This window comes from Spermophilus citellus (assembly GCF_964194105.1).
Source record: "Spermophilus citellus genome assembly, contig: SCAFFOLD_272, whole genome shotgun sequence".
NCBI classification, from domain to species: Eukaryota; Metazoa; Chordata; class Mammalia; order Rodentia; family Sciuridae; genus Spermophilus; species Spermophilus citellus.
Genome location: NW_027672838.1, coordinates 229983 through 302071, shown reverse-complemented (window position 1 = coordinate 302071; position 72089 = coordinate 229983).

Sequence of the window (72089 nt, the reverse complement as noted above, 5' to 3'; positions counted from 1 at the left end):
GGATTAAAAATAAGACTCAACAATATGCTATCTCCAAGAGACTTACCTCATTGGCAAAGACATCCACAGACTGAAAGTAAAAGGATGGGGAAAAAACATATCACTCACATGGATCTCATAAACATGCAGGGGTTTCTATCCTCCTATCAGATAAAGTGGACTTCAAGCCAAAGTTAATCAGAAGGGACAAAGAACAACCTTTCATGCTGTTTAAGGGAATTTTATATCGATAAGACATAACAATCATAAATATTTATACCCCAAACAATGGAGCATCTACGTACATCAAAACACTTCTCAATTTCAAGAAGCAAATAGACCATAACACAATAATACTGGGTAACTTTAACACACCTCTATTACCACTGGATAGATCCTCCAAACAAAAACTAAATAAACAAGCTATGTAACTAAAAAATACAATTAGTAATTTAGACTTAACAGACATATATAGAATATTTAACCCATCAATGACTGAATACACTTTCTTCTCAGCAGCACATGGATCCTTCTCTAAAATAGACCATAGCTTAAACCACAAAGCAGCTCTTAGCAAATACAAAAAAAAATAGATATAATACCTTGCATCCTATCAGATCATAATGGAATGAAATTAGAAATCAATGATAAATTTTTTTAAAAAGATACTTAATACCTGGGAGACTAAATAATATGCTATTGAATGATGAATGGATAGCAGAAGAAATTAGGGATGAAATAAAAATACTTAGAGGTAAATGAGAATAGCAACATATTAAAATCTCTGGGACACTATGAAGGCAGTGCTAAGAGAAGAGGTCATTGCATTGAGTTCATTCATTAAAAGAATAGAAAGTCAACAAGTAAGTAATCTAACATTATATCTCAAAGCCCTAGAAAAAGAAGAAATCAACACCAAAAGCAATAGAAGACAAGACAGGAAATAAGTAAAATCAGAGCTGAAATCAATGAAATTGAAACAAAAGAAACAATCAAAAAAATCGACAAAATAAAAAGTTGGTTCTTTGAAAAAATCAATAATATTGATTAAACCCTTAGCCAAATTAACAAAGAGAAAGAGAGAAAATGCAAATTACTAAAACTTATGATAAAAAAGGAAATATCACAAAGGGTGCTATTGAAATACAGATGATAATCAGAACTTATTTTGAATATTTATACTGTAATAAAGTAGAAAATCTTGAAGACATCAACAAATTTCTAGAGATATATGACCTACCCAAAATGAATCAGAAGGACATAGAAAATTGAAACAGTTTAATTTCAAGCAACAAAACTAAAGTCGCCATCAAAATCCTACCGAGAACAAAAAGCTCAGGACCAGACAGGTTCTCAGAGGAGTTACAACCAATAGCTTTTCACTGTAAACTAAGTAGGACAAAAGTTGAGACACCCATGGCTTCTACTTTTTCTTTTATCTCCTATGTCATTAAGTATCACAATCTTTTTTTCCGTGGTCAGTGTCTTCTTTGTTGAGTTCTTTTGTGTTAGTCAACTTTTTGACACTGTGACTGAAACATTTGACAGGAACAATTTGAAAGAGGAAAAGTTTATTTTGGACTCACAGTTTCAGAAATTCAGTTCCTGGTCTGTCAACACCATTGTTCTGGGTCCAAGATAAGACAGAACAGTTACGCAGAATGGCATGGCAGAGGGAAGCAGCTCAGCTCATGGCAGCCAGGAAGCAGAGGACCCAAGGAAAAGATATATAATCCCTAAGGGCATGCTCCTGGTTACTTAATTCCTCCAGCCACATCACACCTACCTATAGTTACCAGCCAGTAACTCATTCAAATTATTAATCCATCATGTGCCTAACCCACTGGTTATTACAGCTCTCAGAATCTGATCATTTCACCTCTGGACATTCCCACATTGACTAGCATGAGCTTTTTGCAGGATACCTCATCTCCAAACCATAATACCTTTCTTTGGACCTCCACATCACTCCAGATTTTCTCCCTTTCCCCAAATTTTTTCTTTTGATGTTACTGTGTTATTGTTCCCTACTGCTGATTTACACCTTGCACCTTCCCTTTTCTACTGGTGTTCCAAAACTTCAGCATTGCCCAGTAACATCTTCTACTCACCAGCTTTGCACTGGGCCTCCTTCCTACACCCTTCACTACACCAATTCTGTTGTGGGATACAGAAGTAGCTTCTCATCCCATCAGTCTCTGCTTCCAGTCAGATGCTGTTTATAACTCTCTCCCTTGGAACTTTCTTCTTCCTTGGAACACTATCCCACCTTCCACCTCCTATCCTATAAACATAGGTGGACTCCACTGCCCAGTTTCTTGTCCTAATCTCTGTCTATACTCTATGCTCAGATGTCTTTTTAGCTTCTTGGGCTTTATTGGTCCTACCCAATAAAGCCATGTGGAATACTAGCCTAATTTTATCTCCTGTCCTGGGCTGTTTCTTAAATTTTAGTCTGACTTCTCCATCTTCATCTGAACATCTCCATATGAATAGAAGAATGATGGCCTTCAAATCCAACACCCCTCAAACAAAAGACATTGCCTTTCTCCAAAGTCAGCTCCTTCCTCTGGCTCTCTCAAGAACTGCTCTTCCTCTTTGTGGTAAAAATCATTCTCTGTATTTCTTTATTGGAGCATCCCTTCCCGGACACCGTCCACAACAGGGGTCAGTGCCTCCTCTCATGGAGCTACAGTCCACCCGTCAAGCCAGACGTTCAAAAGAAGGATTACATGAGGCATTGAGGGAGTTGCGATGGGAAACTGCAATGGTCAGAGGGTCTCTCCTCTGCTAGGTCTAGTGAGCAGCAAGTCCTGTGGTTCTCCCATCATAAAGTCCCTCCAACCCGATGATTACTCCCCCAACTCATGGCCTCTGCCCAGCCTCCTCTTACCTCCTCTCACTTCTTCCCATTTCTCTGAATTGTCACACGTGACACTGCCTTGTAATGTCCTTGTTTCTTCCCCATCCCCCCACTGCATTAAAAGCTTATGAAATATAATGGATGCTTGCCATTTGCCACTGTATTCTCAGTACCTGTCACAGAGTGCTCAATAAATATTGATTAATATATAATTAATATTAATTAATTATATTAATTAATTATATTAATTAATATTAATAAATAAATATGGGTAAAATTGGGAAGGCATGGATTCTAAGCCCTTTTGGGAGTTCTTGTTTCTTTTTAAGCCCTCCTCTGCAGAGTTCCCTTCTTGAGCTCTTCCTGAAGCTTCACCTCAACAGCATGCCATGTAGGTTCTGAAATAGGGATCTAGAGGGAGCCAAAGTCACAACAGCACAGCGGGGGGATATTTGGAAAACAGTGATTGGCAGATGAGTACTGAGAAGGCTCCTCGCACAGGGCACTTGTGGCTTCTCCTAGAGAACTGCTAATAGTGGAGGGGGACATGCTTCACCTAGCTGCTGGGTCTTCAGTGTCCTCTGATGCTGTTGAAGGGAGCCTTGCTGGGGAGCCTCTCTTTTCATTGCCGAAAACCAGCGTTGCTACAGGAGCCAAGTCTGAATGCAGAAGCCCAGATTCCTGAGGCCCTTGACATCACCATCCTGTCCCCTCAGAAGTGCTTTACACACTTGTCCTCTGCCTGACTGCGCTGCTTATTTTATTTCCATGAGCTAAAAGAGAGATGGCGTACAGCGCACGTGGATTCCCAACACTATCACTTACTTATTACGTGATCTTAGTTAGGTAAACTGAAAATCCTCAACGTCTCCTTCTTTGCGTGGAGTTAATAACAGAAATCATCTCATTGACATCTTGATCATGGTCCTTTTAGCATATGAGAATTGGTCATATTGTGTCCATTGGCTCTTCTTTTTGTATATTTAAAGCTTTAAGAAATATCTTATAAGCTCTTTGGGAGAATTAAAGGGAGTTTGATGTGGAAAATGCTCTTCGCCATACGAGGGAAGCCTTGGTGACACCACTGTCCTTGCCTGGAGGGCCTTGGGGTGCTGAGATTGAAACGGAGTCCTTTTAAAATTAAAAGCAAATTTCCTGATAGCTGATTTTCTGGATCCAGAGTTTCCTCATGTTGAGAACAGAAACTGAGAAATGATTCCCTGACCCAGATGGGCACCAAAGAAACTGTACTGCAGTGTCTTCTCTCACTGTCACATCCTACTGGCATCTGCATGTGTCTTCCTCCTGGCTTCTGTTTCTGTGATTTGAAGTCCATGTCTGTAGGATTGGTGGGAAGACAGACTAGCTGCCTTTTCCCAGTTTGGGCAATCCAAATGGCATTAACTGCACTTTTCCTTTTTTATATTATGTATTTTGCAGGTGGTGACCAATCTAGCCAACCGAAAACAAAACAGTGTCCTTGTCTTGGCTGCTGGAAATAAAATTCTTTACTCTGTTCATTGGTTTGTTTGTGTCATCTTTGCCCACTAGAAGTCAGCTTCAAGAGGACAGGTCCTTATCTGTCTCTTCCCCCTCTGTATGGCAAGTGTACACAGCAGGCAATCCACAGACAGTTATTCAAAACAACTGCACACCCTGCTCCTCTCCAGCACCCTCCAGCCCAGCCTGAGAGGGAATGTCCTGTCAATTAAGAACAAAGGTGACATCTGATCATTGCCTGTTCCTCCCACCTTCTCATAGTGCAGGACTCACTGGGGAGATGGGAGTCGTGAATTCACCCCACCAAACTAAGCAGTGACATCCAGTGAAGAACTCCCTTTAGTTCTGATTTAATTCATCTCACTAGCACTATGTTAACCCTGAGTCAACATCTCAGAGAAGTCAAAAAACAGGAGTTGGGCCAGAAGAAACCCAAGAGAATGGTGAAAGTTCTGAAAACTGGGCCATGGAAGAAATGGTGAGAAAAAGAAGAATATTTAGTTCAAGGAAGATTTTGGCTATGGTAGGATGCAGTCCGTCTTCACATGCTTCAAGAATGGCCAGGCAAAGGAGTATTTGACTTAGGCTGTGTGATTTCCAAGGGCAGAACTAAGTCCCAGGAAGAACCGGCTCATTAGAAGGAAGATGTTTACAACTGTTCTCATTGTATACAAATAGAACGATTTCCCTCAATGGGCAGTGAGCTCCCTGTCACTGGGGCTATTCAAACAACCTCACTCCGTTAAATGGAATGATCCCCAAGAGGATATTCTGGTGTTGGGAATTGGCCAGTTTAAAATAAAGTTCATCTGAGCTTTTTTAAACCACACGGTAGCAGAATGAGATGTTCTTGCCTCCTCCCCATTTTCTCTCCTCAGGATCACAACTGGCCTATAAAAAGGAGGGTGGGCCAATTGCCAATTTCCAGACCCCACCTGGGAAGCAGAATATAAGCCCACACCAAGCTCATCACAGTGGTGGGGGGAGGCTGTGGAAGCCTCAGCCCACAGGATCCAGGGGGAAATGTTTGGCTCAAGAACACCTTGACTCTCCCATGACCCTTCCTTGAAGGAGCCTGCAGTAAAGCCTAAGAAGAAAGAAGCCCTGACAGCAAATCCATGGATTCTACTGGAAGAGAATCAAGTGATGTAAAGATATGCAGTCCTGGGAGCAAGAGAAGATTTCATTCTCTTCCTGCTCCTCTCTAAAGAATTTAAAGGAAGCAACACAGAGCTTGCAGCCTGACATCTGGCCATGAGGATATGTTTTGTTGGACCAATGGGACTGATTAAAATATAAGGAGGAAATAATTACCACCTTTTTTAAATAGGAGATTTTTACACACAGAAGTCCACAATTTCCTGCTTCTCATGAAGAATCACAAAAAATCTAGCCAGCTGGCAATACTTGGCGGGAGGTGAGAAGCAGCTGCCTTCTGTGGTCAGGGGCCATATCCTCCAGTTTGGGTGGGACTCGCCACCCTGTACCCACTCCTAGATACTGAGGCCAAGTATCGAGGTATCAGTTGCCATTTTCTGCAGTCAGTTCTGTCTCTATCCTGTGTTACTATGGGAACAGAAAAAAACTCACCTTGCTCAGGAGGCAGGTTGTGTTTCTTACGCTCCTCCTGGCTCACCACCCTTCATCGTCTCCCCAGCGTCTGGGTGTCAGGACCAGTTGACATCCCTGGGTGTCTGGTTTACAGCTTCAAACACTGATGCTACCTTCAGAATGGAGCTGGGGGGCAGCAGGTGAAACTGTGAGGCCAGAGGCAGACAGGTGCTGCCAGGGGCCGTCTGAGGCAGTCTGTCTTGGCTGGGCAGGGAAAAGTCAATGTGTTTGACCCCATCTTCTGCCAGGTGTGTCCTGGGAAGCAGATGGTGACTGAGTGGAAATTTCTCCTGGTCATCAAGGTTTTACATTCCCCTATGATGACCTCTCAGGTCACTATCTGTTGTTTAGACACAGCCTTTATGTGGTTTATTCTAGAGACTTCTCTAAAACTTCAAATGGGAAAAGGTGTGGGTGTTGGGTGGGAGTATCCTGAGTGACCCCCCCCCCAGTCTCATACCCCACGGTCCGCTGCAACCCCACACTCTCATTCTTCCCTTTCCAGAGCTGGAGCCTTCTTCGGGACTCTCATCAGCATCCCCACCCTGACCTCTGAGAAGAGTGGCCAGCTCAAGTGCATTATCCTGGGGACAACCCCAATGGGATTGGTATATCAGGACTGCCCCATTTTACAGGTGAGGACACCGAGATTCAGGCAGGTTAATTAACTTTCTTCTGGCAGAAAGCTGTTAATTGGCAAGGCAGGTGCTGGCTGCCAGATCACTCTCCTAAGCACTCTCCTAACCCCACTGCCTCCCCCCTGTGAAGGACAGGGCTGGGCCTGCAGCCAGGATCACTGGTGCATGTGTGTTATGACTTTGTTTCAAGAAAATAGCAGAGTTTGGGTTTTGTTTTCAGTCCTCCTGTTGGTGATGCCAAGGTTTGCTTTGATTCTGTTGGCCACAGAAGACTCTGAAAGACAAGTTTCAACAAATCCCAGGTCCCTCTCTGATACTTCAATTCACCTGTCAGCACCTTGGTCCCATAAAAAAAATAAACAAATAACTTGGATTTCATTCCCTCAAAGGCCATGTTGGGCACTGACTGGCTCAAATGGAAATGAATCCTATGCAGTCCCTGGACCTTGAGTTCTCTGACATAAAGAATATGCTATGAAAGAGCCACAATAACTCCTCTTCTTGAGCTTGGGATTTGTTCTCCGATGGAGGCATGTCTTTTACACATCCTTTCCTTGACACGCAGTCCAGGGGATTTGGCAGTGCTGATTCAGAGAAAGATCTGAGCATGGCCATGGGTCAGGGCAGGCCAGGGGGCAACAAAGTAGTATATGTAGTGGGTCTTGTGTTAAAAGAGGTTGTCACTTGGTGATGATGGGGCATGGACAGAAGCCCCATGTGACCCCAGATCACCCAAACAGGACACAATCTCCTCCTGGAACTGGCTGAGCCACTCACTGGCCTGTCCACCTTGTTGTTGCACTGGTCTTGCTCAGAATCTTCACCCTACCATGTCCTAACACAAACATCAACACTCCCTGGTCTAACATAAGCCTCCACCCCAAGGGCCCAGCATGGAACGCCAAAATCAGGAAGGCAGGGGTGGGGCACAGGAGCCACCTGGGAAGGGTTCGTCTTTAGGAGCATAAAGCATGAAAGCTGTGAGGCAACAGAGGTCCAGACACTGACATGAACAAGAGGACAGGCAGCCGTGGCCAGGAGGCTGTAAACAAGATACCCTTTGATAATTTTTGAGACCAAGACAAAGCAAAGAAGAACAACCAAGACTCTATTACAATAGTTCAAATGAGAAGTGACAAGACCTTGGACACAGGGAGTGGCAGTAGGGATTGAGAGGAGAAGAGAGAGTCCAGAGGGAACAAAAGGCCATGAAGCATGAGCAAGCAACTGGTTGGATGGGACAGGAGAGCAGAAGGAGCTCTCGAGTTCCAAGTGGTGGATTAATAGGAGGATTAATAGCGGGCAACTGTGAACCTTCTGACTTGGGCGGGCGGGGGTCGGCAAGGGACCCATGGGCTGAGCAGAGAGTGCAGAGACATGGCAGGACTCAGCAGAAAGTTTGAGTGCAGGCTCGGGCGTGTTGACTCTGGGACCTTCAGGTGGTGGCTTTCAGGAAGCTGTGGATAAGCATCCAGAGAGCAGGAGACAAGTCTGGGCGAGACAGAGAGATGTGAGCATCACCAGAACACAGACGGTAGCAGAAGTCCTCCATGCAAACACGATGGCTATAGGACAGTAAGAGAAGTGTAGGTGGCACCTACAGGACAATGCAGAGAATTGGGGTACAGGGAGTGCTGGCACCTGGAGGGGAGACAGAGTTAGATGAGCCTGTGAAGAAATCAGCAAAAAGTGAAATTGGAGCTGGAGTGTGACTTGGCCACACCGCACATGCTTAGCATGCACAAGGCCCCAGATTCCATCCCCAGAACCATAAAAAAAAATGTAGTGGAAACCTATAGCAAGTGACAGACATTAAGTAGTGGAAGGTGGGGCCGGAGATGGGACAGTCAGCCTAGAGGAAAGATGGGATCCAGAGAAGTTAAGGAAAGGAAAAGAAGGAGAAGGAAAGGTGGTCAGAGTGTCCTAGAGCATGAAGCCAAGTTTAAAGCCTCAGGCTAAAATCCTGGAAATGGGTCAAGAGCTCATAAGGACATTGGATGCACCAAACCAAGAACACTCCAGTCCTCAACAGGTGAGAAAGTCAGGTGGGACTTTGCTACATGGTAGAGAATGTAGCAAAACAAGAGGACAAAGGACAGAGCCCTAGAGGTCACCCTCAGGGAAACTGGGACAACCTGGAAGAGCAAAGGGACAGGGAAGAACATGCAGCATCCTGGAAGGCAAAGCAGGACAGGCCCTGGAGGAAATAGGGTCGGGCAGTGCTGGAGCCGGAGTCAAGCTCTGGTGACCCTGGAGGGCAGCTTCAGCAGCTGTCCCACTCTCTCGGGCCACATGCTGGGTCAGTAGGAGCCCACTCAGAACCAAGTAACACAAAGCCCTGTGCAGAGCAAGCCGTCAACTAGGTGGCTGGAGAACAATAGGGCCCCCCCAGAGCTCTGCCGTGTCACACTGCCCTTTCTGTACAGGTGACACCAGCAAAAAGAGCCAGCAGAGATAAATGCTGAACCCATGGGCAAATTGGGACAGTCCTATCGTGTCCAGCCAATGACCAGAAAAGGGGGGGAAGGACATTTCTTCAGCATGACTCACTATACATGGCTCACTCATTCTCATCGTCTTGAGTCCACTGTGCCTCGAGTCCGAGAAGGGGGACGTGGACATAGAAGAGATCCCGTCCCTGCCCTCAGGCAGCTTACAATACAGTTGGACAGATTTTCATCCCATGGGAATATCCCCCCATCAAAACTCCTCATCCGCAATGCCCGGTGAAATCACCACTGGTGCTTTTTCAAAATGACCTGAGTGTAACAATCATTTCCATGCTTCCCTGGAGATGGTTAAATTCAAACTGCATGATAAAAGAGGGATGTGGCTCAAGTGCCCAACATGTGCAAGGTGCTGGGTTCAATTCTCCAACACAGCCAAACATAAATAATCTGATAAAGATTCTAGGCTCTCCCAGGCCCGCGTTGCCTCCCTAACAGCAAGGTGCCTAAGCAACCCTTTCCTTAGGAGCCACCGTCACTGCACCACTCCTGCTTCTCCAGCCTCCACCCCCAAACCTAGCAACTTCTGCTTCTGTGTTTCCACCTGTCAGTGACATTCTACTCGAGCCACCTTCACTGCCCTCAAACTCATTCTGAAGTCACGCTTACCATACAGCATCTCTGAAACTGTCACCCTCTTCAAACATCGCTATCCCTTTCCATGATACCCTTCTTTCATCATCCCTCGGATGCGTCTCCTGCATTGTTCAACTGTCAAGTTCTGGGCAAAGCAGAGTCATGTGCACATGATGGGTGTTCAATGTTTGCTTGCAGATTGAATGTGTATGTTCCGGTAGCCTCACAGTCTACTACCAACTGTGGCTACAGCCCTGGTGGTCGAAAGGATGGCTTTGGGAACAGGTGGGTCAGAAATCCAATAACCCAAAATTGAGTATCAAAGACCACAGAGCTAGTAACAGGTGTGTAGCATATGATGCCTGAGGCCCCTGCCACTTTCACCAGAGCCTGCTGCTCCCTTTCCCCAAGCAGCCCCAGGATGTAAGAGCCTGCTGCCAGTGCCACAGGGAGCCAAAGTGGGCACTCCCAGAGACTGGTGGGCCACAAGATGGGCAGCCCTTAACTAATGATTGGCAGATGTGATGAGACTACTCCCTGACCCTAATGGGGTAGCTCTGATGTGAAACCCACAGAGCCCCACACCCACCTGGGCTGAAGGCCTCACTTGGCATCTTCCCCGTCCCTGTCCATCTTCCTTAGAAAAACCTCACCATCACCACCCCCCAAAAAAAGTCTTTCACACCAGGCAGCTCACCTCTTGCCCTGCCCCTGGGGAGCAGGGTTGGGGGAGTGCAGTCTAAGGCAAGGTGGATGAGGCTTCTGCCCACACCTGTCTGACCATGCTGTGCTTGAGATGTTTTTGCAGTCACTCTGCTCCGCTCTTCGTTAATGTTACCGTCATCTAAAAAGTCAAATGACCATTGTAGTTCCAGGAACCTTGGAGACAAATCTATTCAAAACACTCTCCGCAGGCTTATTTCTTCTTCTTACTATAATTATATTGTCTCTGAAGTGAAAGAGCTTTGAACATCATAGCAAAACAAAATAAAGGACTCAAAGGGAGAAAAAGGGATTTTTTGAACTTGTCTTTATAATTGTCCTTTACCTGGGTCAATAATTAAATAGAAACTAAAATGAATTTGACCAGTTTAATGTTCTCTCTCTTCAACGTTTTTATAATACAAGTCATACGATGAGGTTAGAGAAATCTGAAATCCAGGGTGGGGAAACATCTAAATACTCTAACCATTTACAAACTATTTTCTTGGTACTATGCCTCCCTGCTCTCTGCCCTTTACAAACTACTTCCTTCCAGCTGTTCCCGCGGCGTTTCGCCCAGGCACCTCTTGCTCAAACACTTGGCTCTCTGGTGTATTTTCCTGCAGCCTGGACCGTTCTCCATGCTGTAATGCAGTCCTCATGGTTGTCAACATCAATAGCTGCACGTTGTCACATCGGGAGGATGTGCGATAGACTGTCACCATTTTGGTTGCTTTTGATATTTCACTATTTTAAATAAGACTGTGCTGAAGAGGCCACTTTGTTTGGCATCTGTTCTTTCTCGATTTCAAGTGTGTGTGTTTTGTTTTGTTTCTGGGCTGTGCTGGGGATCGAGCCATGGTCTTACAAGTGCTGGACAAGCACTTCACTGCTGAGTAACATCCCAGCCCCCAGATGATATCTTTAAGAGAATTTTCAAGATTTGAATTATCAGATAAAAGAATACTTAAGCCTCTTTATGTTCCCTGTGACATCTTCCGCCACCCCATCCCACCAAAATGCAGACCAACTTACAACACAAGCCAGCTTGAAAACAAGATGATCCCAACTCAGGGTGGTTTCTCAGGTTTTAAAATGAGTTCTATCTAACTAAAGGAATTTGTTTGAAGTTTCTTCATTTAGTGCAAAGGGTACAAGTCCTCTCTAGCATGACACTTAGACTGTAACTTTCTTGAAAACCATAAGGAACCTGATTGTGACATTCCAGGTCCTCAAATACACACAGCTAGCTCTCTTCCTAATTCCAAATTTTCTAATTGCTGAGAATTTTATTTAGAAATTAGTCAGGGGACTTGAAGTGCTCAATTGATTCAGTTATTTTACTGGACAATGAATACAAAAATTTCAAAGGCTGTCATGTGCTCCTAGTTTGGGTATGGGTTTCATGAGATTAGTATGGTGCTACGTGTTCTAAAGCACAGAATGAAAAAATGTTGACAAGATAAGCAAGCAAGAGTGGATTCCTATCTTCTCAGTTGCCCTAAAGTTGGCCTGAGTTTGTCGTAAGATTAAATTTTTCCATTTTTGAACCATGGAAGCGGTATCCCACATGGGATTCCCCAGGAAGGTCTGGACCTGTAGGAAAGACACACCTTGAGTGGCAACCATGGCATTGCTAGTTGTTTTGAAGCATGCTTAATTGTTATGTCTTCTTCCATGCAACTGGAAAAGCATAAACAATGAATTTGACCTGGAATTATTTGGGTGCCCACTATTCTACATAGAACAGAACAGTACTCCAGCTCCCCCTCCCCCACCACCCATTGGCCATCTGAGATTCTAGTGATAAAGTGAAAGACCCAACAGCCTCCCAGACACAGACCCCCTGGTGAGACCAGAGTCCTGTAGATAAATGTCCCATGGATTAGCTGAATTGCCTACTTTTGACTTTTCTTCCCTTAATCTAAAGAAGCTCATCTTCTGTTACACTTCAAAACTCCAACAAGAACCAACTTGCATTTCATGAGAGAATTTTGTCATTGGGTTAAAGTAAAAAGCAAAACAAAAAATGTCACTTTAGAATCTGTTTCTCAATGACTGTCACCCCACTGACTGTCTTTAACCACAACCAATGCTGGCCTCCGCCCCAGTGGGGCACAGGAGGGGGTGATCCTCCCAGCACCTCCCAGAGATTCTGCAGCTGATGGCCTTTCTGCATCTTGCCAGAACTTCCTGGGTTAGGACAACTCTGGGTAATCCTAAACAAAGCCCTATCCAAGCTACAACTTTGCGACCAAACAAGCCAGTTTTACAAGTCAAAGGAATTTAATTTGGTCTCACACTTGCAGTGAAATAAAACACAAAAGAAGAGAAAAGCTGGCAGCTTTGCTAATGAGCAACTAGCTTTCTGGACACACTGCCAACTTAGTCTAATTAAATAGCATTAGCAGTCTAATGACACACTTAAAGAGGAAAAGTTCAGACAGGATGCAGTGTTCTTGACAGCAGCAGGGCAAACCTCAAAGTCTCCTGCACAGGTGAGTCCCCGGAGACACAGCAAGGTACAGGGGAGCCTGGCTCTGCAAGCTCTCCTAGGGAAGAAGACCAGGCACAGAACCTAAAGAAGTCCAAGTGCAAGGAAACCTGAAATATTGCAGTTTTGAATTTATTAATTCTTATTCCTGAAAAACGAACAAAAATATTGGTAAAGTGACTTCACCTTCACTTTCTCTCTTACCACCAGCCCCTTCCAGTTCACCTCCTGAAGAAAGTGCACCAAAAATATATGGGAACCACAGATAAAATTGGCACATTATGTGCATGTATGAATATACCCCAGTGAATTCCACTTTGATGTCTGTCTATAGTGCACCAATTTTAAATACAACAAATTAACAGAAGGAAGACCAATAAAGTAGAGAAAGGGGACCAACCAAGGGAAGGGAAAGGCTAAGTACTGGAAATTGAAATGGAGCAAATTATATAATATGCTTGTATGAATATATCAAAATGTACCCTACTATTATGTGTAACTATAATGCAGCAAGAAAAATATGAAAAAAGGAAAAAAAGAAAGAAAGAAAGAAAAACACTTGGGTCTGTGCTCTGATTTAGTCCATGCCAAATATATTATACTTAAGCCAAATTTGACAAAGTCCTGCGAAGGCAGTGCCTCCACTTACCTGTCACCAGGACGGCCTTTTGATCCACAGGTAACAACTCTTGGCTCGGTGAGCGCATATAGAAGAGGAAACATGACAATGAGAAAAGAAGCAAGATTCAGAAGAAGGACAGTCTGAGCAGGCAAATTCCTCCCCAGAGGGCTGCGAGGCAGACCGCTTGGCTTCCCAGCTGCCCAGGGCTCTTGTATTTGCAAAGAGCTATGCTTCCCACACCTGCAGTGACAGCCAGGCACAGCCACACCGCCTCTGAGAAAGGCATGCTCATTCTCCACGACTCACTGCACTTTCACGCACTCAGGGACAGCAAGCCTAGTGGGCAAAGGCTAGCAGGAGGCAGCTGGGGTTATATGAATGGAGAGGAGAGAAGGGGGGCGGACATAGGCCCAGCACCCTTTGAATGAGCATGGATTAAGTGTAATCACCCAGACACATATTCCCACTGGCTAATTTAAATCCGTGTGCATTGCAATATAAATACCAGGGCCCTTCCTCTTTGATCAGGCCCCCCTCCCTCCCTTCTGTGCACACAAAACACACACACACACACACACACACACACACACACACACACCACGCTCTCCCAGAGACAAACATGCACATTTGATTATTTTAATGATGGTTCCACCTCTGGAAAGATGATTAGTTGGATAATAATTGACAGACTTGGAACTGAACAGAAACTAACAAGCCCTCCGGTTCACATAGTCTCTTATCCTTTGAGAGCTCACAGTGAGTCAGTCTCCGAGTCCCTTTTCTGACTCAGGAGCGTGTACGTGTGTGTGCGCGTGTGTGTGTAAACCCAAGCAGTCAGTGAGATTTGGAAGGTGGATTGTGGTTGGGGGAGGCAACCCTGATCTGGCCCATGTCCACAGGACTCCTGTCTCTGATAATTCAAGAGGCTTCAGGGCTGGACGGAGGAGAGGGGATCCAGAGGGAGAGAGTCCTCAGTCTTACCGGAGGGGAGTTATGACAGGGAGAAATGAGGACAATGACAACAGAACTGAGCACAGTCAGCATGGGTGCTTCTTTGTGACAGGGCTGTGTTCAGCTACTCCACTCATTCTTCCTCTTTATTGAGAGGCTCCTATGCCACTCTCTGTTCCAGACAGGGGGGCTCAGCAGTCAACATGCTCAGTCTCTCTAAATACAAAAGCCTTATGACAGATTCTGTTATTGTAGCAGTTTTGGAAGAAGCTAGAGCACAGAGTGATCAAGAGATATACCCAAGATCACACAGCCTTGGAGTCAATCAGCCTTATCTCAGCACTTTAAAGCCTTAACTATTCCACTGCTCACTTTGGGTTAGAAATGGAACACAATCGGCAGGTTCATAAGCTTGCTCTTTTCTGCTGCTGCCTCATCTGCACTTTAGGAAATACTTTAAGGTAGTTCTTTAAGATAGAAATCAACATTCTCAGTTTTTAAAAGGGAAAATTCAGTCTGGAGAGGCTAAACCACACTTAGCCAAGACTGGTGAATCCAGACCCATACTCACATTTCACCAGCTCAAAAGCCATGATGTGGCTGTCGCTCCATGCAGGTCACAGCGCAAGGCTGATGGCCCCAGGGGGAGCCGCTCCCCTGGACAAGGTGGGCCTTGACCTTGCCACACTTTCCTGGGAAGGGTTTAGAATTCTAATAAAGTCCTGGTGTTGGGGGAGCCTGAGAGACAGAAGAGCTCGCACTCTGAGTTCAGATTGCCAGAATGAAAAGCCAGACCTCGCTCCCCGCTCATTAACCAGGTAGTCTTATGGGGGTCACTTCATCCTGTGGTCTCATTCTACCTGGAATACTAGAAAGAGCCTCTCAAATGCTAGTGGTTTGCTTTTTACAAATAAGAAAAAAAATCAAGAGGAGGTCATGTAGTGTCCAATAGAACAGTGTGGAATTGTCCTGACCACAGGCTCCTCCAGGAGTGGCAGGGAAAAGCCAGGTGCTGCGGCTGCCATGGGGGAGGCAAGGTTGGCGCAGGGTGAGAAGACGGCTCAGCTGTAAGGGGGCCGAGGCCAGGTCAACCTGGCTTAGGCTACCTCAAGACCCAAGGGAGAGGGGTGGGAAGCAGCAGCCTGTGAGCTACCCCTGCTGTGAGCTGTGTGATCTTAGAACCCTCGGGAGGTGGCAACTCACACCTGCCCTCCCAGCTTCGTGGGTACCTTGGTAGGAAGGTTTTGCCAACTCCAAGCCAGAAAGCTTCAGCCTAAGGATCTGGGGTTCTCTTTAGCTAGCCTTGGACTCTCCCTCTCTCCATCCACAGACCCCACTTCTGCTGTTGACTATGCCACCAAGAGCCAGGGCACCTTTTACGGGTCTTGTGCCCTCACGAGCCAGGAGGATTCTGTTGTCAGATCCAATGGACAAATGCCTTCCCTCGTGGACATGCCGGACAAGTCGCAGCCCTTTACAGGGGCTTTGGCACTTTGTCAGCGACCCCCACATCTGGGCTGGGCCAAACATATCTGTGTAGGTTTCCTGACGGGTGCCCACCCACCTGAGACCAGGTGACTCTTCTCTGGGAGGCAGCCAGGTGGCTCTCCGGCTGGAAGCCCAGTCCTACAGCAGCCCTCGTGCGACAGGGAAGCCTAGGTGAGGGTGTCCCCGACCCTGCTGAGTTGGAAGCCTGACTCCAACACTTGCTGGCTGTGAGGTGTTGGGCAAGTTAACTGCCCTCGCTGAGCCTCAGTTTCCCCATTGGTCAAAGGGGGGTGGAGACAAGTCCTGCTCCCTGGGTTGTTCACAAAGCAAACCACTCAGTTCCTGCAGGGCTCCTGGCACAGACAGGCAGTCATAAAGGGAAGCCACTTTCCTCGTTGTCAGCAGAGCATAGAAGTTAAAAGAAGTTGGAGTTAGAAGAAGGGACACCCTTGCCCGTCTCTTCCCTAGTCACTAGTCCTCCATTCCGGCCATCCCTCAGCTCATCCCCTTGGGTCCTTCAGACTTCTGCTTGATGTCACCTCTTCACCACCCACCCTGAGCATCTTCTGTGCCCACACCTGATCCAGCTGCTTCGTGACACTTAGCCCAAAGTACAATTACGGACTCCATTAGTTCATTCCAGGAAAGCTCTCTGTCTCTTCTTCTAGACAGTGGACTTCCTGAGGGCGAGGATCTTGTCTCAATTGTCCTCATTGTTGTTTTCCCCCCACTCAAGTGCCTGGTACACTTGTGTACCAAATCACAAGTGGCCTCAGGGAGGAGCGAGTCTCTACGGAGTGCCTTCTAGGTGTCTGGCTCTGCACCAGCCTGAGTGGAATTCAGTGGGGAACCATAGGGACCCAGCTCCTGACCTGCAGAGCCAATGACCCAGAGCTCTCGGGAGGCTGCCGTGGTGGGGAGAAAAGGAAGGCTCTCTACCAACTGGGGGGCAGGTGGAATTGCAGCATTTCCAGGCTGAAAACTCTCCCATCCCCTTCTGAGCCCTGAATTCCCTGAGAGCTGCTCTTGGTCTGGATGAAGACTCCTCCACCCAGCTGGTGGAAGCCTGTCTTCTTTTTGTCCCCATCATTTTGTCCTGAAGTTCGATCCTCAAGGACATCCATGCTTGGCTGGTGCCCTGTGCCTGGCAAGCCTGAGTGCAGCTTTCCAAGAAAGAGAACAATTGGATTAATTATTGCTATTGACACCAGTGTGTTGGTGTGCTAGGTCCTTCTGCCAGAGGGGGGGGGTCTTTGAAAATGAGACAGTCTTACCAAAGGCAAGGATTTCTCAATCTGGGCAAAAGAAAAGAAAATAAAAATTTGCTGACAATCCTCAAATGTACACTTTCTTAGAATAAGTGACTCAAGTTTAGACTGGAATTTGAAGAAGTAACTTCCCATATAGAGTGGGGAATTCTCTCAGTAACATCCCCACCAAGTGGTCATCCTCACTATTGCCTGAGAACAGGCCCTTCACTGCCCCTGCAGGCTGCGTATCCAGGTCCCAGTGGCTCAGGGTGACACAACATTCCCCTCTAGGCTCAACTCAACCTTGGCCTTTGTCTTCCTTTCCCACTTGGAGACACACAGAGGATGGCTGGTTCTATTGTTCTCAGGTATTTGAAGACTGCTCTCATGTCTTACCTTCTCCAGGCTGATGGTCCCTGGTTCTCTCAAATATCCCTTGCACACAGTGGAATATGTCTTACCTTGTGCTAAATTTCTGAAACAGCCACATTTTTAATAGTTCAAACATTCTTTTAAAAATTATGTTGTTGCAATAACTGAAGAATATTTTGTTATGGTGCATGTGTAGCATGGCACAATTCAGCAAGCAGAGAACAGGCACATGTTGGTGTTAAAGTTCAAGACATGAACAGATCGGTACAGGTCATAGCCGATAATCTCAGGGACATTGGGAAGATGTTGCCAGTGATGCACGTTTTTATTGGTTTCATTGACTGCTTGGGTAATAATTACTATTTTAAGTATACAATTGTAATTGAGCAAATATTAAGCATTTCTTTCATACAGTGAGAGGGACAACCACATACAGTGGACAACCAGAAATTGGAGCTGGATCAAGTCTTTTTTTTCCCCCTGTTCTTGCAACACTGTGTAGTGAAGATGTCTAAACTCCACAATTATCATTAATTCCAATCTCATTTATCATAGGACATAATTCACGTTTCTTTAGCAGCATGACCCTTCATAGAATGGCAGCTAGCCAGCTGCTAATTCTCCCTGAAAGACTGGACCCAGAACTGGACACAATAATTTTAGGACAGTGCAAACATCACAGAATAGAATCAGATTATCACATCCCCATCCTGAAGCTATGTTTTCCTTTAGGAGTCCAAAGAATCATTTGCCCTTTTGACAGTAGTTCCCTATTGGCTCCATAATAGGAGTTTATCAAATAAAATTCCAGATTTTGTAGGTATTTCATTTTAGCTTTTTATTTTAAACTAAAATACATGTGAAGAATTGTCCAAAACATAAATCTAAATAAATTTCCATGAGTCCATACTGATATAAATAAGTGGTGGGGGGAAGCAGAGAGAACTTTATAAAATTCCAACATGACAATCTTCTTCTCAGCCAGATTGGCTTATTTACATTTAATGCAAATATTGATGTGTTTCATTTAAATCTGTCTGGTCTAGTTTCTAAGTCTTTGACTCATTTCCATTTCATTTTTATGCAGCATGAGAGATAAGGGTCCAGTTTTCCCAGCACCATTTGTTAAAAAGGCTGTCTTCTCTCCAACATATATTTTTGGCACCTTTGTTAAGTATCGGGTGGCTGTAGGCATGTGGATTTTTCTCTGTGTCTGGTATTCTGTTCCATTGGTCTTCAGGTCTCTTTGGTGCCAACACATAGGCTGGGTTTGTTGTACAGTTCTGTAGTATAATTTCAGGTCAGTTTTTGTGATGCCTCCTGCTTCGCTTTTCTTGCTTAGTATCGCTTTGGCTATTCTAGGTCTCTTATTCTTCTGAATGAATCTAAGAATTGCTTTTCTAGTTTTGTGAAGAATGTCATTAGTATTTTGATGGGGATGGCATTGAATCTGTATATTGCTTTTGGCACTATGGCCATTTTGACTCTATTAATTCTTTGGGAGTTGTTTTATTTCAGCATTTTGATGGCTTTGAGGAGATCTTTTTAAAAATGTTTTATCAGGCTCTGTTCAATAAACTTTCAGCAAGAGTGTTGATCCCAATTACCTTGTCTGCCATCCCCAGAAGCAAAGTTCTGAAGTCTTTTTTTAATATCTTGTGGTAAGGATCAACTCCCTCTATTCTTAAGACATTTTATTTGACTCAAAGTGGAAACCTTCTAGATTTCATTCTATTAAGATGAGGTCCACTGTTCTACCCTTTCAGCACCATGTCACTAGAACTAGAACTCTCAAGCTTCTCTTCCATAGCATTTTCTATGTATTTAAGATATTTAATAAAACATTAGTCCACTGAATATTTATGAGAGTTCCTACTATGTGCCAGGAACTACTCTACTACTGAGAACATAGTGATAAATAAAATAAAAAAGGTTCCTACACTCACAGAGCTTAAATTCTAGTCAGAGAAACAGACCAATAGGTTGGCAATTCTAGCTATGAGAGACAGACCACGGGCCACCTTTTTCCAAGTTGAATTAACCGCATTTCTTTATCTTACCAAAAATGATATCTGAGTGACCTTGTCAAAACCCTGGTTGAAATGCAAAGTCACTGTTTTTATGCATCCTTCTTATCAGTACGGTCATTCTATCAAAATGCAGAAGCAGGCTAACCTGATCACTTATTTATTTATTTATTGACTGTGTTAATACCTAATGACTGCCCTTTCTTTTTCTAAGATTATGGGAGCTGATGCTGATGGTGTTCCTGCTCCTGCAGCCTGACCTATAAAACCCTTGGCACAGAACCGAGGGCACTGTGGAAAGGGTCTGCGTCACTCGTCCAGCCAGTCACCCCTGGACAGATCACCGTGAGGGGGAGGAGGCACCATGAGGGACAGGGATGCTGCCTACCAGCGTCACCATGGCACTCTTCCTGGGGCCGTCTCTGGTCTCTTATAAGCCTTCCCAGTAAATCCTAGGTCTTGCTCACTGGCTCCGGGCACTTTCTCTGGGCTTTCGGCAACCTACCTCACTGCCCTGGCACGATGGCACTGTGGATGTGGCAGCAACATTTATGATTCTCAGTTTCTAGGTTATAAACCTCTTCCTGCATATTCTTCTTAGAAATCCTTGATGTGATTCTGACTAACAATTTCCCGGGGCTTTAACAAAATAATTGGACTTCAACTGAACAAAGGAACCGCCTGGCTCAGCAGTTCCCACAGCACAGGGAGGTGCTGCTGCTGTGTAAGGGGTGTCTGCTGCTGTGTAAGGGGTGTCTGCTGAAGTGGGTGAAGGGCAGGGGATGGGGCCGTACAGAGCCCTGGGCAAGAACGGCCTGAGCACACTGCCCCTCCGTCTGCTCACGGATGCCCCTAGGCCACGTGGGCACCTGGTCAGCCCTTTCTCCTGGAGCTCTACGTTCACTTGTTTCCAAACTTTTAAAGACGGGACCCTTTCATGCAAATAAAATCCTTCAGTGAAACGCAATGAAGGGCAGGGGAGAAGTCTAGCTGATCTGGTTTAAGCCAGTGTTCTAGACTATTCCCTCACCACAAGGCAGGCCCAAGGCACATCCCCAGGGCATATAATCAGATGGTCACCAATTTAATCCAAACTTGGGGTTTTCAGTGAAGCACCAAGGAACAGGGAGGGGACAATACCTGACTTCACTCATAGAGACAAGCTCCAGAATTTGGTGAATAACTGGGGCTTTTGCTCTGGTGTGTGTCTGTGTACACAAGTGTGTCTCTCAGAGTGTATATGCATGTGTTTGTGCATGTGCACTTGTGTATGTGGGGGAGTATATGTGTGTATGTGTGTCTGTGGGATGAGGGGAGTAAGTGTGAGGAGTTGAGGGTATTTCTTTTTTTTATACTAAAACTTTTTTAGAATATTTTTTATAGTAGATGAACACAATACCTTTATTTTATTTTTATGTGGTGCTAAGGATTGAACTCAGGGCCTCACACATGCTAGGCAAGCATTCTACCAACTGAGCTATAATCCCAACCAAGGATATTTCTTTATATGTGTGTGTGTGTGCATGTACATATTATAGATCTAGAGATAGAGACACAAAAGTGTGTGGCATAGGTGTTTGTGTGTGCATGTGCACACACGTAGGGTGTGTATCTGTAGCTGTATGTGTGGAGGATGTGGACAAGGTGTCTATATATATGTGCACATATGTGTGCAAGCATGTGTAAATACATAGGTAGGGGTGTGTGTGCATGTGTCCCTGCATCTGTGTCTAGGGTGTGTGTGTGCATGTATGTGTTTGTGCACATGCATGATGAGCTGCGAGTGAGTCAGCGGTTAGTCTGTCTCCAAGGCAGAGGCCTTCTCACACCTCCTGTGGGAGGCCGGTGTGCATTCCCAGCTGCTCAGCATATCCTTGGGCTCTGCGCTCTTCAACCAGGGGTAACATTAGCCATTCTCCCTCATCCTGTGCATCTGAGATTAATGCTGGTCAAATGTTTAGTTCAAAATCTGGCCGAGGATTTTCATTCAATACTGTGTAACTTCAGGAATTTTATTCTTATGGTAAGTCGGAACATCTCCACTTGCATTTCTTTCTTTCCTTCTTTCTTCCTTCCTACATTCCTTCTTTTCTTTCTCTCTCTTTTTTTTCTTCTTCTGGCAGTGCTGGGGGTCACACCCAGGACCTCGTGCATGCTGGGCAAGCGCTCCACCACTGAGCAACACCTGGGTCCACTGACCTGGCTCTCCTTGACCTCATATCTGACCTTGTTATGTACAGAGACCGCACACAAGTCAACTTTGCTTTTATGTCCATAAATCCATGACTTCAACAGCAGGGTGAGTTGGGACAACAGCTGGGGTTAAACAGTAGCAGACTTACCTAATACCTGGCTTTTAGTCGTCAATTATTTACTGTGTTCATTCCAGGCCAGCCACTCTTCCAGCATCTCCTTGCTCAAGTGTGTAAGGCCGTCCTCTTGCAAATGTGTCCTTGCCTCTCACACACTGAATGGGAACAATGGCATCACTGGAAGGCCAGCATGAGAGTCTCCTGAGTTCTGTGCTGGCTCATCCACTTAGAGAATGGCAAGGGATCTCCGTACAGCTCTCTTCCTAGGAACCCATGCAGAGATCCTTGTGTAGAAACATCTTGCTGTCCACGTGTCCAGATATTTCTCTCCTCCCCTTTAAACTCAAGTAGAATTTCACATCTACTGTCTTCACTCCCTTTCCTCATTCTTGGCAAGGACCTGAGTGTAAGGAATCCACCCTGAATAGAAGGAGGTGAAAGTGTGAACCCCTGCTCTCACAGTTTACGTCATCAGAGGGCAGGTGCCAGCCGGACACAGCTCCCTCTGCACTGGCCAGCCAGCCACTCCGGGGTCACCGTCTGGAGGAACAGTGAGGATATTGACAGCACAACCTCTAGACATGGTTTGTAGAGAGTGCCCAATTCTCCCCGGTCCATGGAGAGATGATGATCAACAATAAGGACAATATACTTCATTTCCACCAGATTGAACTCTCGTTATTACAAGGACTGTCTTTCAGGGCACATAGCTTTCCTTTTCTTTTTGGCAGGAAAATACCTTTCAGTGAGTGAAGTTGTGGTGGTGACACAAGATCATGGCTTAGTGGCTGCTCAGCTTTGGTGCTTGGCAAAATTAAAAGTGGGCACACCTATCCAGGCACAGTGATCCAGGCCCTGTAATTTCCAGCTACTCAAGAGGCTGAGGCAGGAGGATTGCAAGTTGGAGGCCAGCCTAGGCAACTTAGCAAAACCCATCCCTAAAGAGAAAAACAGTTGACATACTATATGGCTTCTTAAATTTTGATCTGAAATGTTACCACTATTTAAAAGGCAAAGACACGGGCGCCCCATGGACACAAACAAGATGGGTTTGAATCGAACAAATCTGGGCTAGAATTCCAACTCTGTTACTTAATTGACTGTGAGGTTGACACCCCCTGCGGAGCTCCAGCCTGTCCTCAATAACAGATGATAACATGTACCTCAGATGGGTACATGTTATCATCTGGGAGCTGGGCAAGTCACCTGGCACACCACAGCCTTCAGTGGCAGCCACAGTCACAGGAGTCTTTTTAGTCCCAACAAAAGTCCCTGGACTGTACTTCTTTCTGTTGTCTGCCCCACCTCCTTGGCTTTTTCAAGTTGAGAAATAATTTTGTGGCAACTAACGCAGAACTTCAGCACTGCTTTTCTCCTGAGGTCAGGGCTCCAGGCCACAGTTGCATGGGAAACACACTTGCATCTGTACCTCCAGAAGGGAGATTAAACCTGGGATGACTCTATTAGGAAGAAGACATTTCAGAATTGGAGAGCCCAGCTGAATACCAAAAGTAATTTACACCATAAGCCAGATGTTCCAAGAAATTCTTTTCCATTGTTTTTTTTTTTTTTTTCGCCTCAAGGAAAAGTTTTAGTTCATAAAGAAAACAATGAGCAGAAATTGCGATCACAAAACAGCAATTCATGGTTCATGGTTATTTAAAATGAGCCCATTTGAAAATAATCAAAGATGTGCACAATGATTTATAAAGAGAGTTGTTCATTTCAGTGGTATTTATCACATGTACAATGTAGCCCACCTGGCTTTCTATAAAGGATTCGTTATATAAATTACGATACTTTCATTTGATGACCTGCTCTCTGGTCGCTAAAAAAAAAAAAATTGTGTTGTTGAAGAATATTTAATGATATTTTAAAAAGTTTGCAATATTTTTAAAGCAAGAAGAGCAGGTTATAAAGTAGAATTTAAATGGTCTAATCATATTTTACATCATTATAACCCAGATATCAATCAGATACTCCTAAAACTTGGGATCCAAATAAAACTGGCTCAAATTCCCCATTCATGGCCTTGGAAAGTCTTGCCAAGATTTTTTTCAAGTTCTTGGAGACCCACCTTGGCACGGTCCTTTCCACCTTTTCAGTCACCACCTCCTCCACCATTTTGACTTCAATGTGCAACTCAACCTCTCTCACCTGAGGGCAGAAGAGAAGTCACAGCCGTAAAGTCAAACTTACTGACATTCCTCCCACCTTTGGATAGAACAGAGCTCTCCACAGAACCACTGGCACCCTGCCCTCCAAGGTCCAGGCTCCAGGACTGTGGAAAATAAAACCCTGTGGCTTAGAAGCCACCCAGTCAGTGGGGCTTAATTATAGAAGCCCAAACTATGACACTGTCTATCAGAAATAAGTGGTTTTCATGAGAGTCCCGTTCACACGCCTGTTTGAACTGAAATAGAGAGTCATGTTTTTCCCAACAGCTGACTGTTAAGTATGATTGGACCATATAACTCCAAAAAAATTCAAATACTTTGAATTGGCAATCTACAAATCATGGCTTTGCTAATTGTAAGTTGACTATTTTCCATAAGATCAATGGATTAAATCTTCAGTTATAAAGTTGTTTTAAAATAAATTTAAGACACATAAAATCAAAGCATTTTGTCAAAACTACTGCATTCACAATGTTGTATTTGTACAGTTTTGATTTTCCCAACTCTGAGAACATGTAGTTAAACAAGATGTTGTTAAGTAAGAGAATGACAGGTATGACTATCATTTGATTTGGGTTTAAATTCACTTTGGTCTACTTTACAGAAACTGAGATGGATTGAGTTATACATTCTCTTCTGATAATATTGCTTCCTATTCTCAGCTTTCAGAAAAATTGAAGAAGGACCTAACCTAGTTGTCAACTGATCATTAAATTTCATTTGGGATATATAACTCAAAAGAAATTTTTAAAATTGAGTATCCCACCTATTCCTAATTTACTAAGAGTCTTTATCAAAAAAAAAAAGATGTTGATTTTGTCAAATGTTTGTTCTCCATCTATGAATATGATCATATAGTTTCTCTTCATCTATGAACATTATGAAATATACTGATGGGTTTGAGAAATACTAGGTAACTTTGCTATTTATATCTGGTTGTATTCCTATCTACCAGACTCTGCAAATGAGACTTCTCAGAGATACATCTATAAAAATAAAAATATAGTAATAGAATTCATGCTGAACTTATTCTACTTCCATAAAAATAAATAGCAATAACACTCATGATGACCCCATCTGAGACTATTAGTAAACAACATGAAGTCATGAATACATGTACAAATTGGGGTAGAGAGTTCTACAATTGGGATGGGGAGTTCCTACTCTTTATATTTAATAATTAGATATATAATATTATTTTATTTGTGCATATTATTTAACAGAAATTTGAGACTGAATACCTATGGTCACAGGGCATAAAAACTAAACATACATACATACACACACATATTACAGAGAAATAGGAAGAAGAGCTAATAAGAAATAAGTAAGGAATATATTGCATGAAAGTCTTTGAAAGCAGTAGGCTAGAAATGTGGGTATAAAAAGATATATATAAAATTTTCAACTGCTAAAAAGAGACCCTTCTTATAATGTGTCTTATAATGTTGTAAGATGCTGAAAATATTAACTGTCAAGCTATTTAGATTCTTCTAGATATAATTAAAATTGTGATATAATAGTTTATCTGGTACCCAAAAAAATAGTTTATCCTAAAATGTCATCATTTATAATATACTTGTTATCCCATTCTTTACAACTATTTGGACATTAGCCAAAATTTTGAGACATTGGCTTTAAAATGTGCCAAGAAGAATATAATTTTTTAAATTCCCTTTAGGGATAATGAACAAAAGTGAAAATATCTAAAAGCAAGCTATTCCATTGTGTTACTGTTTTCTGTCACTATAATGAAATGCCTGAAGCAATTAACTTATAAAGAGAAAAGGTTTATTTTGGCTTACAATTCTGGAGGTTCCAATTCAAGCTCAAGTGACCCCATTGCTTTGTGTCTCTGTCAAGGGCAGTACATTATGGCCCAGGGGATTCTGTGGTAGAGAAATGAGTCAGGAAGCCAAGCGATTGATGGTATTCTTTCAAGGGCACACACCCAATGACCTAAGAACCTTCGACTAGGCTGCCCCTCCTGAAGATCCCATCATCTACTCTGGGGATCCAGCCTTTAATACATGGACCTTGGGAGGCTGGCCATAATCAGACCATAGCACCCACTTATTAGCAAAAAAAATCAATATAGTATTTTTGTAAGTAAGCAAATAGAGTCATCCTAGCCGACTGTGCCTTGGCTTGTCATTCAAGGTCCCTTCCAAAGGAGATAAGAAACTTTCCCAATGTACCAAACAAATGTGCCCTGACTCATGTGGGGCAAATAGCCACGGGAGGTGGAGACTCGGATGTTCTTCACCACGTGATCGATGAGGCCACCTGAAGGGGTCCTGCCTCCCCTCTCACTGGGGTTCTCTCCTCTGTGACCCAGCCTCATGGAAATGCTCCTGGGCCCCCGACATCCCAGATCCATCATACTTTGTGCCCCTTGCTGCTCCCTCCCCATCCCTTCTGCTCACTCCCTTTTCCCTCCAGGACTCAACATACACACCACCTCCAAAAGGAAGCCATCTAGTGTCCCTCCACAGGCCCCAGGGTTAGGACCTCCTTCCATTCCCGATGCCTACCACCCAGGTTCTCGGCATTATAACAGCCTATACTTATGGCAGAGCAGTTTCAAAAATGCAGTGAGAAAACAGCTTCTGAGGTATGTTGCCAGGAAGGCTAACTCCTGGGCTGGGTGAAGGTGGGGTCCAGGAAGCCATGTTTAAGACACACCCGTTGATCTGATCTGTTCCAAGTGGCACAATGAACACCTCTTGAGAAATTTTTTTGTTATGCAATTGCTTGTTGATTTGTCTGAGCCCATACTAGCCTCTGAACTCTGAAGAATAAGAATATCTTGATGATTATCATCTCTTTTACAGTCTTAAAACACTCCCTGGCACATAGGAGACACTCAATAAACGCTTGTTGAATATATGAAAAAACGAATTAATTAACTGGCCAGTGCTTCCATTCTCCCCACTCCCCTCTCTCTCTCATCAAGTCTTACATTAACCCAAGTCAACTAAACTAGCATGTTCTTTGGTTGTATTTGAGCTACATGCAGTGAGGTTAGTGAGGTATACCCTTACGGATCAGAAGCTATGTGCGTCTCTGATAGTATAAATTCCAAACCACCCTAACTTTCACCAATGATTCTTTTTCGTCGACACCAACTTGCAGTGTCTAGAGTCCTTAGTGTGCAATAAAAGGTTGAGGGCTCTTGCCCAAGCAGCCTGCCGCAGCCTGTAAACTCTGTTTATGTGCCATAGCTTGTGTAACCACCTCCCTCAATTCAGTGCAAAAAGGAGCTGGGTGCCAGGTGGGTTGCAAACGGCTGGATGCTTGTGTGGAACCCGGGAGAACTTACAGAGTCTAGGGTGGAGCCATGCACCACACCTTGGCATCTGCAGGGAAGATTCTGGAATGACTTTCCTCCCTACTTCGCTCCTCCCAACCTCCCGCCACCTCTCCTCTGGCTCCAGTGTCCTGGGGATCACTCAGGGGGACGCCCACAAGCAGTCAGCAACCTTTCCATTGCATCTCTCCTTCCACATTCCCAAGGCCCTGCAACCCCTGGTGTCCCTTTGTTTCTCACACCCTCCCCTGCCTTGGCCCAACTGTTGTCCTGCTCTCTGACCCAAGGCTCTGTCTCAACTTCGGCTCATTCTATAGGACTCAGGGGAGTGGTTCAGGGGAAGGTGTCTCTGCACCCTGGGAGTGGGAGTGAGAAACTGATGTGACTCCATTTTTGAAAATAAATAAATAACAGCAGCTTCTACCTCAAGGCCTGTCCTAAGGAAGGGGACCTGACCCTTGTCCTTGGAAAAACCCACAGAGCCTTTCTAGGCACATACCCACCCTGCTGAGTTGTTTGTCTGCAAATAACAGGAGAGATCTGTGGTGCCAGGTGACCCTGACTCAGTCAGGCTAGGTGAGGCCTATTGTGTCTTGTTTGTCTTCAATGATTTTTTTTTATTTCCAAGATTTCTAACTGGTTCTTTCTCATATCTATATGTTCTTATTTTGATTTTCCTTATTCTGTTTCATAATTTCTTGAGTTTTTCAATGGGATTGGTTCTTTGTTTTTTCTTTGAGCCTTCAAAATACATGTATTTTAGAGACTTTGCAGGATGTTCTATAAAATAACTTTCATTTATAATTAAAAATAAATAAATAAATAAATCATGGCAAACTCACCATGGTCCATTATTCTAAACACTGAGTACAAAGTGCTCTGCTTCTGCTTCTGCACTGATACCTAAGGCAAAGCCAACACTGAGAGGAACACATCCGCCACCTGATTTAGTGTCTACCAATAAATCCATGTCTAGCCCTGAAAGCTGCCTTGGCTGGTAACACAGAAGACCAGAGGCTGTCAATCTTTCCATAAGGGACATTTAAGGTAGTTTTTTTGAAGGCCACATGGCCTCAGTCACAGTAACTCAACACAGCTATTGAGGCACAAAAAATAATCATAAACAATATGTCAACCATTGCACATTGCTGAGTTCCAATAAAACTTTATTTGAACAAACAGGCAGGACTTGGCCTATAGGTTGTAGTTTACCAACTCCACAGTAGAGAAGCGCCTGAATCCTTCTACTGGAGAATAAAGCAAAACTGGAAACGAAGGTTAAAGTCAAACCAGTGTGCTACTATTTCACACAAACATTAGGGTGACATGTGTGCACAACGCTTTAGCATAAATATGCAGGTTTTGTTCGGAGGCTGTATCGGCCATCCCCATCCAAGTATGGAAACTGTGATCTGTGAACCCTCCTGCTGTCTATAATAATTTTAAAAGTTGTGTGAAGCTGTGGAACCAGTGAGGTGAGTGTGGTCAGAGTTGAAATCTCTCCCTGTTGTCCTTACCGTGAATCTCTATCTAAGCACCTGGAATGCGGGTGCCATTCATTTCTTTTGGCTGATTTTATGACAACAAAATTACTGGGTAGCCCATGAAAATCCCATCTGCGTGAGAGATACAGGTAAGTGAAAGAAAATCCTGGTGCTAATAATTACTAAGCCCAAAACGAAGGCAAAGGAAGAGGCTTGGTTAAGCCTTTTCAATTCTGAGTGCCTAGAAACAAGAGTCAGAAGGCCGCAGTCCAGAGAAGCCTGGTGGTATCTCCTCGATCCTTGTCCAGCCACAGATGGAGATGACAGCAGCTGGCGCCCAGGGCTCACCCTCCCACATCATCCCTCCCTTTGCTTCTCAGACGTCCCAAACCTTGAAACGCAGTTCAGTGTGTGACCCTGGTACCGCACTCTCCCCAGTAGAGGAGGAGCTTGCCATGGTTTGAAGGCCTCCCTCCCTCAAAGTCCACGGGTTTCTACTGACCTCCAAGCAAGAGGGTTGAGAGGTGGGACTTGTAAGGGGCAGCTGGGTCACCAGGCCTGAGCTCCTGGAGAGTGGACGTCACTGCAGGAGTGGATTTGTTGCCCCCCCTGCATGTGCCTCCCTCCATATCACCATGTGGAACCTTCTGCCAGGTCACAGAGGGAGTGGGCACTCCCCAGACTCAGGCAGGAGAATAAAGCAAAACTAGAAACAAAGGTTAAACTCAAACCACCTTGTCTTTCCAGTCTCTGAAACTGTGAGGAATAACTGTTTGTTCTTCATGAGCCACCCAGTCTGTGGCATTCCATCACAGAGCACAAAACAAACAGACAAGGGCAATCGGAGGCAGCATCGTGACACCCCCAACAGAGGGACACCCCCATAGTCATGCCTTTCTGTGCCTTTCATGGACGTGTTAAATCAGGCTCATCGGCGGCCCCCGGGACAGCATGGGAGTTGTTCTACTATCGCAGCCCACTAGTGCACATTGTTAGTCAGTGTCTCATGCTCAAGTGTGATCAAAAATTAATTTAAAGAGATTTAACTTCATAAAGGGACATCGATGCAATGTGCATAAATCAATTAACTAAATATCAGCCCTTGTAAGTGTTATGAAGTCAGCTAATGATCTCTTCTGCAGGAATGCAATTCTTAATCATTAACACCACTACAAACAGCCTCTTGAAATTCCTCATCCAACATGTCACAACACACAACATTCATTTTCTAAGCAATTGTGAAAAAATAAGGACATACTAGGAATTGAAAACTGCCACAGGTTCCTAACTTCCTGGTAGGCTGGTGTTGCCTTGCAACTAGGGTCATGTGATACCCAGTGGTTCTCAACCTTCAGTGTGGGTCAGATTCACCAGCAGGGCCCACCAGCCGAGTTTCTGATTTAGTGTGGAGTGAGAACTTGGATTTCTTTACTAGCCTTCAGTGAAGCTGATGTTACTGTTCCAGGGACCACACTCTGGAAACCCTGCTCTACAGAGGAGTCCACATTCCTCCCATAAAAAGCCAAATGGACAGCCTGGCTGTGCAGCCATACCATCTCGCTGCAAGCTCCAGCCTTGCTCCTGCTAGGGAGAGCAGCATCTCACCACGTGCAGAGTGTGTGGCAGTGCTCCAGGAGCGAAGGACAAACACAGGCAGCCAGTTGGATTTGGTCTTGAGCCACGGTTTACTCACTCCTCTAGAGAGGATGAAGGAGTCTCTTCAAAAGGCCCGCCATGGCTTGAGCAACTGGAAGGGATAAGGGGCATACGAGCCAGCCGCCGCAGCCCCCGCCACCCTGCCTGAAGCAGAAGTGCCATGATGCCTGGCTTCACTTTGAAAATGTGTCCCGGGAATGGGAGCCAATATTTGTCCAGCATGTTAACATTGCAGAGCCTCAGAAACCGGGGGATTATTCAGCTGTACAGCTTGTATAACAGGAAAATAACAGAACCTGCCTCTGTCACTTGTCACCAAGCACAGTGTCGACCTCTAACAACAAAGCTGAGATCTTATCAACTTGGCATTTTACAGGGTATAAGGAGCTGGTGGCCAGGGGCTAGGGGAGGCATGGAATTGCACAAGTGGAGGTGAAGGGTTCCCTTCTTGACCAGTAAGACAGGGTTGGAGAAGAGGAGCATCCTTATCTGTTGACATCAGATTCCAGGAAAGCCTGATAGGCAGGATCCATGACTTAGGTGCATCTGGTTAGATTCAGTGTGGCTTGAGATTCCAGGCAGAGGGGCTCCTCTTTCTGATCCCTGGGTTCTAAGTGTTCTACCCTTGTTGGCAAGGTCATTCACAGCACGGCATCTGTGCTCCAGCAGTCGAGGCCAGCACATGACATGTTCTCTGAATCAGAATGGTCACCCAGAGAGGGGGACAGGCACAGCAGAGTGCAGTAGCCAGGATTTTCCAGAGAAACAACTGCTGTGAGTGTTTGTGGGTAAGGAGAGGCAAGAGATGGGGACACAGATCGACAGAGAGACAGAATGATTGATTGTAAAGAATTGGTTTCGTGGGATTGTGGAAGCTGTAGTTGATATACATACATACATACATATATATATGTATGTATGTATGTATTTTTTAAAGGTCCTCAAATTATCAGGTGAAGCCCACTCTCATTACAGAGGGTCATCTGCTTTACTCAGAGGGAAAGAGAAAGGGGGAATGAAAACAAGTAGCCTTTAGGGACAAAGGAACGGTAAATAAGCCCAACCCAGCCTGCTCATAAACCAGTCCTCAGTGCTGCCGCTGAGGGGCGCCATGCCCAGGGTTCCTCTCACACAGCCTGGGACAGAAGGCTTCATTGTAGCCATCTTTACCCAGATATCCCATGGCTCTTGCTTAATGTGAAGAATAGTCGTGTTGTAAGTCTCCAGTGAGCTGCTGAAATAGTGTATTTTCTTTCTTTTTTTCCTCCCATGGTCAAAGGTAGTTGATTAATTCACACCCGTGAGAAGCTCCCGGAGGGTGCCCCAGATGGCCCCTTAAAACTTAAAGGATGGGTTTGAGATTTGTTCTTCTTTGAGATTTCTTCTCTGGATTTAATAGCAATCATATTTCCCAAGTTTGGACCTTTTCTATTATTGAACAAGAACACAACTGATTTTTTTTTTGCAAGCACTGAGAACTGGGATTTGACAGAAATCATTATTTACAACCTTCTCCAGACCGCAAAGTCACATGCAGATACTTCAGCCTGATTGAAATAATTAATCAATGATGGGAAAGTCCTTGCCAAGAAGAAAAATGGTTTAAAAAGAAACTCAAGTAATTTCAGCTGGAAAAATAGCCTTTAATTGTGTTAGGGATATTACCAGCCATCTCTAACATAGAATAGACAGAAAGAATAAAGGAAAGAGGGGAAGAACCTAAAAGTGTCTTCCAGAATTATGCCCAGATATATGCTTGTTAATATAGACTCTTAGAAATCATTAAGAAACTCTAAGTTTACTGATTTAGTCCATTTGCATTGCCACAACAAAATACTTGAAGCAGGCTACTTTATAAAGAGAAAAAGGTTATTTTGGCCCTGAGTTCTGGAGGTGTAAGATCTAGAGGCCTCATCCCATGATGGCCTTCTTGCTGGCACAGCCTCAAAGCAACACATGGCAAGAAAGGGAGCACACATTGTATGTGTGTCCTTTCTGGTCTATCTCCCTCTTCTTACAAAGCCAACAGGATCAATGATGGGGGTTCCACGCTAAAGACTTTAATCACTTCCCCAAACCCCACCTCTACACACTACGGCTGGATTAAGTTTCCACCTTCTCAAAACCTCACAGTGAGATTCCATTTCAACACATGAAGTCTTGGGGGACACTCTCAATACAAGGAATTAAGCCCATGTTCACTAATAAAGAGCTGAACTCACCGACACGCAAGCTGAAGTCTTGTACAGCGACCACAACCCTCCACCAGCAAGACGATCACCAGGCCGATGACCTCGGTGACCAGCGGTGCCAACAGCACTCCCCCCCAACCCACCACACACGGTGATGCCAGTGGCACAGGGGACTCCCACACCCCAGCTGCTGCTGAACCCTGGGAAGCACACCATCCAGGATCCCAGGGACAGTCCACAGAGACAGACAGCTGAGAAGGGTCCTTGTCTGGCTTCCTGGAAGCCGAGCGACGTGCCACAGGACGTGGTCAGTGGCCCATTCTGCACGTGGGCAGGCTGTGGGCGATGCCGTCGGGCTTGTTCCCCTTGGCCTTACTGTTATTCAGTTTTTTTTTTTTAAGAGACAGAGAGAAGAGAGAGAGAGAATTTTTTTAAATATTTATTTTTCAGTTTTTGGTGGATACAACATCTTTATTTTATTTTTATGTGGTGCTGAGGATCAAACCCAGCACACTGCGCATGCCAGGTGAGCGCGCTACCGCTTGAGCCACATCCCTAGCCCTATTTGGGTTTTTGAAAGTTGTCTTGGTCTAGATCTGGAATGTGCCTCAAGAGCTTGCAGGGTGAAGGCTTGTACTCAGCTGGTGGTGGGAACTGGGAAGCGGGGACGACCTGAGGAAATAGGTCACTGGAGACATGGCGATGAAGGGTATATTGTGTCCCCACTGGGCCAAGCAATCACAGACTGAAGCCTCTGAAACTGTGAGTGGAAATCAATCTCCCTCCTTTTGAGGGGTTTGTCTCAGGTGTTTGTTCACAGTCATAGAAAGTGACCAACAAAAGGTCATTGCTTTTGCATTTTTCTGTGAAAGTGTGCTCATAAAAAGCTCTTCCTTAGCCCAAACACCACGTGTCCCACTGCAAGAAATCACAAAAGGGCTCTGTGTGGGAAACATGGCCATCGGACTCCATCCCACACTCAGGGGCCTGTGGAAACAGCCCTCCGGGAAACGGAGCCCTTAACACTGTAGACCCTGAGGTTTCCCAAGCCACTGTCCCTGAGGCAGAACAGCACAGAATGGGGGCCCCGTGGGTCCAGAGATGCTGCCGTGTAGGGAAGCCGTTCTCTGGGGGACAAGGCCCAGGTGTCCCCCAGCATCTGTGGGTGTCCAAGAGAGGGGAGCCCCAAGCCCCACCTGCTGACCAGGCCACTGGGGCTACACCAGCTCACATGGCAGGCCCAACCTGCCATGCTGTCATGGGGCTGATGACCCCACCCCCTCCACTGTGGTGGTGGAGATAATAATCCAGATTTTTTAAAATTTTGTATCTTCTATCAATAAGTATCTAAAGAATGTCTAGGACAGCGGTTCTCAAAGTGTGTTAGGAGGAACACTGGGGGTTCCCTAAGCCCATTCAGGGGATCTGGGAGGTTCAAATTAAGTGGGGTTTTTGTCCTGCTGTTGTTGTAATAGTTATGCATGACAGTAGAATGCACTTTGACACATCATGCATAAATGCAGTATAACTTCTCATTTTTCTGATTGCACCTGGTGTAGAATCACACCAGTCATGTAATCATATATGTAAAAGTTAGTTTAAATTCATTCATAATGTAACATTTGGGCATAATTCTCGTACTTGGGATACATTGAGGATAGAACCAGAGAATTCAATCACTCTATCCCTCAGACATGGTCCCGTGTGAGTTTCAAGACACTAAGAGTAAGTGTTGGGACACAGAGCCTGAGAGTGGTGACCCCAGATCTTCCTCAGGAGCCCTTAGGACCATGGGGCCAGCTGAGGGACAGTTTGCCTGTGGACAATTTTTACAGTGCACATAGTAAACAGTGAAAAAACACAATTTGTTTTGTTCCTTTGGATTAAAGAAAATGTGAACAGAACAGATTTTCATGTTAATATCAATTTCCCATCTAAATCATAGCCTTCTTAAGCAGAAGGAATTGCCTTAGCCATTGCTTGCCTCCTGGTGATCCCAATACAGTTTCATTGTTGTGCATGGTAGAAATTAAAACATTTCATTCCAAAACCTGCAGGCATGTGTGTTTTAGCACAATCAACAGGAGTGCGATATTTGTGTTTTAAGAAGCTTCGCCCAGCATCGCCTGTGAGTGCAGATCAGGATGTGCAGGATGCAGACACTTATTTCTCCTCTAACATGTCACCATGTACTAGAAGTCACGACTTCTGTGCTGTCAGGATCTCCGTCTCTGATTCCTCCTCTCACTGGATGGGCAACAGAGGAAGACCCAGGTCTGGCAGGTTCCAGTGCTCTGCAGCCGTGGAGCATATGGGCGCCCATATGTCCCAGGATCTGGGCTGGACTCCTCGCATCTGTGGGAAGGAAAGCCCAGCAGGCCGGCTTCTTTCCCACCCTGGAGCTGGCAAGAGGCTTTGTGGCAGTGTTTGTACAACATCTGCTTGCGTGACAGATGTGGAAACCAGGTGTGATTTACTAGCTTCTGAGCTGCCTCACACCAGGAGAGCCCCTCTTGTCAGATGGGAAGAGACAGATAGGAGATGCAGCCCGGGGCTTTCCCTCCCAGACCCTGCTCTGCACATCTGTGCTGGAGTTGGCCTCGCCCAACAAGTGATGCTTCTGTGCTTCTGTTGTATGGCGGCTATCAGGAATGTTCTGTGTAAATGTGTGAGCCAGATTCAAATCAGCGGTCTAGCAACTGGATTTTATGAGATGAAATACATAATAACTACATAGAAACAAGAGCCCTCTATTAAGCTGATTACATCAAAATTACTTTGCTTGAAACTTAAGCATCTAAGCAAACCCCATTGACTTCAACTGTGTAGGAACACACAGAACTCTGAAAATGCTTGGCACATCAGTGACAATTAGCTTAGACTTTGATTCTTTGGCAGTTATGTAACTTAATAGCATAATTACTTCTTACTTTCCAGCTGGTGAAAATGGGTGAATGGGGCAGTGTCAGTGTTGGAGAAGAAAATTCTTAGTCTTTGTAGCCACGTTTTGCAAGCTCTCTACTCTCTCTAGGAAGTATGTTTACTTGATTTTTTGTTGTGTACATCAGACTGGGCTACAGTCATGAATATAGAAATGATGTGGGCTGAAGGAGGTATTGCAGGTGGAGCTGTACCCAGAGATTGCTCATAGACTCGTCAGATTCAGAGCTGGACCCACCTGAGGGATCCCCAGACCTAGCACTCTCAAATGGGACCCCCAAGGGGCAAAATCCAAGACTTTTCTGAAGATCCAGAAGGATTCAGATACCAAAAGCAAAACATGTGCCAGGTAAGTGTCTTATCAGCTTTCTTCATGGCTGCAACTAAAAGACCCAACCAGCACAATTGTGGAAGAGTAAAAGTTTCTTTGGGGGTTCACAGTTTCAGAGGTCTCAGTCCATAGACAGCAGATTCCATTCCTCAGGGCTCAAGATGAGGCAGGACATCATGGCAGCAGAGTGGGACTGAGTAAAGCAGCTCAGATAATAATCAGTAAAAAGAGACACTCCATTCAACAGACAAAAAGTAAATCACACCTCTAGGGACCTGCCTCCTCAAGTCACACCTGCCTTCAGCTACCACTCAGTCAATCCCTATCAGGAGATTAATCCACTGATTGTATTAAGGTTCTTATAATCCAATCATTTCTCCTCTATGACTTGCATTGTCTCACAAATATGTTTTGGGGGACACCACATCTAAACCATAACAGTAAGGATCCACAGAGTTCTTTCATGCTAAAAGCAAACCCCCACCCACTTCTGAGTAGGTATCCTAATGCAAGGTCTCCTACATTCACAGATGCACTGTGTGCATAGCCAAGAGCAGGGAGCAGCCCGATATCCATTGATAGATGGGGGTAAACAAAGGAAATCCTGCCACAGGCTGTGGCATGGGTGAGCCACGAGGATGTGGAGCTGATTGAGAGAAGCCAGTCACCAAGGGACAAATACTATATAATTCCCCTTATGAGACATATAAAGAGGCCACATCATAGATTAGGAAGTAGGGCAGTGGCTACTGAAGGCTGGGCAAGGGGTGGGGAGTTAGCATTTCATATATACAGAGTTCCAGATTCACAAGACAGAGAAGTTTTGGTGCTCAGTTTCATAACCATGTCAATAGACCTGGCACTACAGAAGTGTACACTTTAAAAGTGTTTAAGATGATAAGTTTTATTATATATTTTTATCACTTTAAAAATAATTTTAAATTATTTAAAAAATAATTTTAAAAGACAAAAAAGAATCACTGGCTGCTATTGTAAATGGCTCCTAAAAGAGCTAAAGAGCATTCACATATGACCAACAATTCTACCTCTAGGTTTTACCCAAGAGAATTGAAAATAAGTGTTCAAAACAAATGTGTTCTTGAATGTTTATCATCTTACTATTGACAATAGCCAGAAAATGGAAACAAGCCACACATCCATCAACTGATGAATGGGTAAACAAACGGTCTATCCATGCAGTGGAATATTATTCAGCCATAAAAAGGAATGAAGTGCTGACTGCTGTCACATCCTCAGATGGACCTTGAAAAACATTAGGCTAAGTAAAAGAAGGTAGACCCAACTGCTCATAGGTTAATTGATTCCACTTATGTTAAATGTCCAGAAGAAGTAAATATATAAAAACAGAAGGCAGATCAGTAGTTGCCAGTGGCTGGGTAGTGCCTGTGTATGGCTCCTTCTGAGAGCAGAGAAAGTGTCCAGGATCAGATAGTGATGACCAGTCACTATCTAATAGTGAATGAAAATTTAAGATGGTTAAAATAGTGAATTCCATGTCCTATGAATGTTTCCTCCACAAACAGAAGGCTTTATGTATAAAGAGTCTTTGGTCTAGCCCAATTTTTTTAGCTGGGAAAGTGGAAGCTCACTTCTGGGGGCCATGGCCAAAGTCCCCAAGACACCAGGGCGCTCCTGGGAGAGGTGGGAAGCAAGGCATCCTCATGCAGCAAGGGCGGATGCTCAGGTTGTGTGGCCATGCCGGGTTCTGTGAAGAAGGGCCAGCATGGTATTGGCTACAGCAGAGGTGGGGTCCCTGGGGCTCCTCCTGGAGTTGCTTCCCAGCTACAGGGGGCTCACCACAGCCAGTCCAGGCTCACACCCAGACAAGCGGGATCCAAAAGACAAAACAGGCATCTCTTGCATCTCTGTTTAGGAGCAAGACAAGATTTGCTGGAAGCTCCCTGGCAAAGCCATCGGCCACAATTGGGTCATGTGACTCCCTAAGTCCAACAAGCCTGACAGGCTTACACCCACGGTGTGCAGTGGAGAGCATGGGGGGAAGTTAGACACAAAGACCAGTCCCACAGGCCAGGAATCAGGCAGAGGCCGGACCAGGAACATCACATGGACCTGTGAGATGAGCAGGGGCTCCAGATAAGCAGACCAGGAGTGAAGTCCAGGGAGGGTAGCTGAATCATGCATCAGAGCCTAGAAAAGGAATGTGGAACAGGGTTCCAGACTAGGGCTCAGGATCCTACCCTGTGTGGCTGGCAGCAGGAGGTCAGCGTCCCAGTCCAGGCTCTGAGAACAACTGGCTTCCAGCAAAAACTGCAGAAAGATTCCCTTCCCAATGTCCCCAGTAGAGCCCCGAGGAAAGTCAGACCTGTCCCCAGAATGCACACACTTGAACCCATAGGTCGACACAGCAGTGCCCAGGCACACAGAGTGGAAAACTGGGGTTTCTTAGGAAAGCCAAATCATTTTAAAGTTCAGTCCCTGCATGCACCATCGGCACAGGATAGAGATGCCTGGGTGCATACCTAGAATCCTCTGTCCCCCACTGTCCAGTAGACAGGCATAGGACAGAGAGGTCAGGTCACTAATTTCTCAGCAACAGCCATTACCTATTTCCAAGGGTGCACACATCCACGTGGCCCACTCCACGGTCCTTGACCATTCGCTTGTCCCCCGGCCCCTGTACACACCTGCTATCCACTAGGCACACTTCTACAGAGTGGGGACATGTTTGTGGACAAAATAAAACCCATCCCTCTTTTCCCAGACCTTACAGTCCAGTGGGGGTGATACGCACACAGATGATTGAATTTGTGCCATGGCAAGTGAAGTTAACAGTGCTGCAAAGAAACCAGAGCAGGCAGAGGGCACTGGGTGCTTCAACTCCTAAGAAAACTGCACAGGAAGACAGCCTGATGGAGTGCTCTTAACCACCATGATGACAGCCAAGGCCTGTGCAGAATGCATGTGGGAAGAGAGAAATGAAGACGGATGCTGAGCAGATGTCCCAGACATGGCCGGGCAGGCAGTGTCTGTGGGCCCAAGAGCCCGCAGGAGCTCTCGGAGCCATGCTCTTGCTGCATGCCAGGATGACAGTGCACTTCCACCCCACTGTTGACTTGGACACCACAAAGATGAGTTTTCTGCTAACAGAAAGCCAGAATGCAATTTTATGGGTGTGGCTTCAAGACTGATGGCAGGTCGCAGGTTGGAGGCTAAGGATTTTCCCAATAACACACAGTCACATCAGAGTTGTTTGGAACTCTGGTCCGAGTTTGATTGGCTGCTGCCTACCTGGTATTCTACAAAACAGATCCCCAAGTGGAAAATCACAGAGCACCAGAGAAAGAGCACCATCTTCAGTGTGCCAAGAATTTGTCAAAAAACCTGGACTCCCACCACTAACTAGATAACTTGGAATTTATTCACATTGAGAATAAGAAGATTGTAAGTGATGTCTGCTAGGGTTCCTTTGTAGCAGTTCCTTCCATAGCAATGATGAAGGCATTCAGGCAACTTCAGGCAGCCTGACTAACTGAGAAAAGTAATGGCTGCTCACTCATTGAGGGTCAGGACAGCAAGAAAGGAGAGGAAGTGGAGAGAAGGGAGAGGAAGAAATGCCAAGACGATGCGGCAGAAATCACACATTCTGAGGCAGGGGCCTATTTTGAAAGATGATGGTCCAGGATAAAGTTTATTTCACTTACAAGCACTAACTCATTCTTTTAATCTAGCATTCCCACCTATGGATTAGCAACAGCATGGCCTCTGTAGGGAAGATTAACTTGCAGCTAAACAGGGATTCAGCAGAAAGCAGACATGAGGGGATTGTTTTGACAGTTTTGAAATCTATATTCTTTGTGGGAAAAACACTGTTGAAATCCTGCTCTTTCACTAATTACGTGGGGTTGGATACATTTATCAAGAAAAAAGGTTTATTTTGTCTCATGGTTCCAAAGATCCAAGGCCAAGGGGCCATATCCAGTGAAATCCTTCTTGCAAGCAGAATTCCAAGGCTGTGCATGGTATCACATGGCAAGAACAAGGAGTGTACATGTGTGTGTGCCTCTTCTGGTCTCTGACCCTCTCTTTATAAAGCGACCAGGATTCAGTCATGGGGCCCCCACCCCACTGACCTTATCTATCCCTAATTGCCCAGAAGCACCATCGTAGTGTGATGAAGTCTCCACCCTCTAAAACCTCAAGGTGGCAACTAGAGTTCAACACGTGACCCATTGGAGACACACGCCAACCCCATCTAACCAGAGCACCTGGAATATTAAGTAAGTTCTGTGCATTGAGAGAAAAACTCAGACAATTAACATTAGTCACTAACTAATAAGCGATTTAACTTATATGGGAAAAGTGATTCTCTCTGAACCTAGAAGCACACATAGAATTTTGGTAGGTTGCTACACAGGCAGTCTGTGCTAGTCAGGAGGCAGCGCATCCATGGACTTTTTGAAAAAGGCAGAATCTTTGGTGCTGATGCTGGGGAGAGGATGGGGCTGCCTCCTTCCTTTCACCTCTCATCTCTCTCTTATCTCTCTCTCTCTCCCCCTCCCTCCCTCCCTTTCTGTCTCTCCCCCTCCCTCTCTCTCCCTCCCTCCCTCCTCTCTTTATCCTCTCTCTCCCTCCCTCCCTGTCTTTCCCCTCCCTCCCTTTCTCTCTCCTTCTCTCTCTTTCTCCTTTCCCCTCCCTCCCTCTCTCCCTCTCTCCCTTCTTTTCTCCCTCCCCCTCCTTCCCTCCCTTTCTCTCTCTCCCTCCTTCCCTCCTCTCTTTCTCCCCCTCTCTCTTCCTTCCTCCCTCTTTCTCTCTCTCCCTCCCCCTCCCCCTCTCTCATAAGGTTATCATGGGGGCATATTTCTCCCCAAGGCTTCAGTGTCTGATAGGGGCCCCTGGCCCAAGTGCTGTGTGGGCCACAAACAGTCGCATTTGGGGACAAGATATGTTTTCCTGGTTTGCCATGAATTAGAACGTAGGAGTTTGGTGACTCTCCACACCTAGACTTACTGGCAGGCCAAGTTTCTAAAGAACACTCAGAATCGGTACGATCATGAATCTGTATCACTGCTTTACCTCCTTAACCCCAGGATCTGTGGCTCTGTACATCTATCTGTATCTCCTTTCCCTGAAGCTCTGAAGAGTAGGGCAGAAGACTGTGGTTGTGGGCCACCAGGGTCCCCACTGTATGTTTCTTGCCTGTACCTGGGTAAGTCTAAGTCTTCCCCCAGAGTTTTAAGTAGCTCCATACTTATCTTCTTAAAAGTAAGCATGATAATTAAAACCCATTACAAACTGTCCGAATGAATGGGAAGTTTATACAAATGAATAATAAATACATCCAACTCCCAACAGATTAAAAAGAACACAAATGATTCACAAGAGTAAATATTTGTAAATAAATACTATTAGTGAATAAATAAAAAATAAATAAAACTTCACTCTCCCTGGCATCTAGAAAAAGAGCTTACGTCCTTGATGTTGTATCTTGTTCTTACTAATCATAGTCAGATCTGCTCTCACTCTATAAACCCTGCCATTTTTCCCTCTCCCTTCTCTGTCCTCCTGGCTTTTCAGACCCTTGTTGGGTTCTTATTTCTGAGTTAACCACACCAGGATCAGGAAGTTGGTGTTTATTTCTCCTTCTCCCCAGTCTCCCATGACCAGAACCTCAGAATAAACCAGATCCTTGGACATCAAGAAAGAGGCTGCAGCCCCCTCCCATGTACCTCCTGCCATTCTGAACACTGAGCTCAGCTGGGAGTCAGCAGCCCTGCGGACCCTTCCCAGACAGCATCTCCCCCACCTCCCTGGGCTGAGGGTGGGGGAGGCAGGCTTTGTTGGCCTGGTGTTCCCAAGGACACCTGGAACTTCCCCTCTCCCAGCAGGGCCACTTGATTGTGGCACCCTCTACTACTAGCTCCTGGGGCAGAGCAGTGTTGTCCCCTGCTGTGTTCAGATCCCTCTCTTGTGAGGGTTCCCTGCATGCACAGGTGACCCCCTGTCACTGTCACTGTGGGAACCAGTGTTCCAGGAACAAATGCCAGTCCACCACTCGTATCCACCACTCGTATCAGGGGGTTTGGTTTGTCTGTTTTTGCTGTGAGTGATAAATGTTCCTTTTCTCTGAATTCTCTCTCTCTCTCTCTCTCTCTCTCTCTCTCTCTCTCTCTCTCTCTCACACACACACACACACACACACACACACACACACACACACTGTGGCAAGTTCAGAGGCTGAACAATCAGAATCCTGGTCTTCTGAGTTTCTGGCCAGCACCTTGACCTCTGCATGACCTGCCTGCTCTGTGTGACTGAGGATTGAACAGAGCTTCTGATTTCAAATCACTTGGGAGCCAGGTCAAAACTCAGGCTCTGCACTAGCAGGTCTGGGCAGAGTCTGGGGCTACTTTTCTCCAGCTGGCCGTGGTGGTGCTGCCTGGGTCCCCCCCACCCACACTAGCAGCAAAGCTTTAAGGCCTGTGCCCCAGTCTCTGTAATGCACACTCTGTAGAAGGAAGAAATGCTTAGTGAATAACTTACCTGTTAGTTGTGGCTGAGAAATTACACTTCTGATTGACCACTGTGTTTACAGGTGTTCTGGAGGGGAACTGGGAGACAGTGTTAGTGAGAGCTGCTCATAGAGCAGACTGGATTTCCCCCCTCCCCATGGGACTTTTTGTATTTTGGAAATGTGTGACATTCAGCCTGTTGAATTTATGCTTAGGTCTCATCTTCGTGTCACCTTGGGGAATGAGAAGGTTAAAATATTGTCCTGAGTGTTAAGCAAGAAATTCAGCATCATTCTGAAAGTCTAGAAGCCAAATAATGGCAAATGCTTTCATCCTTAGCCTTCCTTTGGCTTCATATCCTACAGGGGTGTGGACACAACTTCACTGGATGGTCAAGGAGATCTGCTGTGGAAAGCTGAGGATGTGCCCATTGTCATCCAGCGAACTGTCAGAAATAATATTTAAGTCTGAATGTGTGGATTGCAGAGGCTCTGGCCACTCCCATGCCCACCATTTCTCTTCTAGCAGCTGGTGGTCCTTCTCTAAAGCACTGGGGGGTGTGGATTTTAAGAAGAACACCTGCAATTCTACCTGCTATTTTAAATTCAGAGGTCTTTTTGCTAGTAGAGTACAATACTAGACACCGGCTTCCACCCAAGCTCAGTTAAGATGCAGGAGTTTCTGTTATTATCCGTCTTGGGTCATCAGCTTGGGCTTGTGGTTTTACAAGGTACCAGGACAGTGCAGGATGCTGTGCTGGAACTGCCCCCTCCCCAGCACCCACCACACCAGGAGTCCCAGAGCCAGCAAAAGGACCATCCCAAGGGAATGCCTGGCCCTGCCTGTGGGCACAGCGACACCCCCACCTAGATTTCAAGGCCAGAAAGTGGGGTTCTCCAAGGAAGCTTCCAAGAAAGGAAATCCGGAGGGAAAAGTACAAAAGGGAAGTTGGAGTCAATACAAACTGATGAGTCCCTGCTACTGAATTCAAGATGACTTTTAGTGGATGGCACCTCTGGGCCCCAACAAGAGCTGCTAAGGAATTAGAAGAGTGTGTTTTCTTTCGTAGGGGTCCAAATGTGGGGGTGGATAGAAAGGAAACAGACCAGCTGTGGCAAGGCAGAGCCAGGTGCTGGGTTGAGGGACCTCCCTTGGGAAAGGAGAAAGGCAGGTCCTACGAGCTCTGTGGGACCCTTCTTCTCCTGGAAGAGGGAGGAAACCAGCCCTACAGAGCTTGGCTGTGCCCACTTCCTGGGTGACAGGCACTGAAAACCCAGGTCCCAGGGAGCAGAAGGGACCTGCCTCCTTGGAGTCCCTGAGCTCATCCACATCCCTGAGGGAATGGAACAAGAAAATGAAAGTGTTTGCCAGGGGCATGACCTTGAAGCAACCCAGACAGCCCTTCCCTTTCCTCTGTAGGTCTTTCTAACTTCTTTTTTTAATCAGAGACCTTGGTTATGACCCTGAATTACGCAAATTAGGTGCACACAGTCCCTAAAAGTCAGGGTGCTCTTGTCCTCCTGAAATGTGCATTTCACACTTTTTGTCTGGGAGCATCCTGAGCTTAGGAGAGGAGCCCTGGGCTCCCCAGGATCCTGGGACAAGCCTGGAGGCAGTTGGGGATGGGGTGCTCAAGTAAATCACTGGGCTGTGGCACCTGTTTTCATGGCTGTAGCCAATTTATGCATGTGTCTACTCCTCTTTTAGGGCTTTTATGATAAAAATGAGAATATGAAAGTTATGAAAAGAATTAAAAGCACAGCATGAATCAATAACAGCCTCATTCTTGTGTGTTTTTTGTTAATGAGGGTGAACCTCACTAGATGTTGAAGGAGATGAGAAAAAATAAGTTAGCCTGCAAGAAACCCCCAGAGCCTGGCTAGTCCTCACTGAGATTGGCTGATCCTGTGTGGCTTTGGTGGGAGGGTAGGTCCTGGGTAGGTGTTCAAAAATTATTTCAGTCATGCATGATTAGAGGTGCTGTGCTTTAAATGTTTTTAATTTAAGGTTTTTGCCAGAGATGATTGTGAAACAATTGTAGGGCAGCAAGAAAGCACTGAACCAGCCTCACGGTTCACTTTTGTGCTGTATGTTTTCTTTCTCTTCTGCACCGAAACAACATGTCATTTGTGTTTTGATTTTTGCTTCCATAACCATCCAAATAGACACCTGGCAAATGCAAGGGATGACAAACAGCCCCATGATGCACAGCGAGATGGACCAGCCTGTTCTCAGAAGCCTGGGGAGCTCTGCCAACTCAGGGCTGTCTGTGGGAACTGCTGAGGGCGGAGATAAGGGCCATAATGAAATGTATAGCCAAGGCAGACGGAGGGTGTTTAATGAGAGGGGATCTGGATTTCACTCTTTTATTCTCTTGCTTTCTGGCCTGCAACCTGGGCTAGAGCCTGTCCTTGGAGAGTGCTATGTGTTAATTAGTGACTAGAGCCTGCTGTCTTTTTCTTTACTAAAAATGCTCAGGACCTCTTTTGTTTGATCTCCTGCCTGGTCCTCTTACTGCTTGTTTCTCCACCTCTCTGCCATGCCTTTGCCAGGTGCTCATTCACAGTAAACAGAGTCCTGGTCTCTACTTACTGACCAGAGCAGCTGGCATTATTTGCAAAGTTACGTAGGCTGCATTTTTCTTATGAGGCATGGGGTGAATGAAGTGCAAGACCCCCATAAAACTCCTGATAAAAGACCTGAGGTGGGCAGTCCCACCACCGGCCAGTGACCTTGCATGAATCAAACTATATTTATAGGATGGAAAAATAAATATGTAGAGAGAGAGTTGAATTAATTTCTCTGATTATTATCAATCTCCTATTTTTTTTTAATCTGGTAGACTATTGATACCATATCTGTCCCCCTCTGTCAGCATAAGTCTGTCACAAATGCTGTTTTAGAGGAACTAAGTATTTGGCTTTTTATCTTTAATAACTTACTCTCTTGGAGGAGAACATGATGGCAAGAGGGAAGAGAGAGAGCAAATAAGCAAGGCATGTCTGTCTGGATTTCCTTGGCTTTGACATTTCATTTCACCAGGGAACATGGCTCTGAAAGATGGCTGTCCCTTCTAATGGCTGGGAATTTGTGGCCGCAATGGTCAGAAGCATAAAGACGTGTAAAGAGGATTTCTTGGTACATGGAGCACTGAGTGTCTGGTTCAGTGGCTCCTGTGATTGATACTCATTTCTGTGTGCTCCTTCCTAACTGCACTCCCTAAAGCATGCTGGGGAATAGTAATTTCAGGAAAAAATTGGCATGTGCCATCAGTCACTGGGTGGTGGGTTTGGGGAGGGCATTGCTGATGGTGGCTGCAGTGTCATCCTCCCCAGGATGGTCTTAAAGGATTCGTGGGGAAGGAGCTGAGGACCAACCCCAGTGGTTTTTATTAGGGTGGCATTCCCATGGCATCTGGGTCTAGGTGAGGTATGGCAGACAATGGCCAGCCACCATGCAGCTGTCAACAGTTTAGAGTTAGTTTGGGGAGAAGGGCTGGATAATATTATTTTTCGTGCTGCCTACGGGTATCTACATCTCGGAGACAGTTTGCTTTGCTCCTTGCAAACCACAGTTTGAGCCTGTTTCCCTCTGATTCTCCATTGACAGCACTCAATTTCTGTTTCTTCCCCTCATGTCCTCTTTGCCTCTAAACTGTTAAGTGGTCAGTAGATGCCCATGACAGCCCATGTGTCCTGACACTGGCCATGCGATTAGGAACAGGGAGCAGGTTGATAGGAGGCGGTCCCCAGGCAAGAGGACTGGCGATGAGGGAAAGTTGTCCTGGGCTGATGCCAGCATCCTCTGTGGGAGAAATCAGCGAGGGTGTGTATCTCTGCTAAATCTAGGCCCAGGGAACCATCAAGGCGTCCTGTCAGGCCCAGTTTGGGATCATCAAATTAATTGTTACATGTTACAAGCTGACATATGCAGAAGGTGATAAATAGCTGGTGCTGAAACTCCACCATGCATTCTGCCGTGAGGTGAAGGGTGAAGGAGGCTGTCGGCTTCCACCCACTGAGAGCAACTTGCCCGAACTTCCTGGTTTTCCTGAGGCCTTCCTTAACTCACTGCCTCCCACCATTGCATTTACTCATAGCATCCTTCTGCTGCTTTGGAGGGGTTCTATTTACCTAGAAGTCACGCAGCAGCTATTTTAGAAGGCCATTTGCTAGGTCCTCAGGAGCTGCCTGTTAAAGCCAGCGTGTGGGGTCTCTCCAGGTCAACATGCACTGAGTTGGGAACCAGGACTGATCCAGCCTCTGCTCTGTGTCCCTGTGGGTGGATTGGAGCAGGTGTGGCCAGGCATTCGAGTGGCCCTGGACATGGGTGAGTGTCAGTAGTGGACAGGCTGGAGAGTTACTCCCACTGCCATCCTGAGCCTTGGACTTCAGCCAGCATTTCTGTTACCACAGGAGGTTGCCACAGGGTGGGGTACAGCAGCACACTTCCATGGGATGTCTGATGACAGTTCTTCAGCCTCTGCGGTGTCTTAGGTGTGGCCCTCCCTTCCCTCTCTTCTAAAGTAGGAACTGGGCTATTATCTCTTAGCGAGAGGGAATGCCAAGTACCAATGAGATGTTGGAAGTAGAGATGTAGGGATGGTCGACTGGTCATTAGTTGGTTCCCCTGCCTGGTTCCTGGGTGCCCTGGGTTCTACTTTTGGATGTGTTGGAGGTGATCTGTCCTTATGTCTTGGGTACATTTTATAGTAAAGCATGCATGTCTAAACTTCTATCAGGTCTCCTCTGATTTTCTGTGACATCAGACAACTTTCCTAAGGTCTGGATTTCTGTGGAGCTCTGATTGTTCTGAGCCTCCTCTGAGGAAAGTACCTGCATCTTCATTTAAGAGGCTCTTGGCAAATCTGCTCTCACTGCCAGTCTAAATTAATGTTTTCCATCACAAATAGGGAGGGAAAACACACAGGCAGACTGGTGGGATTTTCCCCAGATGATGAGGGGTCCCTGATACCCTTCCTTAGGCCTCTGTGGATGGTGAAGGTAAAGGCTCCAGACTGAGCCCTGTGGGAGACTGTCCACCTCCCCGAGCAGCTGTAGGTACCGTGGCCATGCTGAGTCCTGGTTCTGTCCAGCCCTCACTGCACCTTTCAACATGCAGTGGAGTGTAACCCTGTCCTCTGCCCTGTCCTCAAGCCTGGAAGCATGTACCAATGGTAGGATTTCTTTCATGTTTAAAGATTTTGAATATTCAAAAGGTTGAGTCCCACATTCACTCATGTTTAACCAATGCCCTCAGTGCTCCTCATCAGCCACATGACATTTCCTCTCTGTCCCCTGTCCTTTTACACATGCTCAGAGGGATCTCCTTTCAACTTCAGCTTTCCAGGCAGTGCATCTGTAGAGAGTCCATGTGCATCTTGCACCCATTACTGCCCTGCAGCAGCATATTGCTGGCTACACCCCAACATGCATGCCCAAGACATCTTGCTTGGATTGTCCTAAACCAAATTCCATTTGCCTCTCCTCCATACCCCCTTCTCATTTGCCCCACTGTCCCCTCAACATGAACCTACATGTTCATGAGCATGCACACACACATACACACACACACACACACACACACACACACACACACACACCACTCTGTGTGTGCACCTGCAGGCCTGTGTGTAGTGGATTCTTGTGCCTGTGATAAAAAGTCTAGATGTTTGTAGCCAATGTCATAGTCTGGTGACTCAAGTAAGCCTCACAGCAGGTGATCTGCGGTTCCATTAGTGGGAATCCCCATTCCTGAGCTGATTGCTCATCTTCAGTTCCTTTTCAGTCTGTATGCACTCTGGGGCTCCTGTGGGGTGGGAGCCACTGGGGCCTCAGTGGGCCTCAGCCATCATGTGTCTCCATTTCACAACGGGTAAAATGCGCAAGCCTTCCCCTTCCCACCTCCTGACCAAAACTCCTCCTGACTTCCTCCTTATCACACAGCACTTGGCGCGCCCACCAGGGTGACATGCCCCTTCCTGGCTTCCCTGAAGCACTGAGTATCCTTTAAGCCTGGGTGTGCTGATGGGTGTGTGTTAACCTACCTCCACACCACAGAGTTCCCACCACAGAGTCCTCGCCAGCTCTGGCGTAGGTCAGGGGAAGCCGTAAGATGGGTGGACAAGGGCTGTGCTCTGCAACAGGCCACCTGTCCTCAGGGGTCGTGTGTGTCACCCTGGGAGGGGCTGGAGCTGGGACACTGGCCGTCCAACCTGGGCATTTTCCCCAGGACAGGGCCCAGGCTCCCGTGGAAGCCATCAGCTGCCCATACCCAGCTGTGCCAGGCTCAGTCTGCAGAGTAAGCCCACCCACTGCCACCATTGTCCTCAGAAGTCTGTGTGCATTTGTCCTTCCTGGAGATGCCTCTCTGGCCTCTCTCTCTATTTGCTGCCTGGCCACTGGCCTGTCCTCCAGGTTGGTCCCTCTCTCCCTTCCTCTCTGAGCTTTCCCGTGCTCCCTACTATCCAATTAGGTGTCCAGACCCAGTGACAAAGGCAGCCTGACTCCACACAGAGCCCTCATCCCACTAAGAATCTCCCACAGTCCCTTCGGTTTTGTCTGGTGTTGTGACCGTGGACCCGATTCCCAGGAGGACCATGGTGCAGTGGGCTAAGTGAAGGGCGAGAGCAGGGGCCTGCTCATGTCTGCCATGGCTGCTGGGTTGTGTTTGCCAAATAAACTCTACCTGGAGAGTCTGCAATGCTCTGAGCCTTGTCATGTCCTCCCATAGGATTTTCCATGATCGAGGCTGGCCAAGGCCTCTCTGTGAGTGGCACCTGGCCAGCAGCAGGCTCTGAAACACATTTGCTCAGCTCCACCTAGGGCCTCAGGACTGGATTTCTCTAGAAAGGGCTGGGAGGGAGGGCAACTGAAAAGCACTTCCTTGTTTTTCTCATTGCCCGGCCCTGGGTACTGGCTTTTCCCTTATTTGTTTCTAAAGGTGAAGTGGTAGAGGCCGCCCAGGACTGCCCCTTCCTGTGGGCACTGGACCTTCCAAGCAGAGCCAGATTCTCGACCTTGGGCCACACCAGCATCACCAGGGGCTGGCTCAAAGCAGGTCACTGGCCCCCAAGATTCCAAAGGAGGTGTCTGGGTCTGGCTTCAGAATATGAAGTTTGGTTTCCTGGGTGAATTAGTGCTCACGCCTAAGTCCTGGGGCTCTACTTTGACCTACTGCCCTAATGAATAAGAGAGAAAAGCTGATGAATTTGGGACAGCAGACCTTACTGTTCCCTTTGAGACATCGCCTGGAACATGGTACACACAGGTGACTCTCAGCTTCTTTAACACAGCCCTGTCACTGCCTTGTGGAGTATGGGCATGTTCTTTGTTGTGTGACATCTTTCTTAGCCATTTATATCAAGCACTCTGATGAAGAGTTCCGGCCAGGTGTCACAGACACAGATCTTCCGAGTGTCTCCTCTGGGGAATTCACAGCCCATCCTAGCTTAGAACCCAGCCAAGAGGTGTGTCTGCCTGAGAGATGGCCGCAAACCCTGTTTAACCCACAGCTGCCAAACCCGCCCGACCATGAAGGAGCCCAGAGGAATGTTTATGAGCCCACCTGGGCAACAGGACCCTCATCAAACCTCTCCAGTGGGGCTTATTTACCTCTTTCCTGCTTCCCTCATGTGCTGAGTTGGGGTCTTGTGCACAGGCCGTAGCTGGACCTTGCCCACTGGGTGCTGGGATTGGGCTCCTGTTTGTCTTCTATGGCAGGTGATTCCTAGGGCTCTTTATAGGACGCTTGTGTGTATTCTGAATAGCAAACAGAAACATTTATGAAGTATGCCCTTGTGCTGTAGAACCTCACCATCTTGTATTAATTAAAGTAAATGGTAGTTTGATCTGCTTTCTAAAAATCCAAATTATAAAATATTTATAAGGAAATGTGGTGTTACTTTCAGATCACACGGTGGCTCAGACTTGTCTAGCAGAGGGGCCCAGTAAATTCCTCTTACAGGATGCATGATTCAATGTACAAATAGAATTATTTGTAATAAGCACACCTTGGACTAGGCTCCCGTGCCTGTCAGTGAGGCTGATCTTGGTTGGGGCTGAAGTTCTGCAGCTGTCTGTCAGTGGGCAGAGTCGGTCCTGGGCAGAGCCCGAATTCCAATGCAAGCCTCTTGATGACTGGAAGGACAGGGCAACCCTGGACTCTGGTTTTGTCCTGCCAGGTCTTTGAGTTGGATCTGGGCAGAGCTGGAGCTCTGGTGGGGTTCTGCAGGTGGCAGGTTGCAACAGGGCCTCCCCTTGCCTGGGCTCCTGTGCAGGGTAGTGAGGCTGATCTGGGACTTGTATATGCTCTGGCAGGGTTCTGCCTGTGGCAGAGTCAGTCCTGTGCCGAGCCTGAGCTCTGGTGGTGGTGTGGCATTGGACATATGCTCCCAGGGCTACCCTCTTCCCGGGCTCCTGTGCCCATCTACAAGGCTAATCTGGTGGGTGCCTGAGATACAGCAGGGGTCTGCTGGTGGTGGGATGGACCAGGGCCTATTCTGGGCTTCAGCTACCACTCAGGTCGTCGAGGCTGAAATGGGCCAGGATTGGCCACCAGCGAGTGTTTGTTGGTGGGCAGTCTGTCCTGGTCCAAACCTGAGCTCTGGAGGTAGCTGCTGGAGGGTGGAGGCAGTCCTGAGCAGAACCTGAACTTTGGTGCCAGTCTCAAGATGAGTGAATGGACTAGGGCTACCCTGGGCCCCGTCTCCTGCACAGGTCCTCACGGTGACTCTGGACTGGATCTGAGCTCCTGCAGTGGTCTGCTGGTGGGCAGAGGCAGTCATGGCCCGAGGCTCAGCTCTGGGGAGGGTCAGCCAGTGTTGGGATGGACCTGGACCTACCCTTTCCTGGGCTCCATGCAGGTTTGTGAGGCTGATCTGGGCAGAGCCTGAGTTCCAACAGGTGTCTGCCAGTGTGGGGACGTGGTCCTGGGCCAGACTTGAGCTCGGTGCAGGCCTCCCAGTTGAGGGATGGACACTGGCCTACCCTGTGTCTGGCCTCCTGCCCAGGTCAGCGGGGGCAGATCTGGACTGTACATGAGCTCTGGTTGGTGTCTGCAGGTGAGTAGAAGCATTCTGGGCTGGGCCTGAGCATCCCACTGCAGCTCCAGTGCATCTGGGAAGGGCCTGAGCTCCGGTGGGTATCTCTGGACCTTCATTTTATTCATTTGTTCATCGAAGGTACTGAGAGTCAAACCCAGTGCCTCACACGTGGGAGACAAAGGTTCTATCACTGAGTCACAACCTCAGCCCTATTTGCTTCTTGTTGACCTTTAATCATACCATCTTTTTGTTCTATATCATTTTTTTCATGCATGAATTTGAATTTTAATAGATAGCTATTATTTGATATCACCAGCAATGCTTCCCTAGCTGGCACCAAATCAGACCTTGATCCTCAGCAGGATTACATCCCACACATCCACGTCGCCTCTGGCATAGGTGCAAAAGAGAGATAACTAAGACATGGTCCATGACTCTCAAGTTTTGGGAAAAAATGCTTTGAAGAGGTAAAGGGTAAGGCGACACTTGACAGAGATCTGCAGAATTCAGAGCAGGTATGTTTTTGAATAAGATTTATGTATTGATAGTTTGTTTATTTCCTTTTTGCTGACGTTGATTTATCTGTAATTTGTTTTTCATTTTTCTTTTTGGAACAGGGATCAAACCCATGGCTTTAGGAATGAGAGGCAAGCACTTTGCGCTTTGCCATTGATCACTTCCCAGGCCATTCATTCATTGTCAGCGTGGGAATTTGGGGCTGATTCTATGAATGAATCTACTATGAATATTAAAAAGAGACTGACCAATGGCATTAGTATGTGTCCAAACCAATTAGCATAAGTTTGGACCAATAGCATTGGTACTTTTTTCAAGTCCTAATTAGCATAAGTTTGGACCAATAGCATTGGACCAAGTGCTATATAAACCCCTTGGAGGCTGTTCTGAGGAAGAGAAGCTGCGGAGGCCGTCCAGATTGCTGTCGTCGAGTTTCTTCGCCGGAGCTTCGCTGGAGTTTCGCCGGGAGCTTCGCCGGAGCTTCGTCGGAGCTTCGCCGGGGGCTCCCGGCCGCCGGGAGCTCCGCCGGGAGCTTCGCAAGCTGCGGAGGCCGTCCAGATTGCTGTCGTCGAGTTTCTTCGCCGGAGCTTCGCTGGAGTTTCGCCGGGAGCTTCGCCGGAGCTTCGCCGGGAGCTCCTCCAGGAGCTCCGCAAGCTGCGGAGGCCATCCACATTGCTGTCGTCGAGCTTCGCCGGGAGCTTCGCCGGGAGCTTCGCCGGGAGCTTCGCCGGGAGCTTCGCCGGGAGCTTCGCCGGGAGCTTCGCCGGGAGCTTCGCCGGGAGCTTCGCCGGGAGCTTCGCCGGGAGCTCCGCAAGCTGCGGAGGCCATCCAGATTGCTGTCGTCGAGTTCCGCCGGGAGCTCCGCCGGGAGTTCCAGCCTGCTTTGTTTCCCGGAGATGGTTCCTCGACTTCGTAGAGACTGCCGAAAGAAGAAGAAATGGTTGAGGATCTGCTGGGGTCTGCTGCAGCCCTGGATGGAATGGCCCGCCATGAAGAGCTAGGACTCCTCTCTGCTGCAGAGGCCTCCCTGCCCCTCGCGGGCAGCCCCCTACCTGCCAGCAGAAGCCATGGAGTTTCGTCCTTGAACTCAGCTTTCAAAGGTATTGTTATATTTTATATAATTAGTCTAAATATTGAAATTTGTTAATTTTAATTTCTAATAGTGAAAATTATGAGATTTATAAAGAATAGAAAATTATTTCCCACAGTTCTGGAGGTAAGAAGCCAGAAAACGTGTGTCCCAATAGTTGTGTCATCATTTGGCAGAAAAGTGGGAGAGACTATACCCACTCTTAAAAGCCCTTTTTCTTTCCATTCATTTGATGTTGATTTGAGTGTTATTAAAATGTTTAAAGGAACCAAGGAAATGTTTCATTTTATTAATTTTCACTTATTGGTTGTTTTAGTTATAAAATCCGTTTTTAAAATTTTTTTTAAGTTGTTAATGGACTGTTTATTTTATTTATATGCGGTACTGAGAATTAAACCCAGTTCCTCAACATACTAGGCAAGTGCTCTACCACTGAGCCACAACCCTGGCCCATAAAACTCATTTTGATATAGTCCATATTTGTATAATTGTACTTTATCTTTTTAGAGTTGCATTCTTAGGATGTACATAGCGGTGGGATTCACTGTGTTGTTTCCACGTATATACATGGTAAAGCTGTGTCAGAGTCTTTCCACTGTCTTTCCTTTGCTTATGGCCTTTCTTTCCCGCCATTCCCCATCGTCTAATCTACTGTACTTCTGTTCCTATCACCCCTCCTGTTGTGAGATAGCTTCCACATATCAGAGAAAACCTTTGTCCTTTGTTTTTTGTAAACTGCTTTAGCTTCATTAGCATGATTGTCTCCAGGTGAATCCATTTATGGGCAGATACTATAGTCATACATTTTTCTGCAAATTGGTATGTTTTCTTTAATCAACTTTAAAAAAAAGTTGTTCTAATTCTACATGACAATGGAATGCACTTTGACATATTATACGTAAATATAGTATGATTTCTCATGTTTCTGGTTGTGCGGGATGTAGCATCATACTAGTCATGTATTTGTATATGTACTTTGGATGATAATGTCTGATTCATTCTACTATCCATTCTACCCAATATACTCCTTCCCCTCTCTTCACTCCTCTATGCAATCTAAAGCAACTGTATACTTTCCTACTCCCCCACCTTCTCATACTCTGATTAGCATAAGCATATCAGGGAAAACTTTCAACCTTTTGTTTTTTGGGATGGGCTTATCATTTAGCATGATAAGCTCCAGTGTTTGTGTGTGTGTATATATATAATATATACACACACACATGTATATCTATACTCATACACACCACATTTTCTTTATTCATTTATCTGTTGAAAGGCACCTAGGTTAGTTCCATAGTTTAGCTGTTATGAGTTGAGCTGCTGTAAACATAAGGTGGCTGTGTCATTGTAATATGTTGATTTTAAGTCGTTTGTGTATAAAATGAGGAAAGGGATAGCTGTGTCAGATATTGGTTCCATTCCACGTTTTCTGAGGAACCTCCAGAGTGCTTTCCATAATAGTTGCACCAATTTGCAGTCTCAGAAGCAATGTGTGCATGCACCTTTTCCCCACATTCTCGCCAACATTTATTGTTATTTGATGATTGCATTCTGGATAATCATGTTTGTGACTGGGGTGAGATGAAATCTTTGAGTAGTTTTGATTTGCTTTCCTCTAATGGCTAAACGTTGAACATTTTTTTCATGTATTTGTTGCTTCTTCTGTGAAGTGTCTGTTCAGTTCCTTAGCCCATTTATTGATTTGGTTATTTATTTATTTATTTTTTTTGGTGTTAAGTGTTTTGAGTTCTGCATATATCCTAGGGATTAATGCTCTGAGGTGCATGTGGGGAAGATTTTCTCCCATTCTGTAGGCTCTCTTTTCACATTATTGATTGTTTCCTTTGCTGAGAATATGCTTTTTAGTTTGAATCTATCCTGTTTATTAATTCTTGAATTTACTTCTTGGATTGTAGGAGTCTCCTTAAGGAAGTCAGGTCTTAGGCTGTCATAGTCAAGATGTGGGCCTACTTTTTCTTCTATTAGGCACAGGTTGTCTTCTGTTCTACTGCGTAAGTTTTGATCCATTTTCAATTGAGTTTTGTGAAGAGTGAGAGAGAGGGCTTTACTTTCTTTTTGTTTTATGTGGCTTTGCAATTTTCCCTGCACCACTTCTTGAATAGACTTTTTAAATTTAATGTATGTTTTTGGTGCCTTTGTCTAGTATGATATAATGGTATTTTGTGAGTTTGTCTCTGTGTCTTCTATTCTGTACCGTTCATTGGTCTCTGTTGTTTTGGTGCCAATGCAATGCTGTTTTTGTTACCGTGGCTCTGTAGTACAGTTTAAGCTATACTATTATGATGTTTTTACTTCACTCTTCTTGCTTAATATTGCTTTGGCTATTCTGCATCTCTTATTTTTCCACATGAATTTCATGGTTGCTTTTTCTAGTTCTGTGAAGAATTGTCTTTGGGATTTTGGAATTGAATTAAAATTTATGATCAAGCACAAATTAGTTAAAACTGTGAAAAAGAATCCCAGCTCACCATGGACATGACAGCTGTCTGGTCACTGGTATCTGTTGAGCCAGCTACTATCTCCTGCACACTGGGTGGTGGATAAGCTGAGGTTACTTGTTGCATTTCGGTGTTAATGGTGTCTTAGAGTTGAGTCTACTCTGCATGTTGGTGCTGAGGTCTAGATTCAGGCACACTTTTGCCACCACACAACCTGGGATACTTTTCTGGGTTTTTTAAACTTAATTGTGTCTGAAAATTTCTTTGGGTCCTTTAACCACTTTGCTTGATAATTTTGTTCCTTCCACTCATTCATTTAACAAAAATTCACTGGGAATGTAGCACATTTTATCACCCAGCTCAGGGGTCTCACATTCCTAGGAGGGAGGCAGACCACAGAAGGACACACTAGGTTCTTTGCAAGGCCCTTTGGTGGTGAGAGCATGTTGGGATACCATGTTTATCAAAGCCATGGTCCAAGAGGGGAATTGATCTTTCAGGAGAAAAACACAAAATGTGGCTGGCAGCAAAAAGAAATTGAGGTACTGAATCCAGGTAAACTGCACACGTGGGTTGAAAGCTTGGCCAGCAGACAGGATCAGAGCTGTGTGCTGTCTGACCACAGGATTGAGGGCCACACGGAGGAGGGCCAGGCCTTGTGACCACTAGGCTGAGGGCCTGGCTGGAGGCTGCCCGGCTCACTCTCCACTCTCCTGCAGTGGCAGGGCCTCCCTTTCCCAGTGGTGATCCTCAGGTGGACTCCACAGGTGAAGAGGGCAGTAGTCAGAGGCAGAGCCACTGTATTCTGCAGCTCCACCAAGAAATGGAAACCTTTTTTTTCTTTAATTGATTTTATTTTTTTAAATACGTGATGGCAGAATGCATTATAATTCATATTACACATAGCACAATTCTTCATATCTTTTTATATAGAGTATGTTCACGCCATTTCATGTCTTTTATAAATGTACTTTCTTCATTAAAAATCTTATTACACATATATACCTCAGTTTTTCATAACTCTGGTTGTATATAAAGTAGTTTGACACCCAATTCGTGTCTTCATACTTGTGCTTTGGATAATCATGTCCATCACATTCCACCATTCTTGCTAATTCCCTGCCTCCTCCCTTTTACTCCAAACCTTCTTCCCTATATAGAATTTATCTATTTTTCCCATGCTCCTCCTCCTCCCTATCCCAGCCAGTATGAGTCAGCCTCCTTATATCAGAGAAAACATTCAGCATTTGTTATTTGGGGGGATTGGCTAACTTCACTTAGCATTATCTTCTCTAATGCTATCCATTTACCTGCAAATGCCATGATTTTTCTCTGAGTAAAATTCCTTTTTGTATGTATGCCACAATTTTTTATCCATTAATCTCCTGAAGTGCATCTAGGTTGGCTCCACAGTTTAGCTATTGTGAATTGTGCTACTATCAACATTAATGTCACTGTGTCCCTATAGTATGCTGTTTTTAAGTCCTTTGGGTATAGTACGAGGAGAGGGATAGCTGGGTCAAATGGTGGTTCTATTCCCAGATTTCCAAGGAATCTCCATACTGCTTTCCATATTGGCTGCACCAATTTGCAGTCCCACCAGCAAGTATGTGTGTGCCTTTTCCCCCACATTCTCGCCAACACTTTTTGTTGTTTGTCTTCATAATAGCTGCCATTGTGACTAGAGTGAGATGATATTTAGAGTAGTTTTGGTTTGCATTTCTCTGATTGCTAGAGATGATGAGCATGTTTTCATATATTTGTTGATTGATTATATATCCTCTTCTGAAAAGTGTCTGTTCAGGTCCTTGGCCCAATTGTTGATTGGGTTATTTGTTTTTTTGTGCTTAGCTTTTTGAGTTCTTTGTATGCCCTAGATATTTGTGCTCTATCTGATGTGTGAGGGGAAAAATTTTCTCCCAGGATGTAGGCTCTCTGTTTACCTCTCAGATTGTTTCTTTTGATGAGAAGTAACTTTTTAGTTTGATTCCACCCTATTTATTGATTCTTGATTTAATTCTTGTGTTATAGAAGTCTTATCAAGGAAGTTGGGGCCTAATCCCATATGATGAAGATTAGGGCCTAGTTTTTCTTCTACTAGATGCAGAGTCTTTGATCTAACTCTTAGGTCTTTGATCCATTAAGAGACCCAGAATAGCTAAAGGAATAGTTAGTAAGAAGAGCGAAGCAAGTGGCATCGCTATACCAGAACTAAACTATACTATAGAGAAATAGTAACAAAAACAGGACAGTATTTGCACCACAACAGACTTGTAGACCAATGGTACAGACCAGAGGACACAGAGATTAATCAAAAAAATTATAATTATCTTATATTAGACAAAGATCCAAAAACATAAACTGGAGATAGGATAGCATCTTCAGCAAATGGTTCTGGGAAAACTGGAAATCCATATGTAACAAAGTAAAATTATACCCCTATCTCTCACAAGAAATGGAAATCTTCAGAAATCTGCAGGGAGGAACACGGACACGCAAGAGAGACTACAGAGCAGAGGCCACTGATAAAGACAGGAAGTGGAATACTTCTTGAAGCTGCAGGAAGTGACATGAACAGGAGTGTGTCTTCCTGCAGCTATGTGTGCCAAGATGTGAAAGAGCCATTTCCTCCAGGTCACCTTCATTCCTGGGAAGTGGGAAGATGTATGCCCAGAGAGGTGTGCAGGCTGGAGTTGGGATGCGGAAGCACAGAGAGGAAGTGTCTGGAAATCAGTGCAGACAGTGCATCGTTGGGAGCTAAAAACCCAATTGGACCTGTAACAACTCAGGCGAGAGACTGCAGTGGTAATAATGGAGGCATCTACTTTATAATAAATTCTTCTTGAAAATTGGCTTATAAATGACATTTTGACAAATTCTTTCTCTTTATCCAGGAAGACAAATAAGAAAGTCATGTGCTCATTATGCCTGGAGTTGGGCAATAACAACATATAAGGCAGAGGATCCAGCCTCATGAAAGAGCTCTATCTGAAGGGAAAATAGGCCATGCACAGGCACCGGCCTGCTGCAAGGAGGCACTGTGGGGGCTGGGCTATAAGAGCAAAGAGGAGGGCGTTCATGACTTCTTCAGAGTCTCTAGAAAGTTGATAGTTGTGTTAGTCCACTTTCATTCACTGTAACAAATATGTGAGCTAATCAACTTATGAAGAGAAAGGGTTTCTTTGGGCCCACAGTTCTAGAGATGCCAGTCCACAATGGTTTGGTGTTGTGGCTTTGGGCCTGTGGTGGGGTGGCCCATCATGGTGGGAGGGTGTGTCAGAGCAGAACCACTCCTGTCATCAGCCAGGAAGTCAAAGGGGAGGAGGGAACAGCTAGGGTCCCACACTCCTCCTCAAGGACACACCTCAGGGGCCTCAGGACCTACCACTAGGCCCACCTCTCAAAGGTTCCTCTTCATCCCAATTACACCACCCTGTGGACAAAGCCTCAGTAAATGGGCTTTGGAAGATCTGTCAATACCCAAACTACAGCAAGGAAAGACACTTAAAGGATCCATGAAATGGACAAGCATGGCTGTTCCTCACTCCCATCCCAGTTACGAATCCAGTGACTCTGTGGTCTCTCCACCCATGCTGACCCAAGGATTCATGCTGATTTGAGCTGGCACTGTAGCCACCTATGGTTCATGGCTATCTGTTCTGCACAGTATAGAGAAACTGGAGGAATTTGCTTGAGGCCTGAAAGTGAGGTAGATGATCCATCCAGTCTACTATGAGGGTTCAGTCACATGCACCCAGTCCAACTTCAGAGGGAGCTGTACCAGGAAGAGATGGCAGGACTTGAAAGCACCCAACCAGCTGTCCACCTTGATCCTGTCCAGCATCCCTCAATATCTATCTATCCACTCACCCATCTCCACATGTACACACTCACAGACATACACATGACTTCAAAGAGAATAGTACACCTACAGCATATTTTATAATTATACCTACAAATATTATACTAGTGTCTTGTCCATTATATAACAAAGTTTCTGTTTGCCAATTGGATGGTGAATGAGATCATTTTCTGTTGAACTTGGTTTTGGTGAAGTTTCTGTTACAAGTGAATATACCTGGAACAGTGTAAAAGCATGAAGGTGTTCAGTACTTATATTGATGAGTACATCTTTAGATTTATGGGTGGTTGATACGCAGATCACATCAGAATTGATTTGGTTGTTTTGGAAAAGTTAAACAGCTTGTGGGGGGGCAGTGTTGCTTTATAGTTCTATCAAGTGAGCCTAGGTTTAACCCATGTACTTCTTCATTTGAAGCAATAATTATATTTGGAGCATGTGCCTTTAGTAATTTATTTTGCTTGGTCTTTATAGTGTGTTGGATGATGTACTCCCCAATTCATGTTCACCTTGAACTTTAGAATGTGAGGTTCATGGTCTTTGCAGATGTAGTTTATTTAGGATTATTAAGGGTGTACCCAAATTCAAAGATTAGTAACCTTCTAAATAAAGAAGAGGACACAGAGAGACAGAAAAGAAGACCAGGTCAAGACAGAGGAGGCCCTGGGTTTAACAGCACCAGCTGAGGACAACTAGCCAAAGAAGAGACCAGGAGAGATGAAGATTCCACCTATGATCATAGTCTCTAAGGATCAGAAGGTTGGCAACCACCAGGCATTCATGTGAGAATAACCGGGAGAGATAGAACCATGTGGTAGCCAGTCTTTCCCAGGAGAAAAAAAAATTATCTGTCTTTTTTGATCTATTGCTAATTTAAAAAATAATTTTATGCTACACATGAAATTATACAGCCACATAACAGAATAGATGAAAAATGAAGGGGAAGAAAAAGCCCCTATTGTCCCACATCCTAACACATGGTGCAGTTCCTTCTCCTTCCAGACATTCTTCTCATCTCTAAGTTCTGCATGGTGCTTGCCATTTCCCCCTTTTCTCTTCACTTGATTTGTTTGAATATTCTAATTTGTTGAGGTGCAGAGGAGGTGTATCTAATATCAAGTGGAATGGAACCTGCCCACCTGCCACAGGGCCTCCTCTTCCAGGCTTGCTTGCCCACATTGGTCTCACACTGCACCAGAAACTTAGCCACATTTGTTGATAGGATTTCTGGTAATTGCTTCCATAACTCTAAATGACATATTCATGACAATTTATTTTTTAATTGTTTTTTATTAGTTGTTCAAGACAATGCAATGGTCTTAACATATCATACATTTGATTCAAATGGGGTATGAATTCTCATTTTTCCACATGTACAGATTCCAGGATCACATTGGTTATACAGCCACGTATATACATATAGCAATACTAGTGCCTGTTGTATTCTGCTGCCCTCCCTATCACCCGACAATTTATTTTTATTATGACTTATTTAAAAAACAGAAGTATGGTATAACAACCACCCAGCTCCACAGAATGCCAAAATTCTGTACCTGGATTTAGTTTTAAAGAAAAAAGTTTGCAGAATCCATGTGAGCCCTGCCCTCCACTCACAGACCTCCACCCCAGTGACCTTACTGTGTTCATCTTTCCCACGAACACTCCTGTTTCAGCTGCTTCCAGTCCTGCAGAATCCCTTCACATTCTTAAAGATTATAAGGACCCACAAACTATTTCCTGTGAGTGGATAATAACTATCAATATTTGCAGTGAAACAAAGATGGGAAATTTTAGAAATATTTATTAATTTGTTTAAAGTTATTTTAAACTCATTGCACATTAGAATATATACTTTATGAAAAATCGATGTATTTTCCAGAGTAAATGAAGAAGGATGAAGTGTTTCTTTTTTTTTTTTTTAGTTTTTTTAATGTCTGGCTTTCTGCAAGACAGCTGGCCTCATAGGTCAGCAATGATACCCAAGTGCTGTGACATTCAGCTCCATGGCATTTGGAAAACAGTCCCACACTCATAGTACAAGGAGAGTGGAAGAAAGATGCCTTAGTCTCATGATGTTTTCATCATTGTTGTCTTTAGAGTAAAATTCCTGTATCATAATGCCTGAATGGAACCAACCCTTGTCCCAGAGCTATGGAATGGCTGCCCACAGGGCCTGGAGTTTGGGTGGCAAGCTGCAGCCATATGGAGCCCATTACATTGGCGTGGGCCTGAGACACCAAGACCAGGCTTAGACCAGGGTGGATGCTGACTGCACACAGCACTGCCTCCAGGACTCCAGCCTCTACAATCCCAAGACCTCAACTTCCTGCTGTCCAACCAATAGTAAGAAAATACCACTGGGGTGAAGTAGAATGGAAATTCAGGCTTCAGTGTGGTGACAATCACGTTAGTACTTTTCCAAACTCTGATTATCATGAGTCTGAACCAATATCATTGACCCAAGTGCTAGATAATCCCCTAGACTAGCTCACTTGGACTGAAAACCTGCTGTTGGATTCCTTCTTGCCATTGCAAGAGTTCTGTTTCTATTTTTCATACTTAAATAAATTCTACTGCTTTCACACATGTCTTCTGGGACATTCTTTGGATTTGTGTGAGAAAAACCTGGAAATAAGTTGGTAGTGAATTGCTAGAGTCTGTTGCAATACTGGAGACCCTCCCCAGCCAGGGAGCTCTAGCACAAAACTGAAACACACTGCTCAGTGGCAGTGGAGAACATGGCCTGGCCTGTTCTGACCCTCAGAGCTGACAAGGTCAGGCATCCCCTGCTGTGATTCACAGTAAACACTGAAATAGGCTTTCTTGGCTAAAGAGGCCTGCAGTGTACACAGACTCATCCCACCAACAGAAGTGGTAGAGTTTCATCTCAAACTGATCTTATGACTGTGCTAGAAAGGAGGCCATGTCCCCCTGTGATGCAAATGCAGTGACTGCAGTCCTCTTCTGGAGGTGATTCTGAATTCCAGCTTGATTCCTCCCAACACAGCCTTCCCAGAGCAAGATGCTTTTCTATATGATAAATTCATTCCTGTAGATCAATGGACTTCAGCATAATAAAATACAGTGAAATAACAATAAAATGATGAGGTAAATGACTACACATGCTCTCCATAAATTGCAGTTACACCACCAGGTTGGTTTTTCAGGTGATGTTCAGCTTACTGGCACTAGGCACTATTCTGCTCTGATTTGGGTATCAGTGGGGAGTATCTGGGGCTTCACAAAGTGTTTTCTATAGTAATCCCAAGGGGCTGGAGCTACCATGGTCATTTTTGCAAGGGTTTTAAGTACCCAGTGTGGAAAAGTCAACACAGCAAAAGCTAGCAGAGATCTTTAGGTCCCTGCATTCTGGTGCAGGGCTCCCTCTTGAAACTTGTCTTAAATCTCAACACCACATGCAGATAAGGTAGCCACTCATTAGAGTTGTTGTCTGTACCCAAGCAACAATGATAGAAGTAAGACAGCTAGAGTTTAAGAAGCTGAGTTCACCAGTTCTGCTGGTGAGCAGTCTGTGAAGATGCAGATCACTGCAGCCAAGCTGGCTCATTTGAAGTGTTAGCAGCTAATCAAAGAGGGGATGCCTAGGAAACCACAGTTTTGAGGTGAAACTTAATTTACTTCTGTTGCTGCCAGGTGGGGTCTGCACAAGCTGCAAGCATCTGAACTCAGGAAGTACTTACAGCTCCTAATGGCAGGCCCTGACCACCAGTGTTGCAGTATAACCCAGCAGCTCACCTTCCATTTTTATTTCGTTTATTATGAATTCAAAGAATGAAATTCTCAAACCAGGATGAGGGAGTGTAATAGTAGAATTCATTGAGTTACAGGAATACAACTCATGCCACACAAGAGAGGAATAGACAGCCGGGTTTCTCTGCTGAGTGTGCTAGTTTAGGGATTTATAGAGACCTTGGTTCACTGCTATTGGTCCAAACTTATGCTAACTAGGGCTTGGAAAATCAATTATGAAATTGGTTAGTCCTGAATTTCATCCACATTTAGCTTTACTTTGCTCCCTGCTTTGGGAAGCAGAAGACTGAAGTCATTGATTGCACATGCTCAGTGGGTATCTGAAGCCATGGCACTGCTATAGAGTGTGCTTCTGTGGTAGGTGTGCCACTATGCATAATCCAGGCTTCAGCAGAGTGACAGAACAGCTTGCCCTGATCTACATCAGCACTGGCCTGCCCTGCCTCAGGACATCCTTGGCTACATAGCGGTCTCCTCAGGGCCACAGGCCACATGAGCTCTATATCTGCATCTTGACAAGAACCAGTAGGATGGCTGATTTGGCTCAGCAGCCAGGAATCCACATCATCTACAAGTGTCAGCTTTGAAGGTTGCAACCAGGAAAGTCTGAATCTTCTCAACTACCATTAAGTGGCATATCATAGCTCTCAGTGTTATAGCTCTGAACGTCTGCTATACTCTCCAGTGCTGCAATAAGGTCTAGCAGTTTACCTCTAATGTCTTTCCATGTTTGCCTCACACATCCAAAGAATTAAATTAATGAGATAAGGAAGGCAAGAGTAAATGGAATAGAATTTAATTGGAGTGAAAATAAAAGCAGAACTCCTATAGAGACAAAAACAGACCCAATATCAGGTTATCATCTAAGTGTGCTAGGTGAAGGGTTTATATAGCACGTGAGTCAATGCTGTTGGTTCAAACTTATGCTAATCAGGGTTTGGAAAAGTACTGATGCTATTGTAACAATGCTTGAGCCTCAATCTTCATTCATGTTCACCCCACTCCCATTTTCTCACTTTTGTCAAACAGGAGGTTGAAGTCCTGGGATCATGGAGCCTGGAGGTTCTGGCTGCAGTGCTGTGTAGAGCAGGTATCCACACTGGGCCCAGCAGGGCTGCCTCAGCTCAGTGGATCTATGTTCCCTAGTTTGCCTTGGTGCTGGCTCTGCCCACCTCGGACCCATTGCAGCATGGTGGACTCCGGGTGGCAGCTCATGCTCACTGCCCATGCTGCAGCCCTGGGGGCAGCTATTCTGCAGATCTAGGATAAGGATTGACTTTAACAGTGGCTCTCTCCTGAGAGGCAGGACAGGGAGGAGGTTGGATGGGAACAGGAGCAAAGCACTGTGAAAACACAGAAGTCCCAGCAGGCTGCTTTCCCATGAGGGTTCACAAAGGCCCTCAGTGTCCTTGGGTCCTCAGAATGGGCCTGAAGCCTCTAAGGTGTCTCACTTGGCTCCCCCTGGCACTCAAACAACCTTGCCTCTACCAGAAATTGATGTCTGTTGTCTTCCACAGCTGGAACTTTCCTGGTCCCTGACAAGACCATGCTATTTGTTGATAAGCCTCAGACAGCCAGGTGGGGCTGTGTATGGCTACCGTGTTCTGTGCTGTTGCAGGAAGGCTTCCTTCTCCCTGCAGCTGACCTTGGTCACACAGGGCTCAAGGTAGCTCTACCTTGGGCTCTTTACTCCACTGCCTCCCACAGATATTGGCCCCAGTGGCCAAGGCAAAATGAGGAGCCAGAGCGGAGTCTGTGTAGCACATTACCTTGCAGGACTCAAGCTGACTCCTTTGTCCTGCCAACATTGACCTTACGTGCTTGGAACTGTGCGTGAAGGTCAGCTTCCTCTTGTATGGAATGAATCCTGCTGTGCCTCCAGAAGGCTCTTCATCATGGGGGCCTCTGGAGGGCCCACCTGCACCTGCCACCCAGGCAGCTGCCCATTACCCTGCCAACAGGAAAGCACAGCACACCAGGGACCCTACAAGGCCTTTTGTTTTCCAGTGGCCTTTGACTGTGCACTGAGGAGAGTATCCAGGTGTATGCCCACTATACAGGCCAGATTATAAAAAGTCCAGTCTTATTTCTTGTTTTAGGGTCTCGTTGGCTGGTTCTTGAACATTCAGTATGAGGCCAAACCCATGTGGTCTGGACTCATTTTTAGTCCTCTCTGCCATGGACAAATATAACAGAATGTTGGGTGTGTCCACAATTTTTTTTAAATTAATTTTTAGATAGTTTCCATGTGTGTTTTTATACCTTGCCTACAACGTGTAATGATCCTAGAACCTGAGGAACCATCCATAATTGTTGTGAAGATCTTCATTTGTTAGCATCTTTTTCCATTATTTATATATAAAGAAAGTATCTATTTTCTGCATTTTTCTCAGAATGTCATAGCTGACATCTTTCTCATGTTACTCCTTGACAAGTCAGTCTATCTTGTTAATTGCATAGCTAATAATAACCATTAATGCTCCTCTTCACTGTCTGGATTTGCATGGTTCCTATTGGAGATGATTGGAGCTAGAAGGACCTGATGCTTCCCACTCCACTTCCCACTTGAGATCTGAGGAAATAGGTTCAGAGTGGCTACCTGTCTTCAGGTGACTTCTAGAGTGTCTCTTGCTGAACACACAGGGCATGGATTGGACACCAGCAGCATCCTTTCAAAGGTGTAGACACTCCCTTTCCTGTGTGGGAAGGGACCAGAGAGCAGGCACAGAAGGCTCCAGGCACCTGGATAACCACTCTTCATTAATATATCAGCAGCAGGCAAGCCTCTGCCAGGTGCTGGCACTTGAGGAATACTTCCTGAGGAGCTGTCAGCCAGGCACAATGTGCCTGGGACTCTGGAGAACAGAACAGTCAAAAGTCTCCAGCACACAGTGCACATGGATCTTAGAATGTTTCCAGAAGGCATGTTCCCTTCGTGGATCCAGGAAGGTCATGGCCCCTTCTTCTCACCCTGCTATGTCCTCCACAGCTGGTCTGGAACCTGTAAGGATTATAGAACCCAAGGAACTGTCTTCAGACTGCCAAATTCATATGGTTTCCATCTTTGCCATTCTGCCTACCTCAAGTGGGACCTTCATGGGACAGATGGAAATGTCCAGTTTAACAGACTCTTCTTGTTAGAGTCACAATATATAACATGCTTAGTGATATTTGTAACATTCCTGGTTACACAGTTTTGTGAGAGTGCAGAGTTTCATTGAGTAGGTGAGAACTTGAGAGGGGAAAAGAAGATGCTTTAAAACATAAACATCTGCAACAGTTCCTCCCACCTCTGTACCTCCTCACTGGCATGTAATTAATGGCTTTGGACCACATCCAGAATCATTGGCTATGGTCTAATTTATGGGAATTGAAAGACTCTCTCTCCAATCAACAAAAGTACATTATATTCCACAGGGCAGTCTTTATGGCCCACACAGAAAAGGGAATCCGAGCCTGGTGAGAGCACCGCTACTTGACATGTGCATGGAGTTTCTTACCACAGTAGGTCTGAGTGGAAGAAGCTGTGCTTGGAGTCAGGTTCAGGCCTGTGGGGGCTGATGCTGACTCAGCCACAGGGGACATATGACAGCCTGAAGCTCTCACTACCCCAGGATGTCTAGACTACCAAGGCAGTCTTAATGGTGACTATTTATTTTGTACTTTCTCCTGTCTTATCAAACTATCCGTGTTGTGAGTTTGCATTTCTTTATCTCTTAAGGTCACACTTAATAATAAGGAACTTGCTGTGGCCATTATGCTTCCTGTGTTTTTGATTCTTTCTTTTCTCTTTTTCACATTCAGAGTGACAATGCCTATATCAGTCACAGAGGGACTTAAATCATCAACAAGTATTTTCTGAACATCCACCAGACACTGATGGACATATGCGGTAACAAACGAAGTCCTTGCTCTCATTTCTGGGGAGAGAGGCCTAAGCAAGCATGCAGGTAACAGGGTAGTGTCTTCTGCATTGCTTAGTACTGTGAAGCCAGGTTAAATGTGTCTTAGTCTATTTTCTGCTGCTGTAACACATATAAACAGATTGAGTAATTTATAATGAAAATAAATTTAGTTGGCTCACAGTTTGGGGCTGGGAAGGCCAGGGCTAAGGGAGAGAAAGAAGGGTGGAGCCTGCACAGACCAGTCAGCTCTTAACGATTTCTCCTCCTAGAACTGTTGCCCAGAATGAGGTTTCCAGCACATGAACTTGGAAGGACATAGTCAGACCTAGGAAGGGGTCAGAGAGGGCATTGAGAGAGGAACTCAACACTTTCTAGGGATCCCTGATATGATGATAGATGGTAACAGCAGAAACCTGAAGAAAGGTGTAGGAGGACTGTGGGTCCTGTGGATTCAGTGCTGAAGGCAGGGAGTCTGTGGAGCACAATGCAAGAGACAGGCATCCTGGGGGACACAGTGCTGGTGGCAGAGTGTTCTGTGGGACACAGTTGTAAAGGCAGGGGTTCTGGGGGTCACAGGGCTAATCAAGGGACCCTGGGACCCTGTGTAGCTCCTGAGTGAGGTTGGCTGTGAAGTACTAGAGGAGCAAGGGGAGCCAGGGTGAGAGGCAGATGAGTCAGAGACAGTCCAGTATGAGTATGAGGCAGAGAGGGCCAGATCATGCTGTGCTCTAGAGGTCTTGTGAGGACTGTGGCGTGGTGGGGAGACAGTTCCTGGGAGGCTCTGACTAGAGAGTGACATAACAGGTTTTAAAGGAATCACTTTGTTAAATGGAGCAGATGGTGGGAGGACCAGAGTGGGTGCTGGGGCAGCTGGGGCCTTTGCAGCAGTCCTGAGAGAGGCACTGTGGTGGTGGCAGCAGAGGCAGAGTGATTGCAGTGACAGCGGTCTCTGGTGTGCCTTGGCCTTTCCCACCATGGGGCATTCTTTCCCTTTACAACGGAGTGTCAAGGCACAGTGTCCCTTACCTGACTATGGGATCATGAGGAGCCTTTGGAGGACCAGGCTAGGTTCCAGGGTGGCCAGCATGTAATTGGAGGGTGGAACTTTGAGCTCACCCCTGGATCTCCAGGAAGAGAGGGAGCCAGGGATTGATATTCACTTCTCTCAGTGAGTCCCCATCCACACCACACAATGGAACCTTCAGTTTACCCTAAAAGCTACAGTTCTGAGAGCCTCCAGAGTGGTAGACACAAGGGGCTGTAGGGCACCAAGGAAAACAGTGATGCCCCACCTCCATTAGTCCTGTTTTTATTATGTCATATCAGGGGAGACTATTCAAGGAGTGGAACTTGGGAGTTGCCATGTAACCCAACAAGTCTCCTCTAAGTATACACTCTGGAGAACTAAAGCCACACAATGAGATAATAATGTGTGTGTGAAGTTTATAGCTACATTACCAAACCTTGGCTTTGAGACAAAACCAAGCTCACTACGGTTGCTGGCAGGTGGAGCCAAGACATGCAGCAGCAGACCCCAGCAGCTCACCAACACTTTTTTTCTATTTGGGCTTATTATCTTGTGCATTTGATGAATGGAATCCACAAACCAGGATGAATCAATGTAACCATAGCATTTATTGAAGAACAGAAACCAAACACTTGTCATAAAACAGAAGATGCTGGTGACAGAAACAGCAGATTTGACCTGTCAGGGAAGGATGTTTCAGGTTGTATATAGCTCTTGGGTTACTGTTATTGGTCCAAACTTATGCTAATGAGAGCTTGGAAAGGCAATAATGCTATTGGTCAGCTCTGGAGTCCTGACTTCCATTCAGATCTGCCAACTTCCATTTCCTCAGGGCAGGTCATAAGGGGAAGGTTTAGGTGCTGGAATGGGAATGCAGCACTGCAGGAAGCGGGCTGCTGCCACAGGCCTCAGTACTGGGGCCAGGTCTGGCTGACCAAGGGTGACAGGTGGGCATGGCTTGACTGGCCTGGGATATGGTTAACAGTGCCTGAATGGCGGGTTCACATGGCTATAGGTCCTGCTCACTACCTGGACCCCACTGGGGCCACCACTCCTTGCTCCACTGCTCTGTTGCCACTTTGCTTCATGACAGGGACCAGTAGGCTGGCTATGCAGCTGCAGGGAGCCATGTCAGTTGTCCACAAAGCCTAAAACCAGAAACAACCCAAATAAAAATGGAGAGAACAATGGAGAGGATGAGGGAGGTGGAATATTTAATATTCCAGTTGAAGAGGAAGACAGTTGTGATATGTGTCCCGCAGGGCTCCTCCACAACTTGAGCTAAATAAAGACACCTGCATCAAAGAATCGGTGTGATCCCACTATTGGAAATGTCAATAACTGGTAAAATCATGCAGAGATAAAGTAGGAAAGCTATTGGGATATGAGGGTGGGGGTTCTTGGAGTGACTGCAGAAGCTGTATGTCTTCTTTCGAAGGTGATGGAAGCATTTCAAATATGATATGGTGATGGTTATCCAGAGGCCAGGAGTATACTACAAACTGCTTTCTTATTTGTGTACTTTAGGATTATGAACTTTATCCCAGTAAAAAATTTCAAAAAAGGAAAACACCTTCAGAGTCATACCTCTCTGGTCTTCTCTCCCCAACAATTATTCAATCTTGCAATTCCTGTCTTACTTGGACAGGAATTCCATTTCCTTCCAATTTCTGTGCCACATATTCAGTAATTGCCTTTTTGCTGCACGGCCTCCCTCCATCTCTTGTTTCCCACCAAATAATCCAGCACCTTGCCACCAAATTTCCCCCCAAAGCTCTTAAACCCAGCAGGAACTCATGCCTCCAACCAAATAATACCAAATAATACAGTGTGTAAGCAGTTTGCAAATGGCATGACATGGGCTAGATATCCATTTATACAACATGGCTGGTTGGGATGCATAATTTGACCAATATCATTCACTACAATTTCCCCTTTCCCTTTCCTCCTCTCTCCCCGGTCCCTTTCATCTGCTCTACTGAACTCTCTTCGTTTTCATGAAATACACCTTTTACCCTTTTTCCTTTTTCTCCCTAGCTTCCACCTATAAGAGAAATATATGATGCTTGTCTGTCTTTGAGTTTGGCTTATTTTTCTTAAGATAATGTTCTTGAATTTCATTCATTTCCCTGCAGTGTCATAATTCTATCTTCTTTGTGCCAAAATAAATCTGCACTGTGTACATATGCACATTTCTTTATCCATGTATTAATTGATGCACATCTCTACAGTCTTCATAATGTGGCTCTTATGAATTGTGAGGCTAAAACTATGGTTATGCATGTGTCATAAAACTCTAATTCTTTAGGATGAAGACTGAGGAGTGGGAAAGCTCGATCAAATGGAGGTTCCATTACTACTCTTTTGAGGAACCTCTATACTAATTTCTATAGGGTTCATACTAATTTACAATGCCACAAATGGAGTAGAAGTGTTTGTTTTTCTCCACACCCTCTCCAGTGTTTATTATTGTTCATGTTCTTTATAGTTGCCCCTCCAGCTAGAAATTAACTCTTAGTGTAGATATGATTTACATTTCCCTAGTTGCTAAATATTTTGAACATTTCTTTTTTCATTTTTTTTTTGGTCATTTGTATTTTTTCCTTTCAAAAAGTATTTGTTTAGATCATTTGCCCATTTATTGATTGGGTAATTTTTGGTATTAAGTTTTTTACATATTATGGATGTTAATTCTTCATCAGAAGAGTAGTTGGCAAAGATATTCTCAAATTCTATAGATTCTTCTCATCCTTAATTGTTTTCTTTGCTGTGCAGTTAAACAGTTTAATTTGATTAAACTGTTTGTTTCTCCAATTTATTAATTCTTGGTATTTTTACTGAGCTTTAAGTGTCCTATTGAGAAAATTTTTGCCTGCACCTATATCTTGGAGTGTTGACCCTACATTTCCTTCTAGGAATTGCACAGTTTCTGGTCTAATCCCTAGATCTTTAATCCATTTTGTGTTGACTTCTGCTTAGGGTAAGAGATAAGTATCTAGTCTCATCATCCGGCCTTTTCAACATTATGACGGACCCGTTTCCAATTATCCACATCCATAGATTCTTCCTCCAGGAACCAGGGATTCCATTCCCTGACCACCTTAAGACACATCTCTATATCAGAATGAGAAATGTTAATACCATGGATGGCAAGTGAATGCCTAAGAATACGTAAAAAAGGAGACGATAAAGATTGTCCCATCACCCTGTAATATAAAGAAAAATAACTCACCCTTCCTGACAATCCAGCAGGGTCCCTGTTCAGCGCGCCAATTGTGAACGTCTAGTGTGTTCGGGTCCCTGGGTAAAGGTCGCGAAATCACCGGGACACAGGGGATGCAGAGCCAAGGCAGCAATTGCAACTGCATGCTGAGGTTTATTTGTAAGTTCCTTTTATATTCTTCTTCTAACAAAGCAAGCAATTCTTCAGTAACATTTCATCTACATTGCCCAAATATCATGTCTCAGTGGGTACCCAGAGCTAAATTCAGATTGTTCCTGTTCATTTGATAAGTACCCTCCCAAAGTTCTTTGTAGACATTATCTAATCCCCGAATGTACTGTTCCCAGGTCCAGTATGCAGGAAGCTTCTTCCTCTAGGCCAAACCATGCAGAGCTTGTAAATTGCAATAAGGGGAAGAGAACTTTTCCTCCTCCTAGCTGAGGCTTGCCTCAGCTGACCTAAATCACAGCCACAGCTCTTTACAAAGTGTCAGGCTGAGGGAGCTAAACTCTGCACACTTAAACCCCAACAAGGCACCATGCCATAAAACGCTCTCATGGAAAGAGCATGATCTTAGGAATCAGATTGACCTGGGATCAAATTCTGAATGTGTTTATCATGGAGCAAGTTATGTAGGCTGACTTTCATATTTTAATCAACTGCTTCAGAAATTAGCATCTACAAGTTCCTGATAATATAAAATGTTCAAAAAGTCTT